General features: G+C 44.9%; 1 protein-coding gene across 3 annotated transcripts; it reads right to left on the reverse strand.

Moving 5' to 3' along the window:
- Positions 1-10,925: 10,925 nt before the first annotated feature.
- wdcp (WD repeat and coiled coil containing) lies at positions 10,926-49,857 on the reverse strand. 3 transcript variants are annotated; one of them, XM_085996810.1, is made up of 4 exons: positions 47,730-49,857; positions 44,549-44,669; positions 23,939-23,971; positions 17,299-17,385 (listed from the first exon to the last, which is right to left on the reverse strand). In XM_085996810.1, the coding sequence occupies exons 1-3, from the start codon at positions 49,620-49,622 to the stop codon at positions 23,967-23,969; spliced, it is 2,019 nt and encodes a 672-aa protein (XP_085852936.1). In that variant the 5' UTR covers positions 49,623-49,857; the 3' UTR covers positions 17,299-17,385; positions 23,939-23,966. The 3 variants fall into 3 exon arrangements, with proteins under 3 accessions (XP_085852935.1, XP_085852934.1, XP_085852936.1); XM_085996809.1 differs by lacking the exons at positions 17,299-17,385; positions 23,939-23,971 and adding an exon at positions 10,926-11,263; XM_085996808.1 differs by lacking the exon at positions 23,939-23,971 and having other exon boundaries at positions 17,089-17,385; positions 47,730-49,855.
- Positions 49,858-60,315: the final 10,458 nt, after the last annotated feature.

Genomic DNA, 60,315 nt, shown 5'->3' on the forward strand with positions numbered 1-60,315 from the left:
CCTCCCTTTCCCCCTCCCTCTCTCCCCTCCTCCCTCCTCTCCCCTCCCTCTCCCCCTCCCTCCTCTCGCCTCCTCCCTCCCTCCCTCTCCCCTCCAACCTCCCTCTTCCCTCCCTCCCTCCCTCTTGCCCTCCCTCCTCCATCCCTCCCTCTCCCCTCCCTCCCTCCCTCCCCTCCCCTCCCTCCCTCCCTCCCTCCCCCCTCTCCCTCCCTCCCCCTCTCCCCCTCCCTCCCTCCCTCCCTCCCTCTCCCCCCTCCTCTTCCCCTCCCTGTCCCCCTCCCTCCCTTTCCCCCTCCTTTCCCCTCTCCCTCCCTCCCCCTCCCTCTCCCTCCTCCCTCCCTCTCGCCTCCTCCCTCCCTCGCCTCCTCCCCTCCCTCCCTCCCTCTCCCCTCCAACCTCCCTCTTTCCCTCCCTCTTGCCCTCCCTCCTCCATCCCTCCCCTCCCTCCCTCCCTCCTCCCTCCCTCCCTCCACTCCCTCCCTCCCCTCTCCCCCTCCCCTCTCCTCCCTCTCCCCCTCCCTCCCTCCCTCTCCCCTCCCTCCTCCCTCTCCCCCTCCCTTCCTCTCCCCCCTACCTTCCCCCCTCCTTCCCTCTCCCCCCTCCCTCCCTCCCACTCCCCCCTCCCTCCCACTCCCCCCCCCTCCCTCCCTCTCCCCCTCCCTCCCTCCCCTCTCCTCCCCTCCCTCCCTCTCCCCAGCCCTCTCTCCCTCTCTCTCCCTCCCTCTCCCGCTCCCCTCCCTCCCCCCTCCGTCCTCTCCCTCTCCCCCCCTCCCTCCCTCTCCCTCCTCTCCCCCTCCTCCCTCTCTCCCCTCCCTTCCTCTCCCCCTCTCTCCTCCCTCCCTTGCTCCCTCTCCCCCTCCCACCCTCCCTCTCCTCCCCTCCCTCCCTCTCCCTCCCTCCCCCCTACCTCTCTCCCTCCCTCCCCCCTCCCTCTCTCCCTCCCTCCCACCCTCTCTCCCTCCCTCCCTCTCCCTCCCTCCCTCCCTCTCCCCCTCCCTCCCTCACTCTCTCCCTCCCTCCCTCTCCCCTCCCTCTCTCCTCCCTCTCTCCCTCCCTCCCTCTCTCCCTCCCTCCTCCCTCCTCTCCCTCCTCCCACCCCTCCCTCCCCTCCCTCCCCTCCTCCCACCCCTCCCTCACTCTCCCCCCTCCCCACTCTCCTCCCCGCCCTCCCTCCCTCTCCACCTCCCTCCCTCTCCCCCTCCCTCACTCCCTCCCTCTCCCCCTCCCCTCCCCCTCCCCCCTCCCCCCCCTCCCTTTCCCCTCCCTCACTCCCTTTTCCCCTCCCTCCCTCCCATTACCCCTCCCTCCCTTTCCCCCACCCTCCATTTCCCCCTCCCACCCTCCCTCCCATCCCCCTCCATCCCTCCCTCCCTTTCCCCCTCCTCCCTCCCTTTCCCCCCTCCCTCCCTCCCCCTCCCTCCCTCCCTCTCCCCCTCCCTCCCCCCCTCCCTCCCTCCATCCCTTTCCCACTCCCTCACTCCCTCCCTTTCCCCCACCCTCCCTTTCCCCCTCCCTCCCTTTCCCACTACCCTCCATCTCTCCCTTTCCCCCCTCCCTCCCTCCCTTTCCCCCTCCCTCCTTCCTTTCCCCTCCCACCCTCCCTCCCTTTCCCCCTCCCTACATCCCTCCCATTTCTCCCTCCCTCCCTCCCTTTCCCCCTCGCTCCCTCCCTCCCTTTCCCCCTCCCTCCCTCCCTCCCTTTCCCCCTCCCTCCCTCGCTCCCTTTCCCCCTCCCTCCTCGCTCCCTTTCCCCCTCCCTCCCTCCATCCCTCCCTCTCTTTCCCGCTCCATCCCTCTCTCCCTCCCTCCCTTTCCCCCTCCCTCCCTCTCTCCCTTTCCCCCTCCCCTCCCTCCTTTTCCCCCTCCCTCCCTTCCCCCTCCCTCCCATTCCCCTCCCTCCCTTTCCCCCACCCGTTCTCCTCACTCCCCCCCTTCCCCCTCCCTCCCTCCCTTTCCGCCTCCCTCCCTTTCCCCCTCCCTCCTCTTATTCCCACTCCCTCCCTCCCTCCCTCCACCCCTCCTCCCTCCCTCCCTCCCCACCGCCCCCCTCTCCTCCCTCCCCACCTTCCCCCTCTCCTCTCTCCCCCGCCTCCCCCCTCTCTCTCCCCCCTTCCCCCTCTCCCACCCTCCTCCCCTCTTCCTCCCTCCCTCACACCCATCCCCCCTCCTCCCTCTCCTCCCTCCCCCTCTCTCCTCTCTCCCTCCCCCCTCTCTCCTCCCCCCCTCTCTCCCCCTCTCCTCCCTCCCCCCTCCCTCTCCCCCTCCCCCTCCCTCTCCCCCCTCTCCCATTCCCTCCCCCCTCCCCCTTCTCCTCCCTCTCCCATTCCCTCCCCCTTCTCCTCCCTCTCCCCCCTCTCCCCCTCCTCCCCCTTCTCCTCCCTCCCTCCCCCCTCCCCCTTCTCCTCCTCCCTCCTCCCCCCCTCTCCCCTCCCCCTCTCCCCTCCCCCTCTCCTCCCTCCCTCCCCCCTACCCCTCTCCTCCCTCCCTCCCCCTACCCCTCTCCTCCCTCCCTCCCCCCTACCCCTCTCCTCCCTCCCCCTTCCCCCTCTCCTCGCTCCCCCCCTCCCCCCTCCCCCTCTCCTCTCCCCCTCTCCTCTCCCCCCTCCCCCCCTCTACTCCCCCCCTCCTCCCCCCTCCCCCCCTCTACTCCCCCCCTCCCCCCTTCTCCCCTCCCTCCCCCCTCCTCCCTTCTCCCTCCCTCCCCCCTCCCTCCCCCCCTCTACTCCCCCCTCCCCCCTTCTCCCTCCTCCCCCCTCCTCCCTTCTCCCTCCCTCCCCCCTCCTCCCTCCCTCCCCCCTCCCTCACCCCTCCCCCTCCCTCCCTCCCCCCTCCCTCCCTCCCCCTCTCCTCCCTCCCTCCCCCTCTCTTCCCTCCCTCCCCCTCTCTTCCCTCCCTCCCCCTCTCTTCCCTCCCTCCCCCTCTTCTCCCTCCCTCCCCCCTCACTCCCCCCTCCTCCCTCCCTCCCCCTCCTCCCTCCCCGCTCCTCCCTTCCCCTCTCCCCCCTTCTCCTCCCTCCCCCTTCTCCTCCCTCCCTCCCCCCACCCCCGCTCCCCCATCTCCTCCCCCCCTCCCCCTCCCCCTCTCCCCCCTCTCCCTCCCCCTCTCCCCCCTCTCCCTCCCCCTCTCCTCCCTCCCCCCTCTCCTCCCTCCCCCCCTCTCCTCCCTCCCTCCCCCTCTCCTCCCCTCCCTCCCCCTCTCCCTCCCTCCCTCCCCCCGTCCCCTCCCCCTCCCCTCTCCCTCCCCCCTCTCCCTCCCTCCCCCCCTCTCCCTCCCCCTCCCCCCCCGTAATGTGCTCAACACACGGACACGGGATGTATTACTTCAGCCATCAACACGAGGCTTCTTTATTCCTTTCCTTTCTCTGTTTACTCTCCGTCGCCCCCCTACCGGGGCAGAGGGTAACTATCACCACATCTCCCTTTCTAAACAGACTTTGAATACTATTCCTTTACTATTAACATTTCAAATGACCTTCTTTCAAATCATTACTTTTTTACTGTGCTTAAGAAATAACAAACTCTAACAAACATAACATCTCTAATGCACAATGTATCTCTTTTTTTTTAAAGAAACATGAATAATGCAAGCAGAGTAAGCTTGGAGGGACAAGGTGACTGCCTGAGCCCTCCACCAAGTACCTCGGGTATTATTCTGACCCAATGAGGTGTCTTGGTTCTTAAGCTATTCATGTTGCAAAGTCCTGGAGGTATGAAGGAGGATTGCGGACCCTGTCAGGGTATCGTCTGCAACCCGATGGAGGTAGGGTATCCACTGTGGGTGGAGGAGACGGAGGTGGGGTATCCCCTGTGGGTGGAGGAGTTCCAGGACCCACATCCCCATTGTAGTCATCGGGAATGGAAGGCTCATCAGCAGCGTCTGGGGGCTGCTGGGTAAGTGCGAGGTGTCTGCGGTTCCTGCGAACAATCTGGCCCTGGATATCAACCAGATACGATCTTGGGGTGTTGGCCTGTCCTTGCACAATGCCTCTCTTGCGGGAATCACGTATCCACATAGTCACCTGGAAGGAGTGGACACAAGGGCTTAAGCTCTGTGGCGACTGTTAAAGTTGGCCTGTTGTCTTAGTTTAGATTATTTGTCCTTGTCTGTAAAATTCTGGAGGTCGGGCCAGCCTGGGGTCAGGAGTGATGGCATAGTTGGCACGGTTGTACAAAGTTTTCTGCCTTGTAGCAACTCAGCAGGGCTGAATCCGCTAGAAAGAGGTGTGGAGCGGTATGCAAGGAGTGCCCGGTATGGGTCAGGTGACTTTTTAAAAAGCTGTTTGGCTGTCTGGACAGCGCGCTCGGCAGCCCCATTGCTTTGAGGATACAGAGGACTGGATGTGACATGGGTGAAGTCCCAGCTGTCGGCAAATGAGCGAAAGGTGTCCGAGGCAAATTGGGGGCCATTATCTGTTCGGAACCAGCAGGGGGACCCCTAGGCGGGCAAAGCAGGATTTCATACATTCAACGACTGCATGTGAGGTGGTGGAGAGGAGCTTGATAACTTCAATGAACTTAGAGAAGTAGTCAAACATTACCAGGTAAGTTGAGTTATCCAAATGAAATAGATCAGCCCCAACCTTCTGCCATGGGCCCTCAGGGGTGTCATCTGGAATCAATGGCTCTGGTGGTTGTTGTCTCATTTGGGCGCAGCTTGGGCATTGTTGTACTTTACGTTGTAGTTGACCGCTTAATCCAGGCCACCAGACAGAACACCTGGCCCGTGCTCTGCATTTTGTGATCCCTTGATGGTCATCATGCAGTTTGTCCAGAATGTCTTTCTGCATTGATGCTGGAATGACCAACCGGCACCCTTGTAGCAGCAATCCTTGGGCAATAGTGAGGTCACCTGAAACGGCCGCGTAAAGTCTAAGAGCATTGTCAAGTTTCGCATGATCTGGCCAGCCCTCACGGCAGTATGCGAAGACCTGATGAAGTAATGAATCCGTTTCCTGTTCTTGACGAAGTGCAGCCAGGCGTTTCTCGGTAATGGGCAGTGCAGTGAGTATTGAGTGTACATAATTCTCTATGCACTGCACCTCAGGGGAATCATCCACCGGTGGCTGGTAGGGAGCCCTGGAGAGGACGTCGGCAGTTGCTAGGCTCTTCCCTGGCACATGTGATATAGTGAAGTGAAAGTGCATGAGTCGCATCCAAAAACGCTGAATGCGGGGGGACAACTTGTCCAGGTTTTTAGATCCCAACAGTGTAAGGAGGGGCTTGTGATTTGTTTCGACCTGGAATGTCATGCCTATTAGGAAGTCTCTATAGCACTCACACGCCCATGTAATGGCCAGGGCCTCTTTTTCAATCTGCGCATAGCGCTGCTCTGTTTTTGAAAGGGCTCATGAAGCATAGGCTACAGGGCACCAGTCAGTGTCAGGTCTCTTTTGTAAAAGGACTGCACCCAAGCCAAACGATGAGGCATCAGCTGACACTTTAGTGAGTGCATTGGGGTCATACAGTGCAAGGCCTGGCGGGGTGGTTGGCTCCGTCTTTATCTCAGTGAAAGCTTGGGACTGCTGGGGTCCCCAATACCATGAGGTCTGCCTGTTGAGGAGATCCCGGAGTGGCTTGCTTTTATCAGCTAGATGGGGTATTTATTTGCCCAAGTGATTAACCAGGCCCATGAAGCGGCGTATTTCAGATACATTCCTTGGCGCGGCCATGTGTGTGAGGGCCTTGACTTTGTCAGGATCTGCTCTGACACCGGTCCCATTGATGACCTGGCCGAGAAATTTCACCTGCGTTTTGACGGATTCATATTTGGAGTTAAGAGTAAGTCCAGCTTGCTGTAGTTTACTGAGAATTGCAAAAAGTCGCTGATCATGCTGTTCTTGGGTTGCACCAAACACCAATACATCATCCATTTGGCATAAGACACCATCAAGTCCCTCAAGGAGGCGGGACATGCGGCGCTGGAAATGCTCAGGGGCGGAGGATATTCCAAAGGGCTGTCTGTGGAAACAGTAACGTCCGAATGGCGTGATGAACATGGCGAGACGTTTTGACTCCTCTGACAAGGGTATTTGCCAGAAACCAGATTGAGCGTCAAGCTTCGTAAAAACCTTTGCATCTTTCAGCTGCCCCAGAGTGTGCTCTACGCAGGGTAAGAGATGCTGCTCTCTACAGACACTTTCATTGAGTTTTGTTAGGTCTACGCAGATTCTGATTTTTTCGTTGGGTTTTGGGACTACAACCATTCCGGAGCACCAGGCTGTGGGTTCCTCAACTCTTGCAATTATCCCCAGTTGCTCCATGTGGGTGAGTTCCTCCTTAACTTTGGACATAAGGGGGAGCGAGACACGTCGGAGGCGTGGGTTCGGATCCCACTTCTGACACCATGTAATGTGCTCAACACACGGACACGGGATGTATTCCTTCAGCCATCAACACGAGGCTTCTTTATTCCTTTCCTTTCTGTTTACTCTCCGTCACCCCCTACCGGGGCGGAGGGTAACTATCACCACACCCCCTTCTCCCCCTCCCCCAGAGGTCCAGAGGATAGCTGCAAGAATGATTCCTAGCTTAAATAACTTCAGCTACTCAGATAGGCTCAAGGAACTTACTTTACTTTAGAGCAGCGCAGACTTAAGAGATGACCTGATAGAGGTCTATAAAATAATGAAAGGGCTGGATATCATCCCTATTGATAGTCCAGTTTTACAGATTGGGGAGGACCAGGGGACACAAGTTTAAACCATTTAAGAGTAGGAATAGATTGGGTATTGGGCGGTTCTTCTTTTCTCAGAGTAGTTAGCCTGTGGAATACATTGCTGGTTGGTGTGGTGGGTGCTGACTCTCCAAGAGGAAGCTGGACCGGTTCCTGACTAGGGCAGAGACCGCATCATATAGAAGGTAAGTGTCTTTATCGATAACACTGGCTCCATGTGATCTCCTGGACTGGTTTCAATCGCCTGAGGGGGCTGGAGGGAAATTTTTCAGAGTATTTTTTCTCTTATTGGCCCTAGGTTTTCTCTGTTTGTTTGCCTCTCCCAGGAGATTACATGGCTGCAGGGTGGGAGGTTGGGGTGTTTAGCCATGATGGTCCAGCCATTGTGGTGTGGGGCAGGCTTGATGGATCAGCTGGTCTTTTCCTGCTGTTATTTTTGTATGTTCATATGTTAACTCTTGCAGCAAAAATGCTATGTCCTTATAACCCAGATTTATGGTTCTGCAGTGAACAATCTCAAAGCAATAGAATTTCTTTTGCACATTAAAAATCTAGCACTTATTAAATAAAACAATAATGTAGAATGAAATAGAATGCAACATTTTTATGTATATATAAACATTCAGATTTTCCAGGAGAGCACATCCCTGACCTCCTAGGAATAATAGTAAGTGCTAGGGAGGGAGGAAGCACCAATTGAAAGTACAGTAGTGTGCGTAATTTAAAATTTGCTGTCTAATGTCTGTCTGACATTTCACTTACATACTGTGCAAAGTAAATCTTTTGGTTCCTATCACTAGTGTAAGCAGGCACATGCACTACCAAAATATATACATTTACCTCTCTTGCCTGTTTCAGCATGAGCTACTAATGCATTAATGCAGGCTCTATGTACATGTGCTTATGGGGTACTCCCAACACTATATTCTCTAAGGTCACAGTTGTGCAGTGCATCTAATGAGCCAATTCCAGTCACAGCTCTGAAATAAGAATAACTGCATCTTGCATAGCATTCAAATCTGGCAAAATGGTTATGTTGAAAATGAACACCTAACATTTAACCAACTTGCATTAAATTTCAGCTTGGCTCAGCCAAAACATTTGTACTTGAGTCAAAAGGTTATGGGTTTAGGCCCTACTACTGGAGTTGAGTATTCAATCTAGGTTGATATTTCAGTGCAGTTCTGTGTGAATGCTACATTGTCAGATGTGCTGTCTGTCAGATAAGATGTTAAAACTTCTTGCCTGTTCAGGTGGCCATAAAAGGATCCCATTGCACTATTTGAAGAGGAGCAAGGGAGTTTCACCTGCTGTCCTCACCAACATATATCCCTCACCCAACACTACCAATACAGATTAACTGCTTATTTATCTCACTGCTGTTTCGGGGCATTTCTGTGCCGTGTTTCCCTACATAACAGTGATGACACTAAGTAATTAATTGACTGTGAAGCATTTTGGCATGTCCGGAGGATATGAAAGGTACTATATAAATGCAATTTCTTTCTTCCTTCAATGTAATCACCGATGGTCCCAAATTTTAAAGATACTATAAATTGGTCCATATATTTAGACCCAAAGAGAATTCCTTCATGAACTTTTCACAGCATAAAATCACTTCATATATTCTAAAATTGTTACCGCCAAACATTTCAAGCTCATATTAATTCCCACGTTTTTCTCGTTTATGGTGATAAGAAACTTAAACCTACAAATTCTGCCAATTGTATGTATGGTTCATTGATTGATACTTATTCTGTGGTGGGTTTTACACCCTGGAGATACGGATCATTCTTTTTATTACCATCACAAAATTCAAATTCTAGACTAGATGCTTGACTGATCATAGTATTTGTGCAGGTTGCAAAATTGATTTTATCCTTATCTAGCTGCTTATTTGATTCCATGTTATATTGAAAGATATGCCAATTAAATTAAATTCATATTCTGAATTTACACTTACGATTAATATATATATTTGAATATTTTACTAAATAGATATATAGTGGGTCTAATACTTTGTTTTTATAACCAAGAAGCAGATTTTAAGATGAATGGAAATATATTGTGTAATAAACAAAATACAAATTGAAAATACTAGAACTGGAGGAAATAAAGGCAGATAAATTTGCAAAATATTAATGTAGTATATTATATACATTTGAAATTCACTTTATGGAGAAAAAGGTGTCAGAGTTCTTTGCCAAGATAAAGTACCAAAGCTAACATAAGAAAAAGCAGGAGTTTAAGATAAGGTATTTGTAATGTTAAGTGGGTAACCCCCTTAGTCAAACTAGATACAGTATAGATTTTTTTTTACAGTTCATCTACATATCATTAACCCTAAAAGAGGCATAGTATCACAAGACAGCATAGAATGTAGATCAGGCTAGCTTTCTGTAATCAAATTTTTGTAGAATGATGGAGGTAGATGGCAACCGTGGATATCTGTTTCAAAATAACCTCTCTAAATGATATTGAGATATGATATCACGGATGTTTTTTCTCTTATTTATAACAGCCACGGAATGAATTGAAGCTTTAATAAAATCAAAGATGGTACATGGTATCTGAGTAAATGAAAGGAAGCATGTTGAGTTAATATATAAACAATTTAATAGTTTTGGTATGATTTCACTTATCAAATTTGTTGAACAAATGGATATGGAGCCAACTCGGCACTCGGCACTGAATCACCTAGATGGTAAGGAGACCTACATCAGAATGTTGTTTATAGACTACAGCTCAGCATTCAACACTATCGTCCCCAACAAGCTGGCCACCAAACTCCAAACTCTTGGCCTGAACACTTCCCTCTGCAACTGGACCCTGGACTTCCTAACAAACAGACCCCAGACGGTCAAATTAGGTAACCACACCTACCCCCCCCCCTGACCCTGAACACGGGGGCCCCACAAGGATGTGTGCTGAGCCCCCTCCTCTACTCCCTCTTCACCCACGACTGTGTGGCTGTTAATGGTTCCAACACCATCATCAAGTTTGCAGATGACACCACGGTAGTAGGCCAGATCACCAACAACGATGAGTCAGCCTACAGGGAGGAGGTCCAGCATCTCGTGAAGCGGTGCGCCGACAACAACCTGGCCCTTAACACCAAGAAAACAAAGGAAATAATCGTGGACTTCAGGAAGTCCAAAGGCGGAAGTCACACCCCCATCCACATCAATGGGGCGGAGGTGGAAAGGGTGGCCAGCTTTAAGTTCCTCGGAGTCCATATCATGGAAGACCTCTCCTGGTCCCTCAACACCTCCTCTCTGGTGAAGGCGGCCCAGCAGCGCCTATACTTCTTGAGGAGGCTGAAGGGAGGTAATCTGTCACCCCTGATCCTCTCTAACTTCTACCGCTGCACTATAGAGAGCATCCTGACAAACTGTATCATGGTATGGTACGGCAGCTGTAGCTCCCATGACCGGAAAGCCCTGCAGCGGGTAGTCAAAACTGCCCAACGCATTACCGGCACCCAGCTACCGACCATAGAACATATATATCAGAAACGCTGCCTACGGAGGGCACGGTCCATCATCAAAGACCCTACCCACCCCAGCCACAGTCTGTTCACCCTCCTACCATCTGGAAGACGCTACAGATGCATTCGCACCCGTACGACCAGATTTAGGAACAGCTTCTTTCCCAGGGCTGTCATCCTACTGAACTCCACAAATAAACACTAAAGCCTGCACATCTGCCGATGCACTTTATTATGGTCATATTTATGCTAATATATATGTACAAATGTATGTTGAAATGTTTAAGTGTCCTAATCCAAATTGTACACTCTCGGGAGCTGCAAGCCTACATTTCGTTGTACTGCACTTGTGCACTAACAATGACAATAAAAGTTGATTTGATTGATTTGATTTGATTTGAACTTAGGTTTTAAAATGAAATTGGTGTAAAATAAAGCCCCTAATAAACATTGCTCTTGAATTTGGACACCTGCTCGATTTAGCATCTGAGATAAAGGTTAATTAATGGAGATTACAAGATTACAGAAAGATATGGAAATGTAGGAATTTGCAACCTTCCTTTATAGGCAATGAGTTTCCTCAGCTAAAGGAAAGTAACCTTGACTAAACAAACAGTTTAAAATTATCCTGATTCATTCTGTCCAAACTAGTACAAAAGCTTGAACCAAATTAGATTTTTCTGTATGCAATTCTGTAATGTCCTGTTGCGCAACTGGTGTAGTACAAAAGAATTCATGTCAAAAACCTGCTTTAAAATCAAGTAAATATTATTTGTATAGACAGACCATTATTTATTTCTCAAGACTATACAAAGACCAATACACTTCGAAACAACCTTTTACAGGTAGTCTCTCCAACAATGGATATTTAGTTACATATGAATATCAAATATGATCTAAGAAATGTAAGATACAGTAAATACATTTTAAAATAAATATACCAACATGAAGGAAAACACAAAAATAGTTCACCAGTATGGATTCTGACCAAGATCCAGAAGATTTTGGATTGTTGTTCCTAAAGCCGAAGTATAACCTTCCTGTTTTGGATGGCTATCTCCAAAATATTTCAGCACCAGCACATTTGCCCACTAATACTGTGACCTATCCAAAAAAAAAAGCACAACAGGAGTAATTTATTGAAATAATCTGGTGGTGGGCAAGGCTCCCTGTTGCTAGCATGTACTCAGTAAATCATTCCTAATGACTACAGCCTAGCCTAAGAAATAAACCAATGTTGTTATGTGCCAATTCTGTCTAAGTTAGACAGCAAAGCAAAAATAAAAGCCATCAAATGCAACATTAAGGGATCTTTCAGTTCACCCTGAGTTGTTCAATACATGAGGTTTTCTTTGGCGTACAACCTATTCCAAATATAGCATACAATTTTCAAGAGCAAGAGTGCATCAATCAATAGACAAGTTGACAGTTTCCAGACGTCTTTCTTCACAATTGTCACAAATCTTTGCTGCAATTATAGATATAACCAGCTGAACAAAATCAAGTTTCGAACAATAATATTGTGGATTTCTCTTTACCGTTCGAAACTATAATTTGTCATCAAAAGTGCACACTAAATTAGCTGGTTTTAAACAGGTAACTTGAGAGGTCACAGTAAATACTTCATGACAAAATGAGAATGAAAGCTTGGGTATAAAAATCTGCTTTTCATTATTAGCCACTATTTAAAAAGAAACTGCAAAAACATTGGGGTAGAATTTCCATTGAAAATTATACCAGGCAGTCGGTATCACTCCAGCGGATGTGGGTAGGCCATTGCTCCCGAATTATTCTGCTGGCACTCCACACGTTTTGGATTTTCTGCCGAAACTAATGATGCATAGAATATGCCCACCCAAATACCCATGGGCATATTCAGACACTACACAAATGATGGGAAATACATCATCTGATGTATTTGTCATTTACACCATAGCAACACTGGACATCAGTAATGTCTGTTTATCCTTTTTGCCCAGTATTGCCTTGGACAGTGGACGAGGCATTTAAAATTTATAAAGGGAAAAAGGTATCGGTGGCAAATGCATTTAAAAAAATATTTTATAAATAACTTGAACCGATAGCTCAGAAGCCGCTGGCTATGCTATGATGCGGAAGGACCCAAGGCCTGGCACAGTCAATCTTTGAGCCAGCTCCGAACTCTTCATCAGAAGATGGGGAGTCCGTCAAAATTATTTAAATGACCTGAGGCTGGAAAGTTGGCAAGGTCATCTTTGTGGTGGGCTGAAGTCCTGCCACGCAAAGATTGTAGTAGCAGAAAATCTAGCCTGCTGACTTTAGATTTCAAAAATACATTCTTGACAATGTGATGATATTGGTCTGAGGTTACTAAATGCTATAGTGATTTTATGGGTTGTAATATGAATGTCAGATTAAAAACACTCCTTAAATTTCCCATATTTTGCTATTAATTTAATATTTTTGCTCATTCCAGTGCCAAGAAATAGTTGATTTTACAAAAATGATAAAACTACATCTTAAAATCAAACAAGGCCATAAAAAAGCAAACCAAGCACTAGGTTTATTTCTATATAAGTATAGAATTGAAAAGTAGTGAAGCTATGCTAAACTTGTATCGAACCTTGGTTGGACCACACTTGGGAGTACTGTGTACAATTCTGGTCGCCAGATTATAGAAAGGATATAGAGGCACCGGAGAGGGTGCAGAGAAGATTTACAAAGATGATACCAGAAATGCGAGGGTATACCCATCAGGAAAGGATGAACAGGCTGGGTCTCTTTTCTCTTGAAAAGGCTGAGGGGTGACCTAATTGAGGTCTTTAAAATTATGAAAGGTTTTGATATAGATAGTGTTTCAACTTGTGGGGAAGAGCATAACTAGAGGCCATCATTATAAGATAGTCACCAAGAAATCCAATAGGGAATTCAGAAGAAACTTCTTTACCCAGAGAGTGGTGAGAATGTGGAACTTGCTACCACAGGGAGAGGTTGAAACAAATAGTATGGATGCATTTAAGGGGCAGCTAGATAAACATTTGAGGGAGAAGGAAGTAGAGGGTTATGCTCATAGTTAGATGAGGAAAGACAGGATGAGGCTCAAGTGGAGCATAAATGCCGGCAAGGACTGGTTGGGCCGAATGGCCTGTTTCTGTGCCGTGTATCCTATGTAATTTTGGACTTCATCTCACTTAATAATAAAACCAATCTGCTACAATCGTGGCCTCCAGGTTATTTCATATAGGTAAATGTCAGGCTTCCAAGATTTGTTACTTACCCTACTCATAGGTGATCTCTCACAAACAAGACTTTTGTTGCAGGCATTACTACCAGTTACTACAAGGTAACAAGGAAAGGTAGTAATTCAAACTATTATGGTCCAATGCTGCTTTGTTTCTTAATCTCCAAATGGTACCTCAATCTTCCAGTTACTACAAAAATACCACACTGATTAGATGTTCCACAGGTGGGCTGCAATTTTCTTCTTCTGGACTTGCCAGCCACAATCCTCTGCTCATTAAATAAATGGACAGGGAATTGTAGGTTGGCAATAGTAAAAGTGGACAATCCCACTCAGTGACCTTTGGGTTTTTCCAATTTAAATGCTGGGAGGATGTTTCCCCTGGCTGGGGAGTCTAGACCTGTGAGGGTGGGGGCACAGTCTCAGAATAAGGGGTCGGCCATTTAAAACATGAAGTGAGGAAAAATTTCTTCACTCAAAGGGTTCTAAATCTTTGGAATTCTCTACCCTGGAAAGCTGTGGCTTGGTCAATTGTTGAGTATATTCAAGACAGAGATCGATACATTTTTGGATACTGATTGAATCAAGAGATATGGGGATAGTGGCGGAAAGTGGAGTTGAGGTAGAAGATCATCCATGATCTTACTGAATGGCAGAGCAGACTCAAAGGGCTGAATGGCCTACTCCTGTTCCTATTTCTTATATTCTTATGGTTACCTTGAGTCATGGAGGTGGATGAGATGGAGAGCTGTTTTAAACAAACTAAAATTGTAGTCATTCAGAAAATTACAATGTTGACAACAATTGAGCAGCATGTACTACAAAGGCATTTATAGTTTCAAAATCTGAAGGGTTCATGTAAGAAATATAACTAATGTAACATGTTTTAAGTTGCTTAAAGGTTCAGGCAAATTTGAACAAATTAACCTGATCAAATTCTATGCTATTTTCAAAGATGGAAAGGGAAATCTCATTTTGAAATGCAAGATGGTCACCAAAAATGAATCAAATGAGATTGTGCATCTTAAAACCATGAAAGTTTGCTAAACACGTGGCATTTTAGCATTCTAGAAATGACACCAAGAAAATCAGGAGTCTTTATTTTCATAGAATTTCTGTAATCTCTACTCTTGTGTTTTAAATATTTCAGATTTGATTTTTACAATTCAACAGACACTGTCCCCTCCTGTTTTCATTACCTGTAACAGCAGTACCAAGACAAAAATATTACCAGGCTATAATTTTTAAACTCAAAATTTGAGTCAGGACATATTTTTCAGACTATTGTATAGTAACTAGACCAATGAGGACTAAAAATCTGTTGGGAGTGGGGGTGCAGTGGGGGATGGGGGACACATCCCTGAGTAAATGCCAGGATACATCCACCCAAGACCTGTGCTGCTGATCCTCTTCAGAGCATGAACAGTCAGGGGGAGCTTCCTTGATTTATGTGGTCCAGGTAGGCACCTACACCACTAATGGTCCATTTTGAGTGTCCACCTTGCTCTAAAAGGGTAAATTGTGATAAGTGGTGCCGGTTCCAGGGGGTTTGGGCAGGTGGTAGGGGGTGCTCCTTTTATAAGGAGTCAATAAAGAAATATGATCCTTGGCTTGGATGCCCAGGTGGGCCCCACTTTCACTACTCAAACAACAGCTACAGCTGCTTTCACGACATACCTTCTGTCAATCCTGCCCCAATCTGTTACTAAGCCAGGGACTCTGGATCTCCTAGCATAAGTCGTCTCAGTCCCTAGTCCAGCCCCCTCTTATACCTCTGATCTTGTAAGGGGAGGACAGAGGCTATTACCCTTACAAAGCCCGTAAAAATCCTGAGGTTAGGTTGGGACCCAGCGTATCCGTGCCCTGGTCTATCTTCTGTCCCTTCCGGCACACTCCTACAGGACGTATGGCAAGAGTGCACCAGAAGGGCCATGGAATTTTAGTCCCATGCTCTATCTAAGCAGGCAGTCTTGAATTTCAATTTTGCTGTCGTGATTATTTCCAATTTGAATCCTACAATTAGGGAACTATCTTCACTTGCCCCAACTCAACAGTAGGAAAGTAAGGATTAGCCATTTAGGCACTACCCAAAGATGTTGAGATAACAAGAATAAATATTTCTGGGCTTGCACCCAGGCTCATTGATTGACTAGGCGCAGTATCAGAAAAATCACAGGCCAGTGCGTTGCCTTGTAAAGGAACAAATCGGATTTTCCTTCCATTTAAATTAATGGAGAACAATCAACAGCTTCCTTTAAGGAGGTGTGCTCCAACCCATCTGATTTTTCCAACATTCGATTGACCCAGTCATCCAGTGCACCCAGGTGCAGATCCAGGAAAATCTCTCCCAGTCTGCCACTGGACAATGTCTATGGATGTAGTTTATATGGACAGTCAGATGGCATTCGATAAGGTTCCAAACATTAGAAACTGTTAGCTAAAATTAAAGCTCATGGAATTGAAGGCAAATTACTGGTGTGGTTAGGAGATTGGTTAGGCAATAGAAGAGTAGGGATAATGGGTATGTATTTGAATATATATTTATTATGACTTAGATAACACATATATCCAAGTTTGCCGATAACACAAAGCTTGGTGCTATAGTTAAGTACTGTAGACGGGAACATAAAATTACAAAGAGACATTGATAAAATGAGTGGGCAAAACTGGCAGATGGATTTCAAAGCAGGTAAGTGTAAGGTCATCCAATCTGGACCAAAAAAGGACAGATCAGAGTATTATTTAAATGGTGAAAAGCTAGGAACAGTGGAGGTCCTAAGAGGTTTTAGGGGTCCATGTACACAGATCACTAAAATGTAGTACTCAGGTACAAAAAGTAATCAAAAAGGCTATTGGAATGTTAGCCTTTATAACAGAGGGCTAGAATATAAAGGGGAGGAAGTTTTGCTACAGCTATACAAAGCCCTGGTCACTAAAATGCAATAGTCAGGCTTGTAAACTATGCTTGTATTCCTGGAAGAGAGAAGGTTAAGGGATGATTTGATTGAGGTTTTTAGGATTTTTGAAAGGAATTGATAGGGTCGATAAGAGAAACTTTTCCCACTGATGGGGGAGTCTAGGACAAGCACCAGGCCCTTCAGGAGAGGAGTTAGGAAACACTACTTTACACAAAGGGTGATAGAAGTGTGGGACCCTCGCCCACACAAAGCAGTAGATGCTAGCTCAATTAATAATTTTAAATCTGAGATTGATAAAATTCCCTCATGTCGCTTTTGGTTTTTCTGCCAGACACAGATTTAAGGTAATTGGCAGAAGAACCAAAGGCGACATGAGGAAAAACTTTTTTACTCAGCGAGTGGTTAGGATCTGGAATGCAATGCCTGAAGGGGTGGTGGAGGCAGACTCAATCATGGCTTTCAAAAGGGAGTTGGATAAGTACCTGAAGGGAAAACAAAATGCAGGGCTACGGGGAAAGGGTGGGGTAGTGAGACTAGTTGAAGAACTCTTGCAGAGAGCCGGCACGGGCTGAATGGCCTTCTTCTGTGCTGTAACCATTCTATGATAGATTTTTGCCAGCCAAGGGTATTAAGGGATATGGAGCCAAGGCAGGTGGATGGAGTTAAGATACAGATCAGCCATGATCCCGCTGAATGGTGGAACAGGCTCAAGGGGCTGAATGGCCTACTCCTATGTCTATGCTCCTAATGCAGAAAGAAAATGATCTGACACTGTATGCACAGCCACCTACTCATATAATTGAGATGAACTCAAACCATTTTATTATTTCACTGCTCATATGTGAACACCACAATTAATAACTGGGTTAAAAAAGCCTGTAAGTATTTTGCAACATTGTGCGCAAATACAGGTTATGCTGTACTCTTCTGATTTTCCAAATTGATACTGTCGGTTGGAGATGGAGGTTCTGGGAATTTCAGAGGTCCTGTAGTTTGCTTCCCATCACGAATTATAACCTCCTGTTTGGGTTTGAATGTTAATGGAGCAAACCCATCGTTATCTGCTGTTAGAACTATCCAGTTAGAACCTACAAATGAAAATAAAAAGATTACTACACAATGATATTCAAAACACACAAATTAAACAAATCTACCAAATAAACATTAAATGTTCCACCATAGTAGTTTATTAAGCAAGTAATGTTTAAAACAAAAAAATGAATGTCAGAAATAGGCATCGCTTATGATCCCAGTTCCTGCAAAATAATTTTATTCATTTTTTTCAGAAACTTCAATCTCAGATGTTTTCCTAGATATTCTGGTGCACGCAATTACAAGCCCAACATTAAATAGAGTCGACTAACGCATTAACATTACCAATTTCATGTATTTGTCATCAATTCAGTGTCATATCTGTGGTATAATGATGCTCAATCCAAAGCTGGTGCACTTAAGCTGCCTCCAGCAAGAATCACCCAAGTACAGTAGATGGTGTGACGCTAGTGTAGTACGACTCCTGCAGCTGTCACAGCGCCCGAGAAACTGATATGTATATAAACCAGATATTAACACATTTTCAGTTTCCTTCTTGATTTACCACTTATACAATCAAGAGGGGCTGGCCTACAGGAGTTGTGGCTCCCCTTTCCTGGCACAACTTTACCACCCCACAGTGGGATCATTATATGTTAGAAGGATGAAGACTAATGAACGATATCAGTAAGTTAATTTCTCAGCTCAAACCTTTTCAACAACAATGTGTGGTCCAAGCTTATACTGCAGAGAACTGCTAATGAATTCTTGACTTAAATTATTTTGAAAAATATACTACAGGTTGTGTGAAGTATTAGAATATAGCTACAATATGCCATTTCTTTAATCTTGTTTTTTTAGTAAAATTGATCCTTACTTTTTAGTCTACTATACAATCTGTTAGAATGTTATCTGACCATTAGTTGGAGAGATCAGAAGTTTGTAGTAATATTGCATACTTCTTCAAAAGTGCATATTTGTAAATGGGTTAATTGTTCATCCAGGACTTGTTACATTCCCAATTACTTACTGCATGTTTATGTTCACTAGCCTATGAAAGCAGATCTTTGGGTTGCACATGAGAAAAAAAGTATCTGGCGGGCACTCGAAATGTAACAATCAGAGAAACTTCAAAGAATGAAATACTTTATCACATATTGAAGTCTGTACACTTAGCCAATCGAAACATTTAACTGCAATAGTCTGATGATACTCATAACAAAAATTAAAAACATTACGTGCATTAGCACAGAAACTTAGCTAGGGCTAATTCACCTAGGATTATCAGGATAAATATATATCATGATCAGTGATTATCACCTCTCAAGTACTAGTTTATGAATTTGTTCTGTCCCCTTCCTACATATCCTCAGAGTTACACTTCTAGTATGCACAACTGTAAAAGAAAAACACCACTGTTGCATTGCAAGTCTGTAAATAAATCAGCAGAGAAGAGCAAAAATAAGACACAGAAGATTTCAGAGAACCAGCACAGCATGAAAATTCATACCAGCCCACAGTTTGTTGCAATAATTTAAACCATGTATTAATCAAATCTCATCAACTTTCATTGACATAGCATCATGATCATAGAAAACATCTCAAGGTACTTCAGAGGTGAAATGAACACCAAACATTAGTAGACAAGTTAGGAAAGATGATAAAAAAAAATGTTAAAAAGATGGGGGGGGGGGGGGGGGGGGGGGGGAAGGAAAAGAGGAGTGCAGAAAGATGAAGTCTCTGCACCGATGGTTGAACACAGAGAGGGCGTGGGAAGTGTGTGGAACATGAACTGTGGCCAATTGTAGCATCCCGTTTAATGGCCCAACTGAGATCAGCTAACTCAGCACAAACTGGGGTTCAACCTGGGACCTTCCCAGTCTGTACAAACGGCAGCGAAGATGGCAGGTAAGCAAACAGCTCTCTAGTCATTGAGTCAACTTGAAGGCTTGCTATGACCCAAATAAATAATTTTGTGTATTTCACCAGAAAAAAGTAAGATCTGACCAATAATCAAAAATTGAGGCCAGTGTCGGGAGCGGTGAGAGCGGAGGTTCAGTGAGTATTTAAACTCACTTTCGCAGGCTTTTTTTCCCCCACAGGCCATTGTCGGGAGCGGCGAGAGCAGAGGTTCAGTGAGTATTTAAACTCACTTTCACGGGCTTTTTTCCCCCACAGGCCAGTGTTGGGAGCGGTGAGAGCGGAGGTTCAGTGAGTATTTAAACTCACTTTCGTGGGCTTTTTTTTTTTTATAAACAGAGGCTTACCAATCTCGCAGACCGGCAGCGGCGTTCCAAAGCCACGTCACGATTCAAAACGTGACGCGGGCAGGAGGAAGCAGCTGATTGGGTGAGTACTTATACTACTCTATAGGTTCATAGTTTATAAAGTTTAGAAGGTCTTAATTTTGTGGTTATAGTTTCTAAGGTCTCTGTTGTGTAGCAGGGAGTGCTAAGAAACAAGGGCCCTTGAGTATATCATTTAATTGTAGTACAATTGGTGGTATTGATTTAATTTAAATTAATTAAAGGGTAAGTCATGGCAGCAAAGCTCAGCCCCATGGCATGCTCCTCCTGCACTATGTGGGAAATCAGGGACACTTCCTGTGTCCCTGACGACCATGTGTGCGAGAAGTGTATCCAGCTGCAGCTACAGGCAAACCGCATTGCGATGCTGGAGCTGCGAATGGATACATACTGGAGCATTCGTGATGCTGAGGACATTGTGGATATCACATTTAATCAGTTGGTCACACCGCAGGTAAAGGCTGCACAGGCAGGAAGGAAATGGGTGACCGCCAGGCACAGTAGTAGGCGCAGGCTGTTGTGCAGGGGTCCCCTGTGGCCATCCCCCCCTCAAACAGATATACCGCTTTGGATATTGTTGGGGAGGATGGCATATCGGGGGAAGGCAGCAGCAAACAACTTCCTGGCACCATGGGTGGTTCTGCTGCACGGGACAGGAGGAAAAAGAGCGGGAGAGCTATAGTGATAGGGGATTCTATTCTAAGGGGAATAGATAGGCGTTTCTGCGGCCGCAAATGAGACTCCAGGATGGTATGTTGCCTCCCTGGTGCAAGGGTCAAGGATGTCTCGGAGCGTATGCAGGGCATTTTGGAGGGGGAGGGTGAACAGCCAGTTGTCGTGGTGCATAGGTACCAATGATATAGGTAAAAATGGGATGAGGTCCTAAAAGCTGAATATAGGGAGTTAGGAGGTAAATTAAAAAATAAGACTTCAAAGGTAGTAATCTCAGGGTTGCTACCAGTGCCACGAAATAGAAGGATATTTCAGATGAATACGTGGCTAGAAGAATGGTGCAAGGGGGAGGGATTCAAATTCCTGGGACATTGGAACCGGTTCTGGGGGAGGTGGGACGGTTTACACCTGGGCAGGACCGGGACCGATGTTCTAGGGGAGTGTTTGCTCGTGCTGTTGGGGAGGGTTTAAATTAAAATGGCAGGGGGTTGGGAACCTGTGCAGGGAGACAGAGGAAAGGGAAGCAAGAGACAGGAAGGAGAAAAGCAAAAGTGGAAGTCAGAGAAATCCAGGGTGTAAATCAAACATAGCCGCAGTAAACAATAATTCTAAAAGGTCTAAGAGTGTTAAAAAACCAAGCCTGAAGGCTTTGTGTCTTAATGAGAGGAACACTCGTAATAAGGTGGATGAATTAGCTGCGCAAATAGATGTAAATGGCTATGATATAATTGAGATTACGGAGACATGGCTCCAGGGTGACCAAGGCTGGGAATTCAACATCCAGGGGTATTCAATATTCAGGAAGGACAGGCAAAAAGGAAAAGGCGGTGGAGTAGCATTGCTGGTTAAAGAGGAGATTAACACAATAGTAAGGAAGGATATTAGCTCTAATGATGTGGAATCTGTATGGGTAGAGCGGAGAAATATCATAGGGCAGAAAACGTTAGTGGAAGTTGTATACAGACCCCCAAACAGTAATGCTGAGGTTGGGGATGGCATTAAATGGGAAATTAGAGATGCGTGCAATAAGGGCACAGCAGTTATCATGCGTGACTTTAATCTACATATAGATTGGTCTAACCAAATTAGTAACAATACTGTGGAAGAGGAATTCCTAGAGTGTATACGGGATGGTTTCCTGGACCAATATGTTGAGGAACCAACTAGAAATCAGGTCATCTTAGACTGGGTATTACGTAATGAGAAAGGATTAATTAGCAATCTTGTTGTGCGAGGCCCCTTGGGGAGAAGCGATCATAATATGATAGAATTCTTCATTAAGATGGAGAGTGAAGTAGTTGATTCAAAGACTTGGGTACTGAATTTAAATAAAGGAAACTACGATGGTATGAGGTGCGAGTTGGTTAGGATGGATTGGGGAATGTTAGTTAAAGGGTTGACGGTGGATAGGCAATGGCAAACATTTAAAGATCGCATGGATGAACGACAGAATTTGTTCATCCCTGTTTGGCATAAAAATAAAACAAAAAAGGTAACTCAACCGTGGCTACCAAGTGAAATTAGGGATAGCATAAGATCTAAAGAGAGGATATATAAATTGGCCAGAAAAAGCAGCAAATCTGAGGATTGGGAGCAGTTTAGGATTCAGCAAAGGAGGACAAAGGGATTAATTAAGAGGGGAAAAATAGAGTATGAGAGTAAGCTTTCAGGGAACATAAAAACTGACTGTAAAAGCTTCTATAGATATGTGAAGAGAAAAAGATTGGTAAAGTCAAGCGTAGGTCGCTTGCAGTCAGAATCAGGGGAATTTATAATGGGGAACAAAGGCATGGCAGACCAATTAAATACATACATTGGTTCCGTCTTCACAAAGGAGGACATGAATAAACTCCCAGAGATGTCGGGAACATAGGGTCTAATGAGAGGGAGGAACTGAATGAAATCAGTATTTGTAGGGAAATAGTGTTAGAGAAATTGACTGGATTGAAGGCCGATAAATCCCCAGGGCCTGATAATCTACATCCTAGGGTACTTAAGGAAGTGGCCCTAGAAATAGTAGATGCATTGCTGGTCATCTTCCAAAATTCTATAGACTCTGCAACAGTACCCATGGATTGGAGGGTAGCTAATGTAACCCCACTATTTAAAAAAGGTGGTAGAGAAAAAAACGGGGAATTACAGACCGGTAAGCCTCACATCGGTAGTGGGGAAAATGCTAGAGTCCATTATAAAAGATATAATAGCAGAGCACTTTGAAAACAGTGACAGGATCGGACAAAGTCAACATGGATTTACAAAAGGTAAATCATGCTTGACTAATCTACTGGAATTTTTTGAGGATGTAACTGGTAGAATAGATAAGGGAGAATCAGTGGATGTGGTGTATTTGGACTTTCAGAAGGCTTTTGATAATGTCCCGCATAAGAGACTAGTGTGCAAAGTTAAAGCACATGGGATTGGGGGTAAGGTACTGTCTTGGATAGAAAACTGGTTGGCAGACAGGAAGCAAAGATTTGGAATAAACGGGTCTTTTTCCGAGTGGAAGCCAGTGACTAGTGGGGTACCACAGGGATCGGTGCTAGGATCCCAGTTATTCCCAAAATATATTAATGATCTAGACAAGGAAACTAGATGTAATATCTCCAAGTTTGCAGACAACACAAAGCTGGGTGGGCACGTGTGCTGTGAGGAGGATGCAGAGAAACTCTAGTATGATTTGGACAGGTTGGGCGATTGGGCAGTTGCATGGCAGATGCAGTATAATGTGGATAAATGCGAGATTATCCACTTTGGTGGCAAAAACAGGAAGACAGACTATTATCTGAACAGCAATAGATTGGGAAAAGGGGAAGTGCAACGAGACCTGGGTGTCCTTCTGCACCAGTCGCTGAAGGTAAGCATGCAGGTGCAGTAGGCGGTTAAAGGCAAATGATATGCTGGCCTTCATAGCGAGAGGATTCGAGTACAGGAGCAAGGATATCTTGCTGCAGTTGTACAGGGCCTTGGGGAGACCACACCTCGAGTATTGTGTGCAGTTTTAGTCACCTTATCTGAGGAAGGATGTTCTTGCCTTGGAGGGAGTGCAGCGAAGATTCACCAGACTGATACCTGGGATGGCAGGAATGATGTATGAAGAGAGATTGGGTCGATTAGGCTTATATTCGCTAGAGTTTAGAAGAATGAGAGGGGATCTCATTGAAACTTATAAAATTTTAACAGGACTGGACTAGATGCAGGAAGGCCGTTCCCGATGGCGGGGGAGTCCAGAACCAGGGGTCACAGTCTAAGGATAAGGGGTAAGCCATTTAGGACTGAAATGAGGAGGAATTTCTTCACCCAGAGAGTGGTGAACTGTGGAATTCTCTACCACAGAAGACAGTTGAGGCCAATTCGTTAAATATATTCAAGAAGGAGTTAGATATATTTCTTAAGGCTAAGGGGATCAAGGGATATGGGGAGAAAGCAGGGACAGGGTACTGAATTTGGATGATCAGCCATGATCGCATTGAATGGTGGAGCAGGCTTGAGGGGCCAAATGGCATACTCCTGCTCCTAGCTTCTATGTTTCTATTACCTTTAATAAACATTTTCAAATAAGGCTGTTTATGACTCAGTTTAAACTTAAAATTATTTGGTTTTGTTGTGGAAATAAAATTAATTTAATACAAACCTCTATGAAGTATCTTCTGTGCCACACGTCAGGCTTGGGAGGGTGGGAGAGGGGGAATAAATTTCACCAAACTTTAGTGAACATCAATCACATTGTGTGACAATATCCAATAACTAACCACCTCTACATTAAATGTCAGATATGATTTTTATCTGTTCAATCCCCTTACTAGATAAAGTGGATCAAGCGTGTTAACTGTGCAGGTGGTACTTGACAAAAATTTCAATTCTTAGGAACTCAAAATAGCTTTAACAAAAACCCTGTTCTATTTTACCTCCAAGGTTACCATGACCATCATACTACAATTAGTGAGATTGCTTTTTGCTGCTGCATCAATAAGGTGAAAGAGCACCTCTCTGAATTGCTGTGGGGTTGCTAGGATATGGTAAAGATCTTGACTACGAATACAGTTAGATTAAGCAAAACAAGTCAATTTTTCTTTTCAACAAGTTACATTCTAAACTAGATTTTGAAGGAGCAGGGAGTCAGAAAAAGCAGAATTGAGAGGTTGGTCATGGGGGAGGGAATTGAGAAGACAAAATAAACGAGGAAATAAATTTAGGCACAATTTTTAATAAAAATAAAGAGGTTAAAAAATCTTAAGACAAAAATAAGGAATCCATAAAGAGCTTTAGCCTGAACACTGGAAGCATTAGGAATAAAATACTGGAACTTGAAGCAACTGTAGCAGAAGGAAAAATTGGTATTTTAGGGATTGTGCCAGCATTGTACGCCCCAAAAGACAGGAGTGAATGCAACATTCAGATACAGTTCATTCAGGAAAGACAGTAATGATATGAGGGTTAGCATTATATGTACAGGATAATAGGATGACAAGGAAATTGTGAATATTATCTCAGGGGAAAAGGAAAAAGTGGCTGGACCCCCCCCCCCCCCCCAAATTGGTTCTGCTACTCAACTCTGTGGGCAGGTAAAGGAGATGACAGTATTTTTGGTGATGAGATTAGATGGTTTTGTACAGTTCACAATGTTGTAATAATGGGGGAATATTAACTAGGAAAGTCCAAATGGAAATAAAACAAATGGATTAATGTTTCTGTCAAAAAGGGCAGACAGAGGAATATCATACAGATGTGTTGTGTTCGTCCATAATACCGCCAACAACAATTTTTGGCTCATGTGTAATGGATCAAGCAAGAGGAAACTTAGATTCAGACTAGTTCTAGATGCCGTATAATGTGGATAAATGTGAGGTTATCCACTTTGGTGGCAAAAACAGGAAGGCAGATTATCTGAACGGCAATAGATTGGGAAAAGGAAAAGTGCAACGAGACCTGGGTGTCCTTGTGCACCAGTCGCTGAAGGTAAGCCTGCAGGTGCAGCAGGCGGTTAAGAAGGCAAATGGTATGCTGGCCTTCGTAGCAAGAGGATTAGAGTACAGGAGCAAGGATGTCTTGTTGCAGTTGTACAGGGCCTTGGTGAGACCACACCTTGAGCAGTGTGTGCAGTTTTGGTCGCCTTATCTGAGGAAGGATGTTCTTGCCATGGAGGGGGTGCAGTGAAGATTCACCAGACTGATACCTGGGATGGCAGGAATGACGTATGGAGAGAGATTGGGTCGATTAGACTTATATTCACTAGAGTTTAGAAGAATGAGAGGGGATCTCATTGAAACTTATAAAATTCTAACAGGACTAAACAGACTAGACGCAGGAAGGATGTTCCCAATGACGGGAGAGTCCAGAACCAGGGGTCACAGTCTAAGGATAAGGGGTAAGCTATTTAGGGCAGAGATGAGGAGGAATTTCTTCACCCAGAGAGTGGTGAACCTGTGGAATTCTCTACCACAGAAGGCAGTTGAGGCCAATTCATTAAATATATTCAAGAAGGAGTTAGATATATTTCTTAAGGCTAAAGGGATCAAGGGATATGGGGAGAAAGCAGGGTCAGGGTACTGAATTTGGATGATCAGCCATGATCTCATTAAATGGCGGAGCAGGCTCGAGGGGCCGAATGGCCTACTCCTGCTCCTATTTTCTATGTTTCTATGTTCTTGTAGGTGCCATCCTAATAGCTTGCAAATTAGAAGTAATGGAACCTCATTTGTAGAAGTGACCATAATTTGATAAATTTCAGATCTGGCGATAGGTACCATCAAGGACTAGGGCAGAAGTATTTGATTACAAGAAAGCAAACTTCAATGGAATGAGGAGTGAATTAAATAAATTAATATATGATGTTGAGAGAGAGAGATCAGTGAAGAAAAATGGAAGACAATTAAAACTATATTAGATATACTTGACAAATATCAAAGTGAAATAAGGATAAACTAAACAAACACAAACTGTTGAGCAGAGAAATTAAAACTGAGATAAGAAAGAAAAACAGGCTACATAAAGCCTACAAGGATGGAGTAGAACTTTAGCAGGAATATAGCAGATTCAAACTGATTTTAAAATGATTAGGTGTCAGTACTGTGCAAATTTCTGCCATTAACAGAAAGTTCTCTGTTTCTTATTGTAACTTAAACTGGAGTAATTGCTTAAAAGGAAATATGACCAAACTGAAATATGCCAGTGGTGACAGTCATCATTATTACTCCTAAAGAAAGTACCTGACTATCTACTTCTGTACCTAAAACAAAAAAGACATACAACCAATGTTCCCGTTAAGCTGCGCAGCCACACAGCGGACTGGAGGTCCCACATGGCTTTTAAATGGAAAAACCACGCATGAGCGGAAATTTGAAGGGGCCACGCACTCCAATAAATTTAGAGGAACATTGCATGCAACATCTGTATTCAGTTCTGGCAACCATTCTCAGATCAACTCAAAATGCATCATATTGGAACAATGCAACACACTTCAAGGTGACTTTGGCAGCTACAAGACAGCACAGTACCTGTAGTAATATTTTGACAGGTTTACAAGGAATTTTACTGTACCTTCATATATTTTCTAAAAATTCTCTTTAGGAGGCTTTTGTATGCTCAATGCTCACCTATCAAATTGATCATAATTACTGTGTTTGAAGATTATCACTAGGAATAAAGTAACATTCCCATTATTGATAGTGTATTGTGATACCATATGGTGCAATTAATACATTTTAAAATCTCTCAACTAGCCAATACACCAACTTACACAAGTCTCAGATGATAAATTAATTCAGATACAGTACCCCAGGTACTGACAGCTGTGGCTCAGTTGGTAGCATTCTCGCCTGAGTCAGAAGGTTGAGGCTTCAGGTCCCATTCCAGAGACGAGCACAAAAATCTAGGCTGTCTCTCCAGTGCAGTCACCGAGGGAGTGCAGTCACCGAGGGAGTGCAGTCACCGAGGGAGGTGCCGTCTTTCGGATGAGACATTAAACCGAGACCCCGTCTGCTCTCAGGTGGACGTAAAAGATCCCATGGCACTATTCTGAAGAAGAGCAGGCCAATATTTATCCTTCAATCAACATCACAAAAACAGATTATCTGGTCATTATGGCATTGCTGTTTGTGGGGGCTTGCTGTGCGCAAATTGCCTGCCGCATTTCCTACATTACAACAGTGATTACACTTCAAAAAGTACTTCATTGGCCGTAAAGCACTTTGGGACGTCTGTTGGTCGTGAAAGGTGCTATATAAATGCAAGTCTTTCTTTCAGGTGATTGATGCAGATATTATGACTTCACATAGCCGTAGTACAGTGTTATCATCCACAAATACTAGATATGGGAAGAAATATTAAAACAAAAAATCTATTAAATTTCAGCCAGCTGTTCCTCCTTTTTTGGTTATTGGGAAACGTGAAGGTCCAAAGGTTACAAGGTGAATAGCGATACAAGACTATGTGGTGAGAATTGATTCCAACACAAGTGGTATTGGGGGGGTGGGTGGGGGGGGCAGGCTAGTATATTTGGAGCTTAGAAGTGAGAGAGTTTAGAAGAGTACTGACCACAGCAGAATCAATAAAACAGACAGTTTGCGATGGAAGCTAGAGGCGAGAGAGAAAATTCCTAATACAAGATCACAGTAACGGATGATAAAGGCCCTTTAGACCATCTAAATTTGTCCATCCAGAAATTTTCCTCCATTGCAGCATCCAATTGCTTTTTTTTTTTAAAATGCTTCCAGGGCTTTTGCCTCCACTGCTCTACTTGAAGAAGTCTATTCCATATGTTGATCACTCCTTGTATGAAAAAGACTTTCCTGATATTAGCCCTAAAGTTACCTTTTACTAGTTTCATTCTGTGTCTCCTGCAATTTAATTTGAAGGGATATTCTAGACTTAACTTTTCCATTTCCTTAACTATCTTGTATAACTCCATAAGATCACCTCTCCAATGTCAGCTTTCCAGGCTGAAAAGCAGAAGTTTCTCCAGTCTTTCTTCATAACTCAGACATTTGACACTACAGATTAGCCTAGTACACAGGGTGCAGTGAGACAAGAGCACTATACTAATCACAACTACTTCTGACATATTTTCTGTTTTGGCTATGTAGTTCAACATTCTATTGGCTTTATTGATTGTTGCTTTGCATTGATTGGACAAGTTCAGCATCACGTCTACCAAGACTCCCTAGGTCTCGATCAACTTCATCAGGGCTGGGAACTGAATATCCCAGGGTATTTGACAATTCAGAAGGATAGACAGAAAGGAAAGGGAGGTGGGGTGGCTTTGTTGGTAAAGGATGGGATCAGTGCTGTGGTGAGAAGTGATATTGGCTCAGAAGATCAAGATGTAGAATCGGTTTGGGTGGAGATAAAAAATAATAAAGGGAAAAAGTCTCTGGTGGGCGTAGTCTACAAGCCCCCGAACAGTAGCAATACTGTTAGACAGAGTATAAATCAACAAATAATGGAGGCCTGTAAAAAAGGTACGGTAATAATCATGGGTGATTTTAATCTCCATATTGATTGGATAAATGGTAGCCTCAAGGAGGAGTTCATAGAGTGCATCCGGGATGGTTTCCTAGAACAGTATGTAATGGAACCAACCAGGGAGCAGGCTATCTTGGATTTGGTACTGTGTAATGAGACAGAATTAATAAATGATCTCATAGTAAAGGATCCTCTAGGAAAGAGTGATCATAGCATGGTTGAATTTCAAATTCAGTTGGAGGGTGAGAAAGTTGTATCTCAAACCAGTGTCCTGATCTTAAACAAAGGCAATTACAATGGCATGAGGGCAGAACTGGCTAAAGTGGACTGGAAAAATAAATTAAAGGGTAAGACAGTTGAAATGCAGTGGCGGACATTTAAGGAGATATTTCATAACTCTCAACAAAAATATATTCCAGTGAGAAAGAAAGATTTTAAGAGAAGGAGCATCATCCGTGGCTAACTAAGTAAGTAAAGGATGGTATCAAATTGAAAACAAAGGCATACAATGTTGCCAAGATTGGTGAGAGACCAGAGCATTGGGAAATTTTTAAAAACCAGCAAAGGATGACTAAAAAAGAGAGATGATGAATTATGAGAGTAAACTGGCAAGAAACATAAACAGATAGTAAGAGCTTCTACAGGTATATAAAAAGGAAGAGGGTAGCTAAAGTAAACGTTGGTCCCGTAGAAGATGAGACTGAGGAATTAATAATGGGGAAATGGCAGAGACTCTAAACAAATATTTTGTATCTGTCTTCACGGTAGAAGGCATAAACAACATCCCAATAATGGACAATCAAGGAGCCACAGGGAGGGGGGAATTAAAGACAATCAGTATCACTAAGGAAATAGTACTTGGTAAAATAATGGGACTAAAAGATGACAAGTCCCCTGGACCAGATGGCCTGCATCCCAGGGTCTTAAAAGAAGTGGCTGCAGAGATAGTGGATGCATTGGTTGCAATATTCCAGAATTCCCTGGACTCTGGAGAGGTCCCAGTGGATTGGAAAACCACAAATGTAACACCACTATTTAAGAAAGGAGGGAGACAGAAAGCAGGAAACTATAGACCAGTTAGCCTAACATCTGTCGTTGGGAAAATGCTGGAGTCCTTCATTAAGGAAGCAGTAGCAGGGCATTTGGAAAATCATAATGCAGTCAAACAGAGTCAGCATGGTTTTAGGAAAGGGAAATCATGTTTAACAAATTTGCTGGCGTTCTTTGAGGAGGTAACGAGCAGGATGGACAAAGGTAAACCAGTGGATGTGGTGTATTTGGCTTTCCAGAAGGCATTTGATAAGGTACCACATAAAAGGTTACTGCATAAGATAAGATCTCACGGAATTGGGGGTAATATATTAGCATGGATGGATACATAATTGGCTAACTAACAGAAAGCAGAGAGTCGGGATAAATGGGTCATTTTCCGGTTGGCAAACGGTAACTAGTGGGGTGCCACAGGGATCGGTGCCGGGGCCTCAACTATTTACAAACTACATTAATGACTTGGGTGAAGGGACCGAGTGTAATGTAGCTAAGTTTGCAGATGATACAAAGATGGGTGGGAAAGCAAGTTGTGCAGAGGACTCAAAGGCCTAGAAATTCACTTGGGCGCGGGCAGCTCGCTCGCGCCCAAAAGTTAGCGCTGGGCGGGGAGGCATTAGCGCACGCCGTATATTCGTCTTCTGCGCCCCAATTCGGAAGCGGGCGCTATACCAGGGTGTGCCCGCCTCCGTTTGGGGCGCTGCAACTGAATATCGGCGCGCTAGTTGCCGCAGCGCCACCCGATGCGGTGCGGCAGGCTGCGGTACTGCAGGCCTCCTCCTTCTCTTAAGGGGGAGGTGCCTGCAACGGCCGGAGCCCCGATCGCGAGTGCCGGCAAAAGAGCCCGGCACAACGGAGAAGTGCCGGGCTCCACGGAAACCAGCCGGGGGGGGGGGGGGGGGTGGAGGAGGCCGGGGAAGGAGGTGCGGGCAGGCGGCCGCACCTTCCGCTTTAAAGCGCCCCACTATGGCAGCAGGACGGCCCCGTTTTCTGTTCGCGCCCGCTTCGGAGGAGGCGGGCGCAAATAAATATGGGGATCGGCGCGGTTTCGGGGCGTTACAGGCCACCGCGCACACCGATGACATCATCGGTCACGGCGCAGCGCTAACTGCTACCGCCAATACCGCTGCACTCAATTTCCGCGCTACCACCCCGCCGGCGCAAAAGACCTCTTTAGGCGCTAAGTGGGCGCAAGGCCCACTGAATTTCTAGGCCAAAGAACCTGCAAAGGGATATAGACAGGCTAAGTGAGTGGGCAAGCATTTGGCAGATGGAGTATAATGTGGGAAAGTGTGAGGTTATACACTTTGGCAGGAAAAATAAAAAAGCAAATTATTATTTAAATGGAGAGAGATTACAAAATGCTACAGTTCAGAGGGACCTGGGGGTCCTTGTACATGACACTCAAAAAGTTAGCATGCAGGTACAGCAAGTAATCAAAAAAGGCAAATGGAATGTTGGCCTTTATTTCAATGGGGTTGGAGTATAAAAGCAGGGAAGTCCTGCTACAACTGTACAGGGTATTGATGAGACCACACCTCAAGTACTGCGTACAGTTTTGGTCTCCTTATTTAAGGAAGGATATACTTGCATTGGAGGCAGTTCAGAGACGATTCACTAGGATAATTCCAGAAATGAGGGGGTTGACTTAGGAGGAAAGGTTGAGCAGGCTGGGCCTATACTCATTGGAATTTAGAAGAATGAGAGGTGATCTTATTGAAACATAAGATACTGAGGAGGCTCGACAAGGTAGATGCAGAGAGGATGTTTGCTCTTATGGGAGAATCTAGAATGCGGGGGCACAATTTTAGAATAAAGGGTTGCCCTTTTAGAACGGAGATGGAGGCGGCATTTCTTCTCTCAGAGGGTCGTAAATCTGTGGAATTCTCTGCCCCAGAGAGCTGTGGAGGCTGGGTCATTAAATATGTTTAAGGTGGAGATAGATAGACAGATTTTTGCAAGATAAGGGAGTGAAGGGTTATGGGGAGCGGGCGGTGAAGTGGCTTTGAGCCCAAGGTCAGCCATGATCTTATTGAATGGCGGAGCAGACTCGAGGGGCCAAGTGGCCTATTCCTGCTCCTATTTCTTATGTTCTTAGATATTTCAGCACTATTCATGGAGTACATGTCCTACCAATTTTGTTTCCCATGTCCAGGAGTGTAAGACAGCTACTAAAAGAGATTCCCCAGCTATATGAGCGATTAAGAGTTGTTGTGAACCATTATTCAGGTCACCGTTATAACAGCACCTCATCTTCCGATCAGGCACTTTACAGCCTTCCGGACTGATGTGCCTTTAATAACCACAAAACTAGAAGTTATAGACTTTAACAAGTTGGCTTTTAATCACTAAGATCAGAGCTAACATCTCAACACACTGACTGGCTCACAGGAGGAGTCATACAGATCCTGGGATCTTTAAGTAAGAGAAGTCAGGGGCGGAGCCAAGAGCCAAGACCTGGAACCTTCCAGGTTAGTCAGGGAAGAGGAAGTGAAACTATACACCGTGTGGGGGAGGGTAATATACATGAGTGCAAAACGAATACAGGCAAGACAAACAGATTTCATTACACGGACTCAATATCGAGTTCAACAATTTCAGATCATAACCTCGGCCCCCATTACATTTTGTTATATTTTTTATCCACACCTTTGTTTTGGCCCTCCCCCCCCCCCCCCCCTTTTTTTCCTCTCCCACATGGCAGCTATCTCCCATTCTGCCAGCGCATTTCACACCTAATCTAGAGCCGCCTTTTGTCTCCACTAGTCCTATCACCATCTTGTCTCATTTTGAATACCTCTTAATGTCTCTTCACTTCTCTTTTGTTCTCTCCTAGTCCCCAAACTGGCCTTTTAATCTGTTTCATTTCCTGTGCTTTTTCAGTCTTGACAAAGGGTTTTGACCTGAAACGTTGACTCTATTTCTCTCTCCACGGATGTTGCCTGGCCTGCTGAGTTTTTCCAGCATTTTCTGTTGTTACACCGTTATAAGGAGTTTTGTTATATTATATTGAGGAGTGTGCCATAATGCCCAGTGGATAATCATGCGATAGCGTAACCCAGGGGCATAACAATAATAACCTCGTGATCTGAAATGGATATTTTATCCTTTGCTCTCATGTGCACTGCCAAATCTTTAGTGCCAGACAAAAAATAATCAGGCAAGTCGAGGTTAGATAAAAATCATTAAGCTGCTTTTCTTCACAGACGGCAAGTGAACGCAGAGCATCAGTTCTAATCAAATCGCACCTCACTTAACTTCAAACCCATCCTCATGAATAAAAAATAATAAACCATGCTGTCTTGCCCTGGATTAGTGGGCTGACTAATACTTGCTTTTGGTCAGTCTAGCATTGAAACAGATCAAGGCTTACACAAGCTTGGTCAGCATTAGTCTTTCAGTAAACTCCCTAGGCCATTTTCCAGACTGACTGTCCTTGAATATGAGCTTCTCTTCTTTTTGTTACTCCTGACCACAGGAAGTAGGTGGGCTGTCCTTCCAACTTCTTCCCCGCTCAGTGATTCATCAGTGGGCTCGTCAATAAAATCGGCCATCTCCACCCTACCTTGAAGAGTGGATTTGTGGCAGAAAACTCATGTTGGGCTCAAATGAATAGTTCATCCCAACAATAATAGGTACGGAGACTCAGACAAAACAATGGGACAACATGACAAATTAACAACAACACAAAATGCTGGAAACACTCAGTAGGTCAGGCAGCATCGAGGAGAGAGAAACAGAGTCAACATTTCGGGTCGAGGACCCTTCGTCAGAACTGGAAAAGGTTAGAGAAGAGAGATTTTTAAGCAAGTGCAGGGTCAGGGACAGGGAGGAGGGGAGGAAAGAACAAAGGGAGGGACTGTGATAGGATGGAAGGCAGGAGAGATTGACTGACAAAAGGGATGATGGTGCAAGGCAAAAAGACAAGTTAAGAAACAAAAGATGACTCTAGATGAGGTGTAAATGGCAATGGCAGAATCATCAACAGTTACCATGTGAGAAAAAAAGGGGAAAAAATATAGGGGATGAGGTTATAGTCTGAAATTGTTGAAATCGATGTTAAGTCCAGAAGGCTGTAAAGTGCCTAATTGAAAGATGAGAAAGAAAAAAGACATGCATTTATATAGCACCTTTCACGACCACCGGATGTCTCAAAGCGCTTTACAGCCAATGAAGTACTTTTGGAGTGTAGTCATTGTTGCAATGTGGGAAACATGGCAGCCAATCTGCTCCCACAAACAGCAATGTGATAATGACCAGATAATCTGTTTTTGTGATGTTGATTGAGGGATAAATATTGGCCAGGACAACGGGGATAACGCCCCTGTTCTTCTTCGAAATAGTGCCTTGGGATCTTTTACTTCCACCTGAGAGCAGACAGAGCCTCAGTTTAATGTCTCATCCGAAAGACGGCACCTCCGACAATGGAGTGTCAGATTTTTGTTTAATATGCTCAAATGTCTGCAGTGGGACTTGAACCCACAACATTCTGACTCAGAGGCGAGTGTGCTTCCCACTGAGCCAAGTGCCTAATCAAAAATTGAGGTGCTGTTCCTCGAGCTTACGGGATGACAAATTAACCATTGTCCCTAATCATTGTGTAAACACGTCTATACTGCCCGGATCATCATTAACATATAAACTCCTCTTTGTCTTAGCGGCTGTAGCATATGACTAACAAGAATTCTAAATCTGTATGAATGAACTTTAATTTAAAATACACAAATTAAATGTAACTCATTTGGAAATCTCTCCTGTGGAAAAATCCAAAACCTGACAAAAGGGAAAAGAACTGTTTATCACAAAAGAGAAAACTGAACTTCTTGGTGGTAGCTTTAGCAATTGAGGAAATACAGGAGATCCAGTTCGGGTCAGAGGAAATAGTGAGGCCAAGAACGTCAACAGATGAAGAAGGACCAAGAATGGTACCAAAGGCAGGAGATGGCAGCTGTTATTAGATTTTCAAACGACAAAGAAACGGTGTCTTTGAAACAAGATTTTCACTCCCCCATTGAAGGACATGTAGATCTAGAAGTAATGTTTCAGCCATTACACCTCAGGTAACTTTTGAGCACAGAGAATGCAGCATGCAGGAATTTGATTAATAATCAGCAAAATAGTGAATAGGATAGGATGATGAGTGGAGTAGATCACTGATATGAAGAAGGAACAGACAAACTGGGAGAAGGCTTTGGGAAGTCAGGAGGTTCAGGCGGCAAGTCAATCGCTGCAGAATACCCAGCCTCTGACCTGCTCTTGTAGCCACAGTATTTATGCGGCTGGTCCAGTTAAGTTTCTGATTAACAAATCACTAAAAGTAGCAATGCAGGTTAATAAGGCCATAAAAAAGCAAAGCACTGGTGGCAAAAAACAGGAAGGCAGATTATTATTTGAATGGCAATAGATTGGGAGAAGGGGAAGTGCAAAGAGACCTGGGTGTTCTTGTGCACCAGTCGCTGAAGGTAAGCATGCAGGTGCAGCAGGCGGTTAAGGCGGCAAATGGTATGTTGGCCTTCGTAGCAAGAGGGTTCGAGTACAGGAACAAGGATGTCTTGCTACAGTTGTACAGGGCCTTGGTGAGACCGCACCTTGAGTATTGTGTGCAGTTTTGGTCGCCTTACCTGAGGAAGGACGTTCTTGCCATGGAAGGAGTGCAGCGAAGATTCACCAGGCTGATACCTGGGATGGCAGGAATGACGTATGAGGAGAGATTGTGTCGATTGGGCTTATACTCACTGGAGTTTAGAAGATTGAGAGGGGATCTCATCGAAACCTATAAAATTCTGTCAGGCCTGGACAGACTAGATGCAGGAAGGATGTTTCTGATGGCCGGGGAGTCCAGAACCAGGGATCATAGTCTAAGGATAAGGGGTAAGCCATTTAGGACTGAAATGAGGAGGAATTTCTTCACCCAGAGAGTGGTGAACCTGTGGAATTCTCTGCCACAGAGGGTGGTGGAGGCCAGTTCATTAAATATATTCAAGAAAGAGTTGGATATATTTCTTAAGGCTAAAGGGATCAAGGGATATGGGGAGAAGGCAGGGACAGGGTACTGAATTTGGATGATCAGCCATGATCTCATTGAATGGCGGAGCAGGCTCGAGGGGCCGAATGGCCTGCTCCTATCTTCTATGTTTCTATGTTTCAGTTCTAGAGGAATAGAATTGAAAAGCAGAGAATTTATGCTAAACTTGTATAGAACCTTGGTTAGATCACATCTGGAGTACTGTGAACAGTTCTGGTCTCCATAATATAAAAAGAATAGAGGCACTGGAGAAGGTGCAAAAAAGATTCACGGGGATGATACTAGAACGGAGAGGTTATACCTATTGGGAAAGATTGAACAAGCTGGGGCTCTTTTCTTTAGAGAAGACCAAGAGGTGACCTGATGGAGGTCTTTAAGATTATGAAAGGGCTCGATATAGTAGATGTAGAGAAGATGTTTCCGCTTGTGAGAGAGACAATAACTAGGGGCCACAATTACAAGATAGTCACTAATAAATCCAATAGGGAATTTAGGAGAAACTTCTTCACTCAGAGTGGTTAGAATGTGGAACTTGTTACCACCTGGAGTAGTTGAGGTGACCAGCAGAAATGCATTTAAAGCAAAGCTAGATAAACACATGAGGGATAAAGGAATAGAAGGATCTGTTCATGGGGTTAGATGAAGTAAGGTGGGAGGAGGCTCGTGTGGAGCTTAAACACCAGCATGGAACTATTGGGCCGAATGGCCTGCTTCTGTGCTGTAAAAACTATGTTTGTAAAAAAAAAAAGAGCCACGAACCCCAGAGTTATTAAGAAAAAGCACGTATCAGAGAATATTACTAGGAAGAGAGGCTAAATTCTACTATGCTGTAAACCCAAGCTTTATTCTCAGATGAATAGACTGGAACAATTCCACTTCGGTGGTTTCCTTAATCCTATCTGTGAAAATAAGAGATGAATCTAGGAGATATTTGCAAATATGGAACACTCTCCATTTGCCTGGATGAGTGCAGCTCCAACAACACTCGAGCTCAACACCACCCAGGACAAAGCAGCTCGCTTGATTGGCACCCCATTAACCCACCTTAAACATTCACTCCCTCCACCACTGGCGTACTGTGGCTGCAGTGTGCACCAGCTACAGGATGCACTGCAGCAACTCACCAAGGCTTCTTCAGCAGCACCTCCCAAATCTTCCACCTAGAAGGACAAGGGCAGCAGGCGCATGGGAACACCACCACCTCCAAGTTCTCCTCCAAGTCACACACCATCCTGACTTGGAAATATATTGTCGATCCTTCGTCGTCGCTGGGTCAAAATCCTGGAACTCCCTACCTAACAGCACTGTGGGAGTACCTTCATCACACAGACTGCAGTGGTTCAAGAAGGCGGCTCACCGCTACCTTCTCAAGGGCAACTAGGGATAGGCAATAAATGCTTGCCTTGCCAGTGACGCCCACATGCCATAAACAAATTTTAAAAATATTTAAAAATTAGGCAGGAGAAAGGCAAGTGGGCATATGAACTGGGAGAGTTGCAGAGAGACTGGGCAGGAAAAGAGAGACAAGGGGCATCAGAGACATGAGCTTGGATATTAACCCCTCCACAACAGTGCGAGTGACTCCGGGGGGGTGGGGGGGGGGGGTAAAAAGTGAAATGCACGCAACGCGGCTTCAAGCCTCTGCGCACGGGCCCGCTGCCTTTTTTATGGCCACGGATATCAGGCCATCAGATTGTTCCTCAATGGAGGCAGGAACGTTAATTAATTGGGCAGATTCAGTATAATGTGGATAAATGCGAGGTTATCCACTTTGGTGGCAAAAACAGGAAAGCAGATTATCTGAACGACAATACATTGGGAGAAGGGGAAATGCAACGAGACCTGGGTGTTCCTGTGCACGTCGCTGAAGGTAAGCATGCAGGTGCAGCAGGCAGTTAAGAAGGCAAATGGTATGTTGGCCTTCATAGCGAGAGGATTCGAGTATAGGAGCAAGGATGTCTTGCTGCAGTTGTACAGGGCCTTGGTGAGACCACACCTTGAGTATTGTGTGCAGTTTTGGTCGCCTTATCTGAGGAAGAATGTTCTTGCCATGGAGGGAGTGCAGCGAAGATTCACCAGACTGATACTTGGGATGGCAGGAATGACGTATGAGGAGAGATTGGGTCGATTGGGCTTACATTCGCTGGAGTTTAGAAGAATGAGAGGGAATCTCATTGAAACTTATAAAATTCTAACAGGACTAATTAGTGGGGGGGAGGTTTCAAGAGAGCAAAAAATAAAAATGTCAGCGGAGAAGGCAATAGAGCAGGGTAGCAGTGGGGGAATTAAAAACCAGAGCGTGTCAGGAAGGGACAGAATGTATAAAGATAAAGGTAAAGTAGTAAAGGGGGTAAAAGCAGGAATAAATTGTCACAAAACATATTTAAAAGTTCTTTATCTGAATGCACACAGCATTCGTAACAAAATAGACGAGTTGACGGTACAAATAACTACACATGGGTATGATCTGGTGGCCATTACACAAACATGGCTGCAAGGTGACCATGACTGGGAACTAAACATACAAGGGTATTTGACAATTAGGAAGGACAGACAGAAAGGAAAGGGAGGTGGGGTGGCTATGTTAATAAAGGATGGAATCACTGCAATAGTGAGAAATTATATTGGGTCAAAGGATCAGGATAGTGAAACGGTTTGGGTGGAGATAAGGAATAATAAGGGGAAAAAGTCACTAGTGGGCGTAGTCTATAGGCCTCCTAACAGTTGCAACTCTGTTGGTCGGAGTATAAATCAGGAAATAGTTGGGGCTTGTAATAAGGGAACAGCTATAATCATGGGGGATTTTAACTTTCATATTGACTGGACTAATCAAATTGGGCAGGGTAGCCTTGAGGAAGAGTTCATAGAGTGCAGTAGGGACGGGTTCCTTGAGCAGTATGTTACTGAACCAACCAGGGGGCAGGCAAGCTTAGATCTGGTCCTGTGTAATGAGACAGGATTAATAAAAAATGTCCTAGTAAAGGATCCCCTTGGAATGAGTGACCATAACATGGTTGAATTCCAAATTCAGTTAGAGGGTGAGAGAGAGTTGGATCTCAAACCAGCGTACTAAGCTTAAATAAAGGAGACTATGAAGGTATGAGAGCAGAGTTGACTAAAGTGGACTGGGAAAATAGATTAAGGTGTAAGACGGTACATGAGCAGTGGTGTACATTCAAGGAGATATTTCACAACTTTCAAGAAAAACATATTCCACCGAGGAAAAAGGGGCATGAAAGAAAAGACAGCCATCCGTGGCTAAGTAAAGTAATAAAGGATAGCATCCGACTGAAAACAAGGGTATATAAAGTAGCCAAATCTAGTGGGAGGATAGAAGATTGGGAAGCATTTAAAAGCCAGCAAAGAATAACTAAAAGATTAATTAAGAAAGGGAAGATAGATTATGAAAGTAAACTAGCAAAAAATATAAAAACAGATAGCAAGAGTTTCTACAGTTATATAAAAAGAAAAAGGGTGGCTAAAGTGAATGTTGGTCCCTTAGAGGACGAGACCGGGAAATTAGTGGTGGGGAACATGGAGATGGCAAAAACGCTGAACAAATATTTTGTATCAGTCTTTACAGTGGAGGACACTAAAAATATCCCAACACTGGACAAACAGGGGGCTATGGGGGGGGGGGGGAGGAGTTAAACACGATTAAAATCACTAAGGAGGTGGTACTCGGTAAGATAATGGGACTAAAGGCGGATAAATCCCCTGGACCTGATGGCTTACATCCTAGGGTCTTGAGAGAAGTAGCAGTAGGGATTGTGGATGCATTAGTGGTAATTTTCCAAAACTCCCTGGATTCAGGAAAGGTCCCAGCAGATTGGAAAACTGCTAATGTAACGCCCTTATTTAAAAAGGGAAGTAGACAAAAGGCTGGAAACTATAGACCAGTTAGCCTAACATCTGTGGTTGGTAAAATGTTGGAGTCCATTATTAAGGAAGCAGTAACAGGACATTTGGATAAGCATAATTTAATCGGACAGAGTCAGCATAGTTTTATGAAGGGGAAGTCATGTTTGACATATTTGCTCGAATTCTTTGAGGACGTAACAAACAGGGTGGATAAAGGGGAACCAGTGGATGTGGTATATTTGGACTTCCAAAAGATTGCTGCACAAGATAAAAAATCACAGGATTGGGGGTAATATACTGGCATGGGTGGAAGATTGGCTATCTAACAGAAAACAGAGAGTTGGGATAAATGGTTCATTCGCGGGTTGGCAATCAGTGACAAGTGGTGTTCCGCAGGGGTCAGTGCTGGGGCCCCAACTCTTTACAATCTATATTAACGATTTGGAGGAAGGGACCGAGTGCAACGTATCCAAGTTTGCCGACGATACAAAGATGGGAGGGGGAAAGCAGTGAGTGAGGAGGACATTAAAAACATGCAAAAGGACATAGACAGGCTAAGTGAGTGGGCAGAAATTTGGCAGATGGAATATAATGTTGGCAAGTGTGAGGTTATGCACTTTGGCAGAAAAAATCAAAGAGCAAGTTATTATCTAAATGGAGAGAAACTGCAAAGTGCTACAGTACAAAGGGATCTGGGGGTCCTGGTGCATGAAACACAGAAGGTTAGTATGCAGGTACAGCAGGTGATCAGGAAGGCCAATGGAATCTTGGCTTTTATTGCAAGGGGGATGGCGTATAAAAGCAGAGAAGTCTTGCTTCAGTTATACAGGGTACTGGTGAGGCCACACCTGGAATACTGCGTACAGTTTTGGTTTCCATATTTAAGAAAAGATATACTTGCTCTCGAGGCAGTACAGAGAAGGTTCACTAGGTTGATTCCGGAGATGAGGGGGTTGACTTATGAGGAAAGGTTGAGTAGGTTGGGCCTCTACTCATTGGAATTCAGAAGAATGAGAGGCGATCTTATCGAAACATATAAGATTGTGAGGGGGCTTGATCGGGTGGATGCGGTGAGGATGTTTCCACTAATGGGTGAGACTAGAACTAGGGGGCATAATCTTAGAATAAGGGGCTGCCCTTTCAAAACTGAGATGAGGAGAAACTTCTTCACTCAGAGGGTAGTAAATCTATGGAATTTGCTACCTCAGAGCTGTGGAAGTGGCGACATTAAATAAATTTAAAACAGAGATAGACAGTTTCCTAGCTGATAAGGGAATTAGGGGTTACGGGGAGCGGGTGGTGAAGTAGACGTGAGTCTAGGTTCGGATCAGCCATGATCCTATTGAATGGCGGAGCAGGCCCGAGGGGCTGTATGGCCTACTCCTGCTCCTACTTTTTAATGTTATGACTAGATGCAGGAAGGATGTTCCCGATGGCGGGAGAGTCCAGAACCAGGGGTCACAGTCTAAGGATAAGGGGTAAGCCATTTAGGACAGAAATGAGGAGGAATTTCTTCACCCAGAGAGTGGTGAACCTGTGGAATTCTCTACCACAGAAGGCAGTGGAGGCCAATTCATTAAATATATTCAAGAAGGAGTTAGAGGAAACTTTGTGCTATCTGGCACCGACGGGACCGAACTGTTGCCGTCCCATCAAAACTGCCGGACAAACCAGTGCTAATGTTGAAACATGCGGAGATTTTGAGCTCCGTATCTGCAACAAACCCTGTTGCACAGCTTCTAAACAGTCGGCCGTACCTTGTAAGCGTCTCTGTAGCTTAGCAACAGCTTCAGCAAGACCTTGCAGAGCCGGACTGGTGAAAAAAAAGCAACGAAAAGAAAAAAAAACTAACGAAACGGCTCCTGATTTTTGCCAGTGGCTCGAGCATTCCGGACAGTTAACCTCCGGATAAACCGAAGTTTCCTGTAGACATATTTCTTAAGGCTAAAGGGAGCAAGGGATATGGGGAGAAAGCAGGGACAGTATACTGAATTTGGATGATCAGCCATGATCTCATTAAATGGCAGAACAGGCTCGAGGGGCCGCATGGTCTACTCCTGCTCCTATCTTCTATGTTTCTATGTAACATATTTAAATAGGGCTCCCACAGTGCAATTGGCAGGCAACTCGGCAGCGAAACGGAGGCTGGAACTGCCAGCTCCCCAAGGTAAATGCCTCTTTCAGCACTCCTTGTGGGCGAGGAGTAGCAGGAGTGCTCCCCCAGCCCCAATTGCCAGCCTACCTGCATCCCCCAACCCCAATTGGCGACCTCCCAGCTGAACCCAATTGTGGATCTTCACCCCACCCCTGATCGCAGGCTTCTCCCCCATTGTGATCGTGGGCCTCTCCCCAGCCCTTCCAGTTGCTGGAGACTGTCCCCAAGGGTCCTCAGATGCAGCCTCCTGCCACTGGTGTCCCCTCCAGTCCATTTAGCCAGCTGCTGGGCAGGAGATGGATCTACAAAATGTTGATGAGGTCCTGCCGTTAAAATCGGCAGAACCTCAACGTCCTGGCCTTGTCTGGTTCTTCGGCTGGTTTCTGTTTCACCTGTACCCTCCCCGTAAATATCTGGGCTGTGGACTGCAGAGCGAATCGGAGGTCTATATGTGGAATAAATACCTACCATCTAAATAGCTTGTGATCCGGGGCAATGGGGTTTAAGGAAGTGAGACAAAATAAATTAAAGGGTTAGAGGGGCACAAGAAAAACAAAGGAAGAAAGAGAGAGACACTACACTGAAGTCAATAACAGCAGTACAAGAAAAGATATACAAATAGCAGAGAAGAGCAGTCTGGAATTTAAGAGAACAAGCAGAAACAAAGATCTGAGAAAACTGTATTAACAAGAAAAGTAGGGAGGAATGGTAGTGTCAGTCACTAATCAATGTTCGGTTACCTAAGGCTGAGGTATTGTTTGTATTAATTAACTGTGAAAGCTGACAATCACTAAAATCAAGTAGGCAGCGCTGTCTAAATTGTTTTTTTTCACAATTGCCATTATTCTCAATAGATTAGTTTCAAAATTGTTATTGAAATGCATCAAAAGTGCAGGAGATTATTCTTATTTGGAGCTTTTTGAACTTCTGCACATTATTTTAGAATACTGCTAGTCCATATGCTAAAAAAGTACCAAGTGGCAAATGAATAAGATCAACCATCTGTCCTACTTGTGTTTATAGCGCTGAATACGAACGTCACACATTAAGACATAATTGGATTTCAGTAATAAGCCTTAGCACAGTAATCTCTAATGATAATCTCAAGAATTTTCTACTTCTGCTTAGGATAGCCATATATTGCATAAACTATGTGGTATTACATCAAACTGTATTTTTAAAAATTAAAGAGATTTCTGTATGAAACATCTTGTATATGCTTCTATAATGGTTTACTGAAAGTAATTGTATTGACTTGAATTCTGTCTGGTACTGCAAATCTTACAATTTTAATGTAAAAACCTGGCTTGCCATTTATTTTTTAAACTTATAGGATGCTGAGCCGTTACAAATAGAACCAATTTTTAGCTATGTTATCAGACACAAGGAATACAAATGAATAGATTGTCCTAATTTCAATTATGCAGGTTACCCAGCCTGTAACATGGTTTCCTAGGGCAATGCAGCTTTTAAATAAAATCAAACAAAATGTTGGTAAATATATTTTTTCAGTATAAAGTGGGGGAGAACTCTGAACATAATCTGTACCATTCTAGCTGTATACTTCTCAAACTCAAAACAGTATAATTATCTAAATAATACAGCTGAGGACTGTAAAAATTGAACAAAATGACTAGCCAGAGCTTTGAAAACAGGCTATCTGAAAATGGAGATTACATGAATTAAAAATGGCTAAAGGTACTTGAATGAGATTTTGATTGGGTAGTTGGGACTTTTTCAGTTGGATATAGACCAGTTGGATATAGACCACTTGGGTCCCTTTTCTTCAAAAGCTTAATACTCTATGGCATTACACATCAAGGGCATGACCAAGGCTGCTCTATGACTAAAAAAAAAAAAAAAAACATGCCTACTAGTTCTCCTGCCTCCCTACCTGAAGATCATGATGTCATGCTTATGAAAGGCCCAAATCCCAAATGCATAGTGGCACAAAAATGCTCTCCGTCACACTCGGCTGCATACCACTATTCCCGGCCAGAATGGAGATGATTGGGTAATTCCCCCCTGCAATCAAGCGTGGAGACTGATAGACTGTTTGCTGCCAGTCCTGCCGTAAGTCCCATCCCACCTCCAGCTCATTGGCTGACATAGCATAATGGTGCCAATAGACATTCTGAGAAAACTTTGGTTTGTGCATGCCCTCAGAGATTTCTGCCCTCCACATGCAGATAAACCTTCTGGAGGTAGCAGGTGCAATATGGGCCATCACAGAATGACATCAGCCTTCAAACTTTTAACTGCACTTGTGACTTTTCTTCTTCCTCAAGCTGAGAATTTTCAACCCGCATTAACAATTTACTGCAAGAGAGGTTATAAAAGCAAGGAATGCTACTCACTGGCAACATACTGACAGTGATCTTCTTTCCACCATTAACAAGAGAGGTGGCTCGGTCTCTCCAATCGAGGAAATAAGTGACTGCAGTCATATCAGTAGTAACAGGATAGGAATCTCAGATTAAAGCACAAACATACTCTCCAGCACAACCTGGGTGATTTATGCAGTTTATTGCTTTTAATCACAATTATATTTTCAATGTGAGATGACTTCTAAGGTATGTGCCTGATTCAGGATCGAAAGTCTCATACCCAAGATTTGCCTATTGTTTCTAATGCTTTTGTCATTACAGAAAAAGGCATAATACATTTCCTATTCACAAACCAAAATCACTTACCACAAAACATTTCAACAACAAAGAGATTAAAAACTTCTTGGACTGTACTCAGACGAAGCTTGCCTTCACAAAGGATAAAAGCTCGTTTTTCATCCACAACCGTTTTTTCTTGCAGCTTTTTCTTCAAAAAGAATTTAGATTCAAAGCAATGTTATGTATTCTTTTCAACCAAACAATTTAAATGAATTTAGCCAATAGTAATTTAATAAACTATCTTATAAGACCTTACAATTTACACATGTTTTATGAGATTCATTAAAATGTGTACATTTGCCACAGGGAACTGGATGATACCATGGGTTGGAATACTGTTCTTGGACTACAGGGTCTTGAGGTTGAATCCAGCCCAGACTGATGATAAAGTTTTTTTCCCAATGCCTATAGGGGTCCTAAGCAAAATTATTTTCAACTGTTTCAATCCAGTTCCTGGTGGATGCACATCTATAAATACAGCTGCTCATAATCTCCGCTAAATAGCAATCTCACTCAGCTAGGCCAGAAAGACAGTTGGTGTGGTAAATGGAAATGTCATGCAAAAAGTCATTAGACTCAATTTAAGATATATTGTGATTATAAAGTAAGGGGTCTTTATCCCCCATCTGATTTATGATGTATCTAACTGGAGTGAGAGATATGCTGGCACTTGGACTCCAAATTGGAAGGGTATTCCATTTTCTAGCACCGGCATATCATTTAATGAGCACATAAATATATCAAACAGCAAAATAAATTAAATAAAGAAGACAGTTTTAACACCCAAGGTATAATATTTGAAAGTAAGGTATTGTGGGGGCATTTTATTTATAGATGAATTCATTCATCCTAGCTGAATGGAAAAAAATAACATTTCTATTTTGTAAATTAATTTTTGGTTTTCTTAACCCAACTATCAATCCCTGAATGCAAGAAATAGACTGTCTAAGCTTCTACCCCCATCTTCTTGGACCTGTTGCTGGAAATTGACTAGTTTTTGGTGGCTCCCAGCACTGTCTGGCAAAAATGCCTGCTGAGCACTCCCTCACATACTCAAGTGACAGCAGGATTGATCATCCTGGAAACCATAGAGACAAGTCAATACACAGCACCACAGAAAAGCCCAATGTTACATTTAGAACATCGATAACAGAATGCATTCTTAAACATAAAACACTTCAGAGCAGATATCCAAGTTTCAGTAATATTTATGTTGGCAACACTGTGCAGAACTGGCAGTTCCCAGGTGTTAAAGGTTCTTGGTATTACTGATGCGAGTTTGTATATTGAACATTGGCTTAACATAAATGTAAATGTTTAATGCCAGAAGTAAAAATACAAATTATGTCAATAACCAGCAGGATTCAATTAAATTTCAATACCGCTGCATAATATGATTTTTAAAATAATGTACACCACTATAAGTTACATTTAAAATCAGAAATGTTATTACTGTCAAAAGGCCTATTTAAATAAGCTTTAGGTAATTTTTTTCAATACTTGATATGCTTGTGACCATCATATTGATCAATGTGGAGGCATCTTGCATTAATACGGAGTTGTCTTCAACAATGTAGTGTGGTAGAACAAATGTATTCACACTGCATTATTTATTTATAATATACTGATGTTTGCATTTCCTGTCTGCACAACATAACTTCCTGTTGACACATTTTTGGGTCAACTTTTTCCACATTGAAAAGTTCCTATGTCTGCATTTATAATGGAATTTGCCTACATAAATCTGCCACCAGATTCCCACAAATTGCTTAAAATTCTTTCAGAATTTTTTTTATGCATTGTTTAATCAGGGTCTAAAAATAGAAAAAAAGATGAAATATATCCACTGAATTGTCTTTTAATGCTTGGATTTGGGCTTGATATTTTTGGCCAGAGCTCTATCTAACTCCATGAGTTGAATTTTGATGATGTAGTCTGAAAATAGACAGTGTACCTAACTTTCCAGACTGTATCAGCACTGTTCAAGTCAACTGTACTGATGGTGCATTTTTCATGAGCTTCTAGCACTTTCTACTCAGTAGCTTTTCTCAAATAATTTTGAAAAACAAGACAAGGGAAGGGGTGGAGGATGGAAACTTGTTGAGGGTGAGGGGGCCTCTTGCCTCTCGCCACTTGGGGGCTGGGGAAAAGAAGAGGGGAGAAGAGGTTCAGGATGAGAAGAACGACAGTAAAGCAAGAGGGAGATTCAGGGATTGAGAAAATAGTTCAATGGGGCAGGGGTTATGTGCAAAGTTTAATCTGTATTCACATTAATTGCATATATCTTAAGTTGCTAATATTAATAAATGTTGATGTTCTGACTGAGGATTTATCTGCCAATGAGGCAACAGTCAAGGGGAGACTGGATAGGCACCTGAGGGAAATAAACTTGCAGGGCTACAGGGATAGAGCAGGGGAATGGGACTGACTGGATTGCTCTGCAGAGAGCCGGCATGGACTCGATGGGCCGAATGGCCTCCTTTTGTGCCGTTACGACTATGCTAAAAACTGTCCTTTCCAGAGCAAGGGGCCCCCAAAATTTAAACAGGACAAACCAGAAAATAAGAAATATAAGCCTTGCTTTCAAGGGCCAGATTGCTAGGGTGTGGGGGCTGCCTGTGGTTCTAGGGTCGCAGGTCGGACCCCTCTGATTAAAGGAGTTTACATCTGACAATTTTAATACCTGCTTTTTTCTGTCCTGATTATTACCAAAGATAAGAGTTCCAATGTAAAGTTTCTTTTTAATTTTGAAAGAACTTTTAATAAAATGTTATACTTTCAGCTGTGTCATGCTAAAATGAAAATAATTTAGCGCTAATTTGATTAGCCCCATCATGAAATAAAAATTGAATGGCGAGTCATTCACAGCTTTAATTATACGCATCCAACTGAAAATAATGAATTAGTATCCAACCAAATAATTAGAACAATGAAACAAGTGTTTTAAAAGAACCAGTTTCAACTGTTAACAATAAGCTCGATTTTATAGCTGATCACATGATACAGCGGCCTTGTGCAGTCTCAACTGTTCCTGGATTAAGTTTAGCTTCTTCTTTAAAATACTGTATGAAGATTAAAATTTTGAAATCTCCATGTAGCAGTGATGACATTCAAAATCAAAAAGCTCAATTTTTACTTCTGTAACCAAGAATATGAGCTAAACATCTAGCTTTTGACAGCATAGTAACATTGTAGAGAAAAAAATTACCTGACAGATGACGTAAAGAAAGGAAGGATCAGATGGATAGGCCATTGAAGACTTCTTTCCGTTTCTTGTATAATCGGATACTTGAGAAAGGTACTGCTTCACCTCTGCAATGCCATCAAATAATCTTTCCACTTTTCTAGACAATTGTTCAATTTTGTCATTTGCATTGTCACTGTTCAGTAAAGTACCGGCATGTGACTGTGTATTTAGGTCTCCCTTAAACAAGACTGGGCTTATCAAATCCCTACTTGGTGTCCCAAGTCCATGCATAGTTATGGAGCCATTTACAGGTTCTGCATCATAGCTCCTCAAAATCACTGCAGACTCGCTGGGCGAGACTCCTTCTGTTAGTTTTGGAGTGCTTGCTTCGGAGCTCTGCTCACTACTGCTGTTCTTTACTTCTTCTATTAATCCCTGTCTACTGTTTGGAAATTGAATTGTGCCATTCCCTGGCAATAATAGTTCTTTTCCTATGACTGGCTCTTCCTTGGACAGATTTTCAAAATATTTCTTCATTCCAGAGATGTTAATACCAGGTTGCCCAATTTGAAGAGTCTCTGATGATACAGAAGCATCATCTAACAATAGCTTTTTAGTCATAAGTCTGATTAAATAACAATCTGAATTTGAAGATGGCAGAAAAGCAAGATCGTTTGTTTTTTGCCTCCCAACTAAAAGCAATAATAGTTTTTCAGTCAGAAAACACAAGCCCTTTGGCCGTTCATTTTTTTGCAACTGAATTTGCTGAATATTGGGCATACTTGAAGGGGTCACTGAATACACCAATATCATGTTACAAGTGTTGGATGATACAGCAATTGTACATCGATGAGGGTCAAAACTTAGGATATCGGGGACCAGAATCCCAGGGATGCTTACTTTTCTAGTTATGGTCACCTTTCTCTCGAAAGTTACTAGAATCAGATGTGAAGAGTCGTGACCACTTCCAGTAAGGCAATCCCTGCGCTTCAGGTGAGTAAGGGGATTGGGATCAGATTTTCGATGATTTGCCAGGAGATGAGTCAAGTCTGAAGGACCAGATGATGAAAGTGTTGGGTCTTCTGCCAAGGAATCTATTGATCTTCTTCTTATATCCATGGACCGGTTTTCATCAACAGCCAGCATGGTGGGTCGTGAGATCAAAGCTCCAGTTTCTGACATAGGTGGAACATCAAAGGCAATACCAGCATTGAGACCACAGATTTTATCAAGGGGCAATTCAGTTGTCACAACCACTTGAAAATTCAAACAAGCCTCTATTGCACAGATATATCCTCCGACATCAAATATAGGGCAGAAATTGCATGCATGAAGTGTCTTTTGAGTATTATTCCAAATGTAAGAATGAAGAGCACTGCCTACAGCAATCACTAAACGGTTCCCATCTGTAGTCCAACAGGCACAGTGAATCAAACCACTACCTTTGATATCTACTTTAACTCTACAATTGTCAATCTGCACTGCAAACAACACTGAAGCATCTCTCTTTGTTAGTACTACTAAGGCATCATGTTTTGGATGCCACACACAGCCTTGTTGCAATATAGGAAAAATCTCTCCCAGTTCACAAGTTTGGGAAGCCAAAAGTTTGTTGTGTTCTAATGTACTGTTTTGTAACTGCCATACAGTTACATGTTTTTTATGCTGAACAGCAAGCAATGCCAGAGCCCCTGTATAACAAACAGGACCCCAATGAAGGCCATTGACATGTTCAAAACTTCCAATGACACTGCTGTCTCCAAACTTTACCTCACCATTGACTAGGTAAACGGCAGTGAGAGCAACTTGCTTTCCATCTGTCCAGGCAATCCCATGAGTTGGATGAAGAGCTTGATGCAATACATTAATTCCAGTTCGCAGCAATTTTGCTTTTCCAAGCTCCATACTGAACATCTGTAGAATCCTGGAGGTAATAAAAATGAAATTTAGAATCCTACCTGAACGAGCAGCAGGTTTTCGAATAAATCTTACTCATGTAGGTCTTAATGTTGTATACATCTGATTGAGTCAAAGCAATTTCATCTGTTAATTCCTGCAGTACAGATGGAGGTTTGTCTCAATGAGATGAGAGGTGTAACCTTCCCTTACAGCAGTCTGTTGCTTACCTAAGGCTTCTTCAATACAGCTGTCCCAAAGAGGAAAGCTACAGCATTTAATCCATAATGAGACGTGAGCAGATTACTCACATTAGTAGTCCAGGCATAAGTGTTGTTTCCAAGTTAAAAATAACATTTTAAACACTCAGTTGAAGTAGCACAAGTGAATCATATGCAAAATAAAGGAGCAGCAATAGCTCTGCTTTTCTGTTGCATTAAGTACATGCGGGATTAAATATTTCCATTTCTTGAAGAGTAGAAAAAAAGACAGATAGAAAAGCCATCTTGTAGTGTATGTACCTTTAAGAGGAACTATGTTTTTGAAGCCCCTGTGTACTGTAGTACCAGTAGTGACCACTCGGGTATATAAGCCTGTATAGCGTCTTGTGTAGTTACTTCACCTCCAGACTTTGTTCAGTAAACACTTGTTAAATCAACTCCTGCATTCTGTGTCTCCATTAACACACGGATCTAACAGTGGCGACGAGTTAGAAACGAACTTACCTGCAATTCGGCAGCACCTCAAGGAGATCGATTCCTCAGACGAAGGTCGAAGAAAGAAAAAAAAAAAAAACCTGTGGTTTCACCAGCTAAACGGGCTGGTGGCAGGTAGTGCACTGATCCTTCCTGGGCTGCGGCGGGCTGGGGCTCGATCGGGTGGCTCTGCAGGGCGGCCGGGCAGTGAGTCGGAAAGCAGAAGCAAAGAGAGACAGAGGGTGGAACACTCAGGAGGCGGCCGGTGCTGCAAAGCAGGTCGGCGTTCGGACCGAGCAGAGGGAGGGGAAAGTCCCAGAGGGTCCGCTCCACAACGGGAACGGTTCTCCAAGTAACGGAGAAACAATTTAAAAGATATATATAAAAAAATAGAAATACCGCGAAAAGCTGCAGGTCGCAACGGGAACCGCGGAGAACAGCATTGGCAGCGGCGGGAAAGCGCTGGAGGCGCCATCTTGACTCGGCAGGGAAGAAGGAAAAGCGTGGGAGGCGCCATTTTTGATTTTCAGGATGCCAAAGACTGGCAATATTACTGCTTTCGATAGTGATATAGAGGATTGGACCACATATGTGGAAAGAGTGGAGGTATATTGCAAGGCGAATGAAGTAGCGGATGATAAAAAGGCATCGGTACTTCTAAATCTAATGGGCGCAAGGACATACGGGCGGTTACGAAACTTGATCACTCCAGCCAAACCGATAGACAAGAATTTTAAGGAGATTGTTGATACCCTACAGGAGCACTTAAACCCAACACCGCTGCTGATAGCAGAACGATTCAAATTCTTCAGGAGGAATCAGCACAAGAATGAAAGTAACGCTGATTACCTCACCGAATTACGAAAGCTGTCAAAGCACTGCCAATTCGGGGCAGGACTGGCAGATTCTCTACGAGACAAATTCGTCTGCGGTCTCCTAAGCGAAGGAAGACAGAAAAGACTACTTTCTGAGAAAGATTTGACACTGGACAAGGCTTTCAGTGTGGCTGTATCATACGAAGCAGCAGCAAGAGGAGCTGCAGAGATACAGCAAAAGCCACAGGGCTTCGGCACCCATGAAATGACACGGGGTTTCGAGAGATGTTATCGCTGCGGCAGATACACCCATGACCAGAAGGACTGCTGGTTCAAGGACAAAGCATGCAGGCAATGCAGAAAGATGGGACACATTGCACGTGTATGCCGATCTGGAAACAAAAAATCCACAGACAGGAAAAAAATCAAGGAGGAAAAGTACAGAAAGGTACAAATGATGACGGACAGTAGCTCCGAAGACCAGAAGAGCGATAGCGACTCCGGAAACAAGAGACTAAGCTGTCTCAAATTACATAATGTAATTGCCAAAGAAGATTACCAGACCATTTGGGTTACCCTCACGCTAGCGGGGTCCCCAGTCAAAATGGAGCTAGATACAGGATCAGCTCTGACCGTCATAAGTCGACGGGATTACGAGCGGCTATTTCCGCATATACCTTTGAAAGACACATCCATTATCTTGAAGACATATACGGGGCAGAAAGTATACCCCAGAGGGAAAATAAGGGTGCCTGTTGTATACAACGGCAAGGAAATACAGAAGTTGTATTTATACGTTCGGCAAGATGGTGGTCCACCGTTGTTGGGACGTGAATGGATCAGAAAGATACGTTTAGACTGGCACTCCATTCAGGCACTGACGGTGACCAGTAAGAAAAAAAATGATGACGTCATACTTGGACGATTAAAAGAAATCTTGGCTAACGCCAAAGAAGAGTTTCAACAGGAGCTAGGAACCCTGAAAGGCACCACCGCCTCAATAAAAGTGGAAGATGCGGCAATTCCCAAGTTTTTTAAGGCAAGGCTGGTGCCATACGCAATTCGTCCAGCCGTCGAGGCAGAGCTGGAGAATTTGGAAAATGCAGGCGTGTTATCCAAGGTAGATTGGAGCGAGTGGGCAACACCCATCGGCCCGGTCATGAAGAAAACGTTGAATAATGATAAACCTGAAGAACAGAGAAAAATTCACATCTGTGGGGACTTCAAGGTGACTGTAAACCCGGTTCTTCACACGGTACAGTATCCTCTTCCGAGGATAGAAGATATCTTCGCCTCACTATCCGGAGGGAAACGTTTCACCGAAATTGACTTGGCACAGGCATATCTATAGATGGAGGTTGAAGAGGCCTCTAAAAAGTATCTCATGATAAACACACACAAAGGCCGGTACCAGTACAATCGACTGGTTTTCGGAGTGGCATCAGCTCCGGCTATCTGGCAAAGAGCTATGGAGCAAGTCCTGCAAGGGATTCCGGGGACTCAATGCTACCTAGACGACATCCTTGTAACAGGAGAAAACGACAACGAGCACCTTGCCAACTTGGAGCAGGTGCTCACGAGGCTGAGAGAACGGGGCCTACGAGCAAATCGCCCCAAGTGCGAATTTTTCCAGAAACAAGTATCATATTGTGGCCATGTCATTAACGAAGAAGGGTTGCATAAGTCACCTGAAAAAATTGAAGCGGTCGTAAAAGCCCCCGCGCCTGAAAATGTCTCACAATTAAGGTCGTTCCTGGGATTAATAAATTACTATCATAAATTTTTACCGAACTTGTCAACGGTTCTGCACCCTCTTAACGCACTGCTACAAGCGGGAGTAATTTGGAAATGGAGCGAAGACTGTAAACGTGCCTTCCATAAATGCAAAGGCTTGATCACGTCCAGGGAAGTGTTGGCTCAATACGACCCATCACTGCCAATCAGACTGGCGTGCAATGCATCCCCTTACGGCGTGGGAGCGGTATTATCGCATAGATTCCCTGATGGCTCGGAGCGGCCGATAGCTTTTGCGTCACGCTCATTGAACTCAGCTGAGCGCAACTATGCCCAGATCGACAGGGAGGCACTCAGCCTGGTGTGGGGGGTGAAGAAATTCAACCATTACCTACACGGACAAAAATTTACCTTATTGACTGACCATCAACCCCTCGTCTCCATATTCAACCCGAAAAAGGGCGTTCCCATTATGACAGCGCAAAGGCTACAGAGGTGGTCCCTTTTCCTAGGGGCACACCAATATGACATAGAATACAAAGGAACAAAACAGCATGGGAATGCTGACGGGTTATCGCGCCTACCATTGCCAACAGTGGAAGAGGCGCCTACAGTGGACCCAGTGGAGATGTTCCACTCGACCATAGTGGAATGTCTACCGCTGACAAATTCTACCATTGAAAAGGAAACAAGAAATGACCCGACTCTCTCACGAGTCTACGATTTAACGGTGAAGGGATGGCCAGCACATGGCGAACCACTGTTGCCAGCATTCTCGCAAAGAAGAGAACAGCTGTCAGTGTGCCGAGGAACCTTGATGTGTGGATCCAGAGTGGTGATTCCACCCAAACTCAAGGATAAAGTGCTAAAGGAGCTTCACGAGGGGCATCTGGGTGGAGTGAAAATGAAGAACTTAGCCAGAGCGTTTGTGTGGTGGCCAGGTATCGATGGAGACATCGAAGAAATGACCAAGAGCTGTCTAGGATGCCAGAAGGTCCAAAACGCCCCACCACTAGCCCCTCGACATCCATGGAAGTGGCCCTCATCTCCATGGCAAAGGGTACATATCGACTTTGCTGGTCCATTTATGGACTCAATGTTCTTAATCGCAGTGGATGCACACTCCAAGTGGCCGGAGGTAATAAAGATGTCCTCCACCACCACGGAAAAAACCATCACAGTATTAAGGACCATATTCGCCAGGAATGGGCTGCCGGAACAGATCTGTTCTGATAATGGACCGCAATTTGTATCTGAAGAATTCAGGAAGTTCTTAAACAATGGGGTTAAGCACTACACGTCCGCCCCATACCATCCCGCCACCAATGGATTAGCTGAAAGGTTTGTCCAGACCTTCAAGAAGGCCATAAAGGCCATGGGTAATGAAGACATAAATCTACAACATAAGGTAGATAACTTCTTGTTTGCGTACAGGAATGCAACACGTGGTTACAAACCAAACCCCCGCCATGATGTTTTTCAATAGAAGACTAAGATGCCGGCTGGATTTGGTCAAGCCAAACGTCAGAAGGGACGTAGAGAACCGGCAATTTCAAAGCATGAATGAAAGGCCAACTAGAACCTTGCAGATAGGTCAACCAGTTTTGGCCCAGGACTACCATACCGAGAAATGGCAGCCTGGAACTATTTGCACACGACTAGGACCGCTGATGTATACCGTGGACATTGGAGAAAGCATAATAAGGCGCCATGCTGACCAGATTATAGAGTCATCCGAAAAAGGACAACCTACACCACAACTCTATACGCCTAGTGATGAAGCAGAGATACCCATAGTATCTACCTCCGATCCGGTGATACTGGAACCAGATGAACCCGACACTGGCATTGAAGCCGAATCGACCTTGCCAAAAGAACCTACTACACCACCGAAACCTACTACACCACCGAGGCGTTATCCGGACCGAGTCAGGAAGCCTCCAGAGAGACTGAATTTGTAATTGATTAACTTCAGCAAATGTGTAGATTATTGTTCTTGTAAAAATGTTATTTAATGATTACTTAAAATGTTATGTACTATTTATCTAAAAGGGGAGGAATTGTAGTGTATGTACCTTTAAGAGGAACTATGTTTTTGAAGCCCCTGTGTACTGTAGTACCAGTAGTGACCACTCGGGTATATAAGCCTGTATAGCGTCTTGTGTAGTTAGTTCACCTCCAGACTTTGTTCAGTAAACACTTGTTAAATCAACTCCTGTATTCGGTGTCTCCATTAACACACGGATCTAACACATCTGGGGTAAATTTTCGACTTCAGTGCTCCTGGGAGAGTGTATCTGACAATGGAATGTTAAGATGAAAATTTACACCATTGTATTTTGTAATCCCACATTTATCAATTACTGCCAGTGGTGGTATTTTTAACTTGCTCACAGTCCTAAGTGGTAGAAATCATGCGTCAACATGGAGCAGATCTCATAAATTTAGTCTTACAGTGGAATCCCAAATTATTGCAATAACCAAGTGATTATTAAAGCTGAAGGGGCAATCCCACAATGCTCTGCACGACAGCAGACAAACCAAAAGCCAGCATGCTGGTAAGCAGTGTCCTTGAACAACCGAGGATTGCTGAGAGCAGTCACTGCCGTTAAATTGTAATGAATTTTTAAAGCTTTGATGCGCCACCAGCACCCAGAAAATGACATGGTTTAGAATTGCTCCGTTTATACTTGCTATTAAGTCTATATCTGCTGCATTAAATTCAGTGAATTTTTTGTCTTTTCTTGAACAGTAGCAGCAGCATAAACAGTTAATCTGAAAGCCGTCAAAAACCTGATACTAAACCTCTCCTTTCCTTCCATATACCCAAAATATTTTAGAAGTTTAGCATAAGATTTTGTAGAAGAAAACCTCTGATGCAAACAGCTGCATCACAGACTGCTGTAATAATACATTTCAGTTTTTATATTGTCTACAAAATGTTATCTACACACAAAACTGTCTACTTAATTTACTATGCCCCAACTACAATAAATGCCAACAGTTTAATTTGGGGGGGGGGGGGGGGGGAAGAAAGAGAGAGAAAAGAAAGAGTGGAAAAATTACACTGCCATTAAAGTTGTAGTTTGTTTAATTACTGCATAAAAAAATATTTTTTTTTAATTCTAATTCAAGACAGCAAAATGTGTACAATAGTATGTACTGTGCACATTTTCCAGCTCTTTGAAAGTAGGATTGCCTGAGGCACAACAACAAAATATTTTGCCAGCAACACACCATCCTTTCAAAATTCAATTAACGAGCAACTTTAGGGAGTGATTAAGAACTAAAGAACGAGCTTGCATTTATTAAAAGATTCATCACATCCTTGGGATATCCCAAAGCGCTTCACAGTCGATGCCTTACTTTTGAAGTTCAGTCACTGCAGCTAAGCATGCATGCCAATTTGCACATAGATACATAGAAGATAGAAGCAGAAGGCCATTCGGCCCCTCGAGCCTGCTCCGCCATTTAATGAGATCATGGCTGATCATCCAAACTCAGTACCCTGTCCCTGCTTTCTCCCCATATCCCTTGATCCCTTTAACTTTAAGAAATATATCAAACTCCTTCTTGAATATATTTAATGAATTGGCCTCAACTGCCTTCTGTGGTAGAGAATTCCACAGGTTCACCACTCTCTGGGTGAAGACATTCCTCCTCATCTCTGTCCTAAATGGCTTACCCCTTATCTTTAGACTGTGACCCCTGGTTCTGGACTCTCCCGCCATCAGGAACATCCTTCCTGCATCTAGTCTTTCTAGTCCTGTTAGAATTTTATAAGTTTCAATGAGATCCGCTCTCATTCTTCTAAACTCCAGCGAATATAAGCCCAATCGACCCAATCTCTCCTCATACGTCATTCCTGCCATCCCAGGTATCAGTCTGGGGAATCTTCGCTGCACTCCCTCCATGGCAAGAACATCCTTCCTCAGATAAAGTGACCAAAACTGCACACAATACTCAAGGTGTGGCCTCACCAAGGCCCTGTACAACTGCAGCAAGACATCCTTGCTCCTCTCGAATCCTCTCGCTATGAAGGCCAACATACCATTTGCCTTCTTAACCACCTGCTCCACCTGCATGCTTACCTTCAGCAACTGGTGCACAAGGACACCCAGGTCTCGTTGCACTTCCCCTTCTCCCAATCTATTGCCGTTCAGATAATAATCTGCCTTCCTGTTTTTGCCACCAAAGTGGATAACCTCACATTTATCCACATTATACTGCATCTGCCATGCATCTGCCCAATCACCCAACCTGTCCAAATCATACTGGAGTTTCTCGGCATCCTCCTCACAGCACACACACCCACCCAGCTTTGTGTCATCTGCAAACTTGGAGATATTACATCTAGTTCCCTTGTCTAGATCATTAATATATATTGTGAACTAGCTGGGGGAGCCCGGCTTTGCCAGGGCTGTTTTGGGCCGGGCGGTTTAAATCGAGTCCCAGGCTTTGGGGCCTGTCTGTCTGTCCCCGTGTGAATCTGCTGCCGGGCAACATTTTAAATCGAGTCCCAGGCTTTGGGGCCTGTCTGTCTGTCCCTGTGTGAATCTGCTGCCGGGCAACATTTTAATAGCTTCAAAGATGAAAGTGAAAGTACTTATAAAACGTTTTTGGTAAATGTGATGTTATTTTTAAAAGAGATACTAACTTTTTCGAAGCTGGATTAGCAGATTTTGAGCTGGAAGTAGTGAAGCAATGGCTGGCCGATGCCAGAGTTGAAAAGCATTAGTCCCGCCCACAGACGCAGCGATTGGCCAACCATCAGGCGACTGAACTGTAGGATTGGTCAATCGTGACGGCACAGGATTGGTCGACCTTGACGTCAGTCAATCAATGCTAATTAGCAGATAATGAGTTTAATTTTGAAGGTTTTTTGCATAGCGCGCGAACAATTTTCGCCCGACCGAAAAGTAAATACGCTTATGACGGTTCTGGAATCGTAAGCTTTCTTTCGATGTAACACACGTGTAGGTACACTCTATAACTTTTGAGTTTATTCAATACAGACAGATGTATCCAGCACGATCCCTGCGGTACCCCACTAGTCACTGCCTGCCACGTGGAAAAAGACCCATTTATTCCAACTCTTTGCTTCCTGTCTGCCAACCAGTTCTCTATCCAAGTCAGTAGCCCCCAATCCCATGTGCTTTAACTTTACACGCTAATCTCTTATACGGGACCTTATCGAAAGCCTTCTGAAAGTCGAAATACACCACATCCACTGGTCCTCCCTTATCTATTCTACCAGTTACATCCTCAAAAAATTCCAGTAATTAGTCAAGCATGATTTACCTTTTGTAAATCCATGTTGACTTTGTCTGATCCTGTCACTGTTTTCCAAGTGCTCTACTATTACATCTATCTATATATATATATATATATATATATATATATATATATATATATAAAAGAGCTCTTCTGTCTGTCTTTCTGTCAGACGGCTCTCTCTTCCCCCATGGCTCTCTCTTCCCCACGGCTCTCTCTTCCCCCCCACTCGCGCTCTCTCTCCCTCCCCACTCGCGCTCTCTCTCCCTCCCCACTCGCGCTCTCTCTCCCTCCCCACTCGCGCTCTCTCTCCCAACAACAACATGCCCTCAAAAAAGCCTCGGCACCACCGGGCACCCCCAGCTAGTCTATATATATAAAAAAAGACCTCTTCTGGATGTCTGTCCGTCTGTCCGTTCTCTATACGTTTGAAAGTTATAGAGCGTACCGACGCGCCCGTCGCCTCAAAAGAAAGCTTGCGATTCCGGACCGGTCATAGGCCTATTTACGTTTCGGCCGGACAAAAATCGCGCCCGCGGTATCAGAAAAACGTTCAACGTTCCGCTCATTAGCATCTCATTAGCCACGGGTCGACCAATCGTACGGCGGGTTCCTGGCACATGCCAACCTACAGTTGAGTGTCGAGTGACTTGACGATTGCCAATCCTACGCTTCGGTGACCTGACCGGTCGACCAATCGGTGCGTGTGTGGGCGGGCCTTATCCTTCTGAACCGAGGTGAGTGGCCGCCATCTTGCTTCCATTCTTCTTCCTGCTTTCTGCGTCTTTCTTTTCAAATATACATTTCCAGCAAAATAAAAATGAATTTATTAAATTGTTTTTAAAAAAACTTCATTCATTTGTAAATATTTTTTCTAACCTGAACATTCTTTTTCCTACCTTTTCCCGTTTTTTTGTTAGGCCTGAAAGCCTGGGCCTTTCTTGCCCAGCCAGTCCCAAGCTAGGGCTTCTGCTAAGCTCCTCACTGCCTCCCCCCGTCACTTTACCCGGGGCAACGACGTCAGCCACGAGGGTCAGGGTGCGCGCGCAGCAGGAGCAGGTGAGACGCGGCGTCGGATCTCGGCCTTGGTGAGCGGGAAGGGTTACCCCGGCAACCAGAGCCGCAATCGGCGGACTTCAAGCCGGCTCGGCCGGGGGGGGGGGGGGGGGCGGGGCAGGGCGGCTGGTGCTTGGAGAGCGGGGCTCTCGGCCGGGGGGGGGGGGGGGCTCGGAGAGCGGTGCTCTCGGGCCGGGGGGGGCGGGGCTCGGAGAGCAGGGCTCTCGGCCGGGGGGGGCGGGGCTCGGAGAGCGGGGCTCTCGGCCAGGGGGGGCGGGGCTCGGAGAGCGGGGCTCTCGGCCGGGGGGGGGCGGGGCTCGGAGAGCGGGGCTCTCAGCCGGGGGGGGGGGGGGGGCGGGGCTCGGAGAGCGGGGCTCTCGGTCGGGGGGGGCAGGGCTCGGACAGCGGGGCTCTCGGCCGGGGCGGGGGGCGGGGCTCTCGGCAGGGCGGGGCGGGGCGGCGTGGCAGGGTTACCCCGGCAACCGGGCGTGGCCACAGAACCACAGAAACCCCACAGTGCAGATAGAGGCCATTTCGGCCCATCAGCCTCAAGCCCTCCCTTCCTCCCTCCCCCCCGCCCTCACTCCCTCCCCCCCTTCCCCTTCCTCCCCCCACCCCCCGGGAGGGAGGGCGCCGACCTCGGGAGGGAGCCGACCTCGGGAGGGAGGGAGGGAGCCGACCTCGGGAGGGAGGGAGGGCGCCGACCTCGGGAGGGAGGGAGGGAGGGCGCCGACCTCGGGAGGGAGGGAGGGAGGGCGCCGACCTCGGGAGGGAGGGAGGGAGGGCGCCGACCTCGGGAGGGAGGGAGGGCGCCGACCTCGGGAGGGAGGGAGGGAGGGCGCCGACCTCGGGAGGGAGGGCGCCGACCTCGGGAGGGAGGGCGCCGACCTCGGGAGGGAGGGCGCGACCTCGGGAGGGAGCCGACCTCGGGAGGGAGGGAGGGCGCCGACCTCGGGAGGGAGGGAGGGCGCCGACCTCGGGAGGGAGGGAGGGCGCCGACCTCGGGAGGGAGCCGACCTCGGGAGGGAGGGAGGGAGCCGACCTCGGGAGGGAGGGAGGGAGCCGACCTCGGAAGGGAGGGAGGGTGGGCGTCGACCTCGGGAGGGGGGGGGGGGGAAAGAGAGATCAGGGGGCTCA

The sequence above is a fragment of the Somniosus microcephalus genome, chromosome 9 (genome assembly GCF_052327205.1).
Source record: "Somniosus microcephalus isolate GS21.2 chromosome 9, FLI_Smic_1.0, whole genome shotgun sequence".
Taxonomy (NCBI): Eukaryota; Metazoa; Chordata; class Chondrichthyes; order Squaliformes; family Somniosidae; genus Somniosus; species Somniosus microcephalus.

Bases quoted from the DNA above. Each gene is read 5' to 3' on its own strand.
- wdcp (XM_085996808.1), bottom strand. From the start codon at position 49,622: ATGTTCAGTATGGAGCTTGGAAAAGCAAAATTGCTGCGAACTGGAATT. The intron at 44,670-47,729 runs GTAATTTTTTTC...TTCTTTTTGAAG, and splicing joins TTCTTTACGTCATCTGTCAG to AAAAAGCTGCAAGAAAAAAC. The intron at 17,386-44,548 runs GTAAGTGATTTT...TTTCATTTGTAG, and splicing joins TGTTGTTGAAATGTTTTGTG to GTTCTAACTGGATAGTTCTA.